The following is a 66756-nucleotide window of genomic DNA, read 5'->3' on the forward strand; positions in this document are numbered from 1 at the left end:
CTAGATAAAGTCACAGTGCTTTATCTGTAAATGATTGAAAAAAAAAACCTCTGGATTATATGTTTTACTACAGAATCCTGAAATTAAGAAATAGCCCATTATATTTTTTCCTAAAATAAAACAAACATCCTCAAGTCACTAGGATGGTGAAAATTCTAACTTCAATCCTATTTTAATATCCCTATGGCATCTCTAGAGTTACATGACATTCTAGGTCCTCATGTGGTACCTGGAAATTGGAGGGATATCCTTTGGTCTTCAGTTCATCATCATCACACTGCAACTGAATGCTAGTTTGTCCAAGCTGGCCCATCTATTTGATATCAAGGTGGAAAAACAGATCTGTGCCTTTGGCAGTGAAAGTTCTTGCTCTTATGGTATGAGTCTTCTTGGCACCTACTCACCATCCTCTCACTCTTAATGCTGCCATTAAGGCCCAGAAAGGAATAAAGAGCAAGTTTTATTTCTTGCCACTAGAGGCATCCTGGTAGAAATAGGAAGGAAGATGGGGGAGTTGGTGTTTCTCTACTGATCCTAACAAAGAAGGTTTTTTCCTCTTTAGGTCACTGAAGGAACAGATTTTGAGACTAGGTAGGTGGGTACTTGAGGAACAAAAACAAAAGCAGTACATGTGTATCAGTTGGGAAAGGCTGGGTAATATTGTGGTACGCCACCAGGAAGTCTCCATGGCTTAACCCAATAGAGTTTGTCACTCTCATTCTATGTCCCAAGCATGTTGGCAAGGGGCTCAGGCATATCCTGAACTAATGGCATAGTTCTGGAACATCCCCTCTGCTATAGCCTGGCACACAGGAGCATGGAGAATAACCCAATCAATGTTAAAATCATCATTCAGTACAATGGCCAGAACTACTTCTCAATCAACAGCAAAAGTGCTGGGAAATGTGGGGAAATACTTGGGTATTTGATTGGCAAACATCCCCTTCTCTCCCACTTCTTCCCCATAGAACACACTCACCTTCTCCCCTAGGAAGACAGCCCCAAATCCCATACAATTATCTCCACAACCTGAAAATCCAAGATCTCTGGTTATCTCCAGATCAGGCCTGTCTCTGACTCCCATGAGCCTTGCCAACCAAAAAGATTCTGTCTCTCAGAGTAGTTTGGATTTGCATTTCTCTCACTCCAGTCAGAATGGCAATCATCAAGAATACAAGCAATAATAAGTGTTGGTGAGGATGTAGGGGAAAAGGAACACTCATACATTGCTGGTGGACTTCGAATTGGTACAACCACTATGGAAAGCAGTATGGAGATTCCTCAAAAAACTAGGAATGAAACCACCATTTGGCCCAGCTATCCCACTACTTGGTCTATACTAAAAGGACTTAAAGTCAGTATACTATAGAGAAGCAGCCACATCATTGTTTATAGTAGCTCAATTCACAATAGCTAAACTGTGGAACCAACCTAGATGCTCTTCAGTAGATGAATGGATAAAGAAATTGTGGTATATATACAGAATGGAATATTACTCAGCATTAAAAGAGAACAAAATTACGGCATTTGCAGGAAAATGGGTGGAGTTGGAGAATACCATGCTAAATTCATGTAAGCCAATCCCCCCCAAAAAATCAAAGGCCAAATGTTCTCTCTGATAAGTGGATGCTGATCCATAATAGGGGTGGGGTGGAGGGAGAAATTTTGTTTGGGAAAAGGAGAGGACTGGAGAGGAGGGGGTATGGGGTCAGGAAAGATGGTGGAATGAGATGAACACCATTACCCTAGGTACATGTATGACTGCACATGTGGTGTGACTCTACAACATGTGCAACCAGAGAAATGAAGTGTTGTGCTCCATTTGTGTACAATGAATCAGAATACATTCTTCTGTCATCTATAATTAATTATAACAAATAAAAAAAGATTCTATCTGTGTGTGTCTCCAGACATGGCAGAGGAAAAGGGTAATGCATCACTGTGCCCAGTAGGGAAGAATAAAAAATGCCCAGAGACCCCTCTCTGTGGCAATCCTAGTTTCCTAAAGGGAAGACACCTTCTTGAGGGTGGAAGTGTTTCTTTGTTCAGCCTTTGACTCTACAACATGAAAGTGAATGAATACATACTACTATGCTTACGTTAAAACAGAATATTTTTATCACAATTAATCATACTTTGTAATTTTGCTCTATGTACAACCTTTCAGATAAATCAGCCAACTCCTGATTCAGATCTCATAGTTAGACAGCTTTTGCCATAACCACTTCTGCTCTGTGCTCTTTATTACTCTTAATAATCCACGTTTCTCATACTCCTTAATATTTCTTTCCATTCCATCTTCTCCTCAATTTAACTATGTTCCTTGAAGGCAGGAACATGCTTTCTTATACATCTGCAGCATTGGTACAGTGACTTAATCATTATCAGCTCAATGGGTAGTGAGCTAAGAGGAAGTGCCAACCACCCCCTCATTTCTTTCCTCATTTCCTTCCTGAAATGTATCTGAAACATTGTATTCTCAAGATTCTTGTCTCTTCTGATTGCTTCTATTACAAACTTGATTCCACAATTATAACTATTCCTCATTGTTTAATCCTCAAACAAATACTCTCTTTTCTCTAAAATGTCTGAACTGGAAATATTTACTACAGAAGTGATAGTCAAAGTAATTAACAGACAATATGGCAAAGGTCCTGTCTAGTCACAAGGTAGATGCCTGTGGTTTTAGTCACTGAAAGCATTTTGGGAAGGAGCCAGAATGGGTAAGGAAGGAACCAGGAATGTGGTAATGCTGGTGGGTTGTGGTGGAGAAGTTAGTACTTGGGTTACTAAAAGCAATGACCAATTGACAACAAGCATGAAAATATTCCAAAATGTTAACAACTAGATTTACTAAATTAGAATTTTCTGCCTTGATGCAGCTGTACTTACCCCTTTGGCCTTTTGTAGACAACTCAAAGTGAGATGGGCATTTAATGGAGATCTTTATTTTGCCACACGAAACACACAAAAACAATTGCTATTGTTTTCTTATCTAACCAGGTTCTTCACAGAGCCAGAATTGCTTGTTTGAAAGCTTCTTGTAATTCTCCCACACTGTGTTGCCCTTTCCTTTTGGAAAACTTACCGTGGCATACAGGCTTTACCTTCCATACTAATAACCTTTAGGATTTCAATACAAAAGAAACTAAGGGTGGGTTCACTGTATAAAATAAGGAAAGAGGATCAGTATGCATAAAAACCCTGTGCCCCTATTGCTCTTGGAGCTCTGGATAGGTCTGTCTGCTGCTGGTTCAAGGAGAGACCTGGTCAACAGGGGGCAGCAGCTATATCTCATTTTATGCTCAGCTCCTTAAGGATCTAGCACTGCTTTTACTGCCAAATTTCAGACCTTATTAACACAAAACAGCTTTTCAGTTCTGTAAAAATACTAGCCAACAGAAGACTTCACCACCCTTTCCATACCTGTCAGGAGTTAGAGGACACCCTCTGCAAATCCCTACAACTACAGGCATTTTATTGAGACTCTAGGAGAAACCTTACATCAAGACTTGTAAGACTGTCCTTGGAGGGACAGAATGAAAAACTAAGATTACTATACAAAATAGAATATGCTTCCCCACCCCCAAATTCATATGTTGAAAACCCTTTCCTCTGAGATGACAGTATAAGGAGCTTTTGGGAGATGGTTAGAACATGAGGATACAGCCCCTATGAATAAGATATAAGAAAAGGCCATAAAGCTATCGCACTCTCTGTCATGTGAAGAGATAATAAGCAGACATATTGGAACCCAGGAAGAGGGACCACACCAGAACAGATTATGATCTTAGACATCCAACCTCGAGAACTGTGAGAAATATGTTTGTGTCACTTATAAATTTCTCAGTGTCTGATGACCTAGCTTTTGATCCTTTTGTTTTTTTGTTTTGTTTTGTTTTGGTGGTGGGTTGGGGGTGGGTGGGGTATATTTGGGATTGAACTCAGGGACACTCAGCCACTGAGCCACATCCCCAGCCCTATTTTGTATTTTATTTAGAAATAGGGTCTCACTGAGATGCTTGGCACTTTGCCTTTGCTGAGGCTAGCTTTGAACTTGAAATCCTTCTGCCTTAGCCTTCCAAGCCACCAGGATTACAAGCATGCACAACTGTACCCGCAATACCTTTGGTTTTTAAGGGACAAATAAATCCAGACTTTTGGATGGCTATTTAAGCTACGAACCAGGAGAGCTTTAGGCTGTGTATAAATCTAACCTTTATTGCTATCATATATAATTCTTGCCTTTTACTTTTGAGGTTAGAGAGGTCAAGGTTATTTTCATTTTTGACAGTTACAAAGGCAGATTTATCTCACATAGTATAATATGGGGTAATAAGATTTTTTTTAAAGTATCCAAAAGCCACTGATATTTGGTCCTGTTTGACCTTCAGTGAGTCATTTGATCTCTTTTCATATCCAAAAAAGATCCAGAATAATATGTTATGAACTATATTGTGTTCCCCACCCTGTTCATATGTTCAAACCCTAACCTATATTTGGAGAAAGTTTTCAAGATGAGAACTAAGGTTAAGTGAGGTCATAAAGGTGGAGCCTTGATCCTATAGGACTGGTGTCCTTATAACAGAAATACACAATTATTTTCCTTCTCCATGCATGCAGAGAAAAGGCCATTTGAAGGCAAAGTTAGAGGGTGGCCTCCTGCAAATCAGAAAGCAAGACCTCATCAGAAACCAACCCTGCTAGTTAGGTTTCTGGCCTCCAGAATTGTAAGAAAACAAATTTCTATTGTTTAAGCCACCCAGTCTGTGTGTGTGCGTGTGTGTGTTGATTGATGGCAATGCAATCAAACCATCAAATCATCCAATGAAGTTAAAGCACCTAGTATATAATGGTCCAAATATTAATTTCTTTCCTCAGTATCTTCCACAATTAAGACACACAAATTCCAATATCTATTACTCTTTTCCAATCAGATAATTCTACAAGTGTCTCAAGGTAAATAATTTCTAAAACAAATGTTTCATCTTCTCCTCCAAACATGACTCTTCCGGTCACCTCACTGGAAATCTCCATCATCGTGTTTCTTCTTGTTTGCACCTTTAATCTTACACATCTCCACGTCTGTTCATTCTGTCACCCTATGTATCCCTTACTTCTGCTCTTCCTCTTCAAGCCCTATTGCAAACATTTCTTCCTCTTGGTTTATTTTAAGAGATCTCTTGTTCCCCCTGATGCAAATAAGTCTCCTTGACCAAAGTGTCTATCTTTCAAACCATTGAGGAATCCTCTCTCCAAATTATCAACTTAAAATATCTTCCAAAACTTACAATGGCTTCCCTGTTTTATAGCATCTGAAACTGCTTGGTTACCAAATCAATATTTAAAAAGTATGTGTGTTATGTTAAAGTCTGCAAAGTCTCTCTTATGCTTCATATCTGATTTTAAAGGAAGAAGTGTTCTTACTTTAAAAGTAAGTGATATTAGTTTTCCATAACTATGTTAGAGTCTATATGTATATGTGTATATGATTCCAAGGGCATAAATTAGGAATCCAGATAATTTAAAAATAGACATCAAGTTTTGAAGAGGATAAGGTAAATGGTTTTCTGGATCCCTTAAGACTATGAGAATCATTGATGTCATTTTATACATTTCTTCATTCATTCATTAATTCACTCAACAAATATAAGTTGATAACATTTGCAAGGCTACATAATGAATAATGCAATGAACCAGGAGCTCTCACAGAATAGAATACTGAAGCAAAAGGGCTAGGTGTTTGGGTTCTACATAGGACTGTAATAGCCAGTGGTCAGGCTGGGAACTTTACCAAATTAACTTCTTACCTCTTTCTTCACCCTTCTTTTTATACTTCTTGGTTTTTCTTCACAGAAACTTTAAATTGAATGACCTATAAGCAGGGAGTTCAGTCTAATAGAAAAAAGGGAAATTGAGAGAAATCAAAACATGTATCAGTACATTTCAATTTGGATGAAATGTATCTAAGATATGAAGGCTGACTTCCTAGAAGGCTCTCAGAACAGGGGTTGATCAAAGCTGAATAAGCAAAGATGTAATTGTTTAGAGTTGCTACCATTTAATTTGGGGCAGGTCATGAAAGAAGATAAGACTTTGAGCCCAAGGGAGCAGGTGAAGCCCTTGTAGTTCCAAATCTCTAGCAAGGTCTCTGCTGGGGAAGTCTTTCTCCTAGAAGTATGGTTATTTCCCATTAGATCATCACCTTCTAGGCCATGCTCCAAAATTTTTTGTCTATCCCATCCTGTCAAAATGTTGGGGTTTTTTCTGTATTGTTTTGCTTTTGTTTACTAAGAATTAACCCACTAGGTATTTACCACTGAGCTACACTCTTAGCCTTTTTAAATTTTTTTTTTAAGTACCCTAAGGTGCTTAGGACCTTGCAAAGTTGCTAAAGCTGGCCCTGAATTTGTAATCCTCCAGTCTCAGCCTCATGAGTTACTGAGATTATAACAGTGCACCACCTCTCCAGCAAAGATATTTCATTCTTAATTATATTTAAGATTCTCCTGGAGGATCATTCCAGCCTTATCTCCCACAACTCCTGTATAAAACTAGAATGTCAAAAGTACTGTTCCCTGGGTAGATTCTACTGTGCTAAGCAGCTTCCATTCCATTATCTACCTCTCTCCCTGCACCGCCATCTGGCCCTAAGCAGAGTCACTACAAAAACTATCATGCAGAATTTTTGCATACCTTTCCCTAATATGGGGAATGAATACTATGTTAGTGGCTATGTCTTTCCATATTGAAGAGGTTATTCCCATGGCGTCATACCTTTTATTTTCCTTTAAAATCTTAAATGATTCTTGCCTTTATGAGTTACTCTTCTCTCCAGCAGTCTTGGCTTAGCCAAAATAAAATAGAACTCACCTTTAAATTTATGGAAGCAAAAACTTTTGCCATTGACTATTTCAGATTTGATTCAATAGCTTCTCTGCTTCTGGTGATCTAAAAAGTAAACAACTAAAACATTTTAAACATTCTCAGATTCTATGCTGAGTTCCTTATTCATACAACTCAATCATTGGTATCTTCTCCAATTTATAGTTCAGAGCAAAAATTCAAATTGTCCAATTAACAGCTAACTAAGATACAAACCTACAACTGACTCCAAATAAATTCACTGTTAAATTCTCATCTAGATAGTATTATGTATGACTTGAACACCATTTTATACAAGCAAAAGTAATGAGTTACTGCAGTGGTCCTCAAAATGTGTGCTCAAGGAGCAAATCAGCAGCTCTTACTAGAAATGCAAATTGGCTAAGGCCCAGACCTACTAAATAAGCAACTCTGGGGATAGATCCACCAATCTGGTTTAACAAGCTCTCCAGGTGATTGTGATGCATGTTGAAATTGAGAATCACTGAAGTAGATGTCCCTATGTGCTCCCACAGCCTCTTGTGCTTGCTTTACTACTTAACCTAAGTTCCTTGAAGCTCTCTTATTTAATGTTTTATTTCTGCCACATATATTAAATGATTGAATGAATAAATAAGAGCATAGAAATCAGATGACTTTTTAAAAAATATTTTTTTAGTTTTCAATGGAGCTCTATTTTATTTGTATGTGGTGCTGAGAATAGAACCCAGTGCCTCACACATTCTAGGCAAGGGTTCTACCACTGAGCCACCACCCCAGCCCCAATCAGGTGACTTTTAACAACACATTTGGCTTACTGGTGTAGGGCAGAAGAAATTTCAGCAATACTTAAGAAAAATAACCTTGGAGGTTTGTTTTCCCCAAATACAAGATTTAAAATATAACAAACAAATGCTGTATTTAAAAATGAGTCCTCTGGGGATATAGCTCTGTGGCAGAACACTTGCAAAGTCCTTGGGTTCAATCCACAGTACCACAGGCAGAAAGAGTGGGGATGGTCTGCCAAAGAATAAAAGAATTTAATGTTTGGTAAGCACCTGAATAATGCTGGAAATTCAGAATTGGGAGAGGAGCAGCTAGCATATTTTCATCAATGAGACTGTACTCTGATGCACTACCTACCAGATGTACATTATTCAATGTCCACTAACTACCAGAGAAAGCTACCATGCTACTAATCTATTTGTTCTCAGCTTTGGAGCTCTAAGAAATGTAAACTAAGTCAAACTGGGATTACACTAAAATCTGAAGAGTACTTGCTTTACTTTTATACAAACCTATCAAAAATAAAAATGTAAACTATAAATTCCAACAATACAGAGGTTTTGTCTTTTGCAAGACCCTGTGGTTGCTCTCAAAATGGTCAAACTTAAAAAGTGGGGTTAGTTCTAGTCAGAAGCTGTTCCAGACACAAAATGAATAACTTGACAGTAGATTCTTAAAAGGGCCCTACAGTCATGCACTGCTACAAAGTGACTTGGCTATAAGTAACAGGAAGTAAAAGATCAAGTGTTTTGTAAAAGATAACTATACTATAATCAATCGCCTAATACTTAGAAAATATTTTCTGGATATCCTTTTGGATGAAAGTGTTGTCAATAAGGCTAAAATCTATGGCCCTGAACCCAGTGTAAGGTCAGAAGGGAGGCAAAGTTCAGGTCTGAGGAAATCAAAACTGGTATAACAAACGATTCTTCTAAGTTGTGATTTTTAGATCCACTCCCTAAATCATTAAAACAATATCCCAAAAGAAAAACAGAAGGTAGTATTATGCAAAATATTTCATTCTTTATTTTTGTGGATAATTGGTCATTAATACAGCAGGAACTGATAGGATTATAAAAGATATCAAAAAAATCAGAAGAATGTTAAGAGTTTAATAGAAATAAAACCTGAGCTAAAGGCTGATCAGAGATGTGTAACACCTGGCACCTTTCTGATGGACATTAAGAAACAATGTTAACCTTATTAAATAATTCCTATAGTATAAAAAGTCAAAATTTTAAAGGAGCTCCAATGTACTTACACATTAAATGAATTTTGCTGTCAACAAATATTTGTCTAAGAAAACCAAGATAATTAAAAGCTCAGAAGTCTTGCTGGCAGGAAGGCCTATAAATTCCTGTTTTGATTTGGGTTTTTTTGCCAGAAGCTGAAATTTTGTTGATAGAATATGATGTTTATTCATATAGTCTAGAAGGGTGGCTTAATTTGTCAAACATGTACCAAAAGAGGCCACGGACATCAATCAATATAAATCCATCCAAACTTCTAGAAAACCAGCGATACAGCAGTAATACCAACACAAAGAATAGTATTAGTAGAAATAGGAGACTTGTGGTTTAATTCAGTTCTCACTTTGGATTTCTTAGAATCTGGTGAAAAACAGGGACATAAGTAGAAGAGAATAAAAACAAAACTAACATAGATGGGCCTTGTTGATTAAAAAGTCTGTGAACTTGAATACATTTTATTTAGTTGAGTCACACTTATAAACCAATGGTTAATATACTACAAACTTTTACAAACATAAACTCTCCTAATGTCAGATAACTTCAAAGCTAATGAAACTAATTCCTTCTCCCTTTCTTTTCATTCCTTCCACAGAAGTCTTAAAACTGAGTAATCATTGGCATGCCTGCATTTTCACAAATGTCATGAAAACATGATGCTCTTTGTCAAAACAATGCAGGAAGCAATTTCAAGTGAGATCAAGGATCTTATATTTTCATTTTTTGTGCTCCATGTTACATAAAAATAAGGTCAACTGGTCTTTATTTCAGCCCTATAATGTCATTAAACTTTCAATGTCTCCATGCTAAAGAAGAATCCAGTATCTAAGTGCTCTACTATAGTATCCCAAATTCTAAGAGATAGCCTATGTCTTTACACTTTACTTTTTTTTAAAGAGGGCTGAAGCACTGCCCTTAACTTGGCGGAGACCAGCGACTGACTTCCTTCCTGTACCAGCTTTCCAAGAGGATACTAAGTGAGTTTTTGCCCTGATGTTTTTACCCCGGGCTTTACGTGGCTTCTCTTCTTTGTGCACCTTCATGTGCTGCCTCAGATGAGAGCTCTGGCTGAAGCACTTGCCACATTCACTGCACTGGTAGGGTTTCTCCCCGGTATGGGTTCTCTGATGCTGAATAAGGTGGGAACTCTGGCTGAAACATCTGCCACATTCATCACACTGATAGGGTTTTTCTCCAGTATGAATTCTCTGGTGCTGAATGAGGTTTGAACTTTGCTTAAACCTTTCTCCACACTCATCACATTTATAGGGCTTTTCCCCAGTATGGATCCGTCGATGCTGAATGAGATTAGAACTTTGAAAGAAACTTTTCCCACAATCAGCACATTTATGGGATTTCTTTCCAGTATGGATCTTCTGATGTTGAAAAAGAGTTGAACTCTGACTGAAACACTTCTCACATTCTGTGCATTTATAGGGTTTTTCATCCAAGCTTCTTCTCAGTCTACTCAAGCCTGAATCAAAACGAACAGTCATTCCCCATTTCTGCCGCTGCCGAACTGTTTTACGCTTGTTTTCATAGGCTTTTCCTTGGTTTGAGCTTCGAGAAATACCCCCTTTAGGTTTTCCTAACCTCATGGTGAATAGCCAAGTGTATTCGTTAGCGAGTCTACTGTCTTCTTCTGAATTAAGGCTTCATTTCCTAGTGCTACAAAGCTCAGTTTTCTGTGGGTAGAATGAAAAATAAAAATAAATTACTAATGATCTATTAGTTATTCAACTTTAATGCCTTTACAAGCCATTGAAATTACATTCATTTTTAAATTAAAAACATATTCAATACAAATGAAAAAATAATTCTGAAGGGAAAAATATTTGCATAATAATTCTAGAGGATAATGTGGATAAAGGAAAATATAATTTTTTTTAGGTACTATCAAATGAGTACACTATTTTGATGGACTAAAATATGGAGAGAAAATAAAGTTAATGGGAAGAAATAACTTCAAAATACAATCAATATTTGTGTAACAGAATATCTTTATGGGTTTTTTTGTTTTGTTTTGTTTTTTGGCCGAGCTGGGGATTGAACCCAAGGCCTTGTATATGCAAGGCAGGCACTGTACTAACTGAGCTACATCCCCAACATCCCATTATGTTTTAATATGTACTCTCTTGTTAAACTTTTTATTTAATAGTGACTATCTAAAGCATCCAAATCTGAAGGAAATGACAAATCATACTACTTTATGATATATTCCTCTTTATTCTTATTTATTTGGCGATTCCACTTTTACATCTACAGGTAACAACTTAGGTCTATGTAGCATACACTGTTTTGAAAGTAAAAGCTACTCTGTAAGGAGTTCTAAAGGAGTTTTATCCTTAAATACTAGAAGAGTAAAATCTCAAATAATAGATGTTTTATTATAACTTTTTTTAGATTGAATAATCCAAGAATTCAAAGTTTCCAAGAGAAACTTCAACAGAAAGTTTATAAGGTAGCAGAAAGTTTAAAACTGAGTAGAAAAAGCATGGTAGGTAGAACCCGTGAAAAGGAGAAAGGGAAGAAAATAATTTTCATGTAAAAATAGGATGGCATTTTAAAAATAGCCAAATGCTACAAAATTAAAATTTTCAAGTAAATACTTTTATTTACTTACAGAGTTGCCTCAGCGTTATTTAAAATAATCAAAACAACAGAGAAAACTCCACAAATTCCAAATGGGTGAGATGTGGGTGAAGCAAGGACTACAAAAATAATAAAATTATAGAAATTATTCTCTGTATCTTGACAGGAAGTAGACTTTAAAACAGGAATAACTATCCTGAGTTTCTCTATATAAAAGCATATAAACCAAGTAAATGAAAACATAAATAACATCTTTTCTTTTTTGCCTTTTTTCCATTTTAGGATATAATAGAGACTCCAGGCCTAATAGTGCCTGGGACTTTTGCGGGTGGGGATTTTCAATAATTATATATGCTATAATTATGGTATCAGAAAGTGCAAATTGCAGAAAACAAAATTAGAGCGAGCACTACCCATTTCTTAACTTTCTCAAACATTTACAGACCATCTAGGAGACATTGTATTAGGTGCATAGCATTCAAAAAACAGCTACAATGATAATTATGCTTTTAAAAAAACCACGTGTCTACTTTGATATTAAAGAGGTCAGAAACTCTTGAGATTATCAAATATACCTACTGTTGAAAACATCATACTAACAGGAAGCCTATGTGCCAGCCACTGAGCTTATTTAATTCTGGGCTAGGTCTCTAGTTCTCATAGCAGCTATATGCAATTATTTCCATTATGAGCTAAGAAAATGCAGGCACAATGGTAGTTAACACACCAGCATGGTTCCCAATTCTTAGCAGCCTGACTCCAGAGCCTGTGTTCTCAGGGGCAGTACTGATGCGTCTGTCACCTCTTTCAAAAACAAGTTCAGCACTGAGACCACACATTCTGGGGCAGGTAAGGGTACTCAGGTGAACTTGATCCATAGGAGCTCCTCTCCTGCAAAACTAACAGGCGTAAGCCTCAGTTTCCTCATCCATAGAACTGAGAGGATGACAAGAAAAATGGCATTTCATCAGGGAATAAGAAATTAAAAATGAGTCACTATAAATCGCTCAGAACAACCGTGAGCTGTCCACGCTTTTGTACAATAGATTTGATCTTTAATCTCGCCATGAGCAACGGAAGAAGGAAGGCCCGAGGCTCACAGACTCGTTTCCGTCCTTTTCTGGCCCCAACTGGTTGGGTATACCAGTTATCTTCTCTCCTCTCCCGAGGCATCCCTGGGCCGCTCCGCACGGACCCGCCCCATTGGCCGTGGTCAGCACGGGACACGCGCGGCCTCCCTGTGGTGCCTGGGGCCAGGCCCGGCCGGGAGGCACGAGGCACCCGCCACGCCGCTAGCCCGGCCGGCGCCTCCCTTGCGGCAGCCAGCCAGCGCCCAAGGGCTCCTAGGCACCCGCCGCGGCTCCCCGCGCCCTCAGCCCACTCACCGCGCCGCGCCGGCCGCCGCCCTCGCTCGCCCCGCGCCTCTCCCGCCGCCGGAAGTTCGGGCCCTTCGCTGGCGCCGCGCGGCCGCTCTAGGAATGTGGCGGAGCGACCCTCTATGGTCCCGGACCCACCCGACCGTTCTGTTGGTTTCTTCCAGTGTTTGCTTTGTTAAACTCTCCCACTTCTCGGAAGGCAGGCGGCGACCCCAGGACCACAAGACCTATGGTTGCCTCCCTTTGTGGTTGAGGAGTGACCTGAATAGTCGATAGAAACCGTAGCCTGTGTCAGGGCGTTTGAAACCAGCCTGCCAGCCTCGAAACTGTATTTTTAATTCAAATATTGAGTGTCTGGTATAGAGAGATCCCTTTGCAGAGCCTAAACTGTTCCTGGTGGTTTTCGTGAGTCATTTATCACCAGAAGGCTTCCCCAAGGTGGGAATGATCACACTGGATTTACAGGAAAGAAACCAAGGCTTAGAGAAGAAGTTTGCTCAAGTTCACACAGTAAGTGAACTACCCAATTTTGAAACAGCCCTTTTCCTCTCAAAGCCTTGTGATTCTCCACATACCCCTCCTGTTTCTCTTTAGTAATGAACACTCTTGCTTCTGCTCCTCAGCCAGCCTGGCTGGTGCAGCATTTTCTGAGAATCCTCTCTAGTCCAAAGTCTTCAAATACCATCATATGCGCTGAGGATTCCCTCATTGTTAACTCCAGACTGATCCTGGAAGGCAAATATTATTGAACTCCAGACTCATACATCCAATCAGCAACTCAGGAATTCCATTTGTGTGTGTAATAGATATCTCAAACTTAATATACCTCAAAATGAACTCCTGATACTCATTTCACTTGTTCCTCAGTGGTCTTCATCCCAGCAATTGATGGCAACTTGATTGTTTTCAGCTACTCAAGCCAAAAACTTGGATGTCATTGTTATCTCTTCTTATTTTCATCCCAAACTCACATCCAATCCACCAACAAATTCTAATGGGTTTATATCCAAAATATATAGAGAATCAAGCTGTTTTCAGTGTCTCTGCTGCTGTAATCTCCACCTGGCCACTCATCACCTCCTGGCTGGATTATTGCATTGGCTTCCTGACTGGATTTTATTCTCTTCTCACAGCCAGATAATCCTCTTAAAACCCAAGTGAAACCGTGTTATTCATGTGTTCAGAACCCTTTAAAAGCTTCCTATCTCATTAGAGCAAACCCAACGACCATAAATGTGTCAACCATGATGTATCTTTTTTGTTCTTTATTATGACTGCAGTGGGAAGAACAGTGCTCAGCAGGAAGAAGCCACTCAATAAATATTTGTTGCAAGAATGAATATATAAGATGCTTAATTGTTTACAAAGTGGTTTTTTTCTTCTTTCTATTTATTTATTTATTTATTTGGTTCTGGGGATTAAACTCAGGGGCACTCAGTCACTGAGCCACATCCCCAGCCCTTTTTTTTGTATTTTATTTAAAGACAGATCTCACTGAGTTGCTTAGCCCCACACTTTTGCTGAGGTTGACTTTGGATTCACAGTCGTCCTGCCTCAGCTTCCTGAGCCACTATGTCCAGCTTACAAACTGCTTTTACATGTATGTTCTTGTCATTCATCTTTGCTATAGTCTCATACATCAGGGACCATCACATCCGTCTGGCAGATAAATAAGAGGCATGTTTCTCTTTCATACTCCAAAACTGGAACTTTGTGTTATTCAAGGAGCTCCCTCTGCAAATGTTAAAGCATAAAACTGAAAGAGGTCTAGATCATGAAGATAAAACCCAGGAATCCAGATAATATCTGTACTATTGAAAGGATGAGGTAAAATAATGTAAGGCACTTAACACAATACATAACACATAAGAAATGTGAGCCATTGTTATTACTTTTATTTTTAAATTATTGTTACAAGCTATTGATATTGGTGGTTGGAGGTGCTGGGGATGAAAGGCAATAACCAGAGATGCCAGGGATGGCTTAGGAAGTTTAAAGAGCAAAGATTATCTGCTAGGACTATTTGTTCTATGTATGTGAAAATAATAAAAATTTTCAAAAACGTCTTGTAAGACAGCCATAAATTTAAAAACTAAGTCTTGCCATGTCCCACTTAAAGGTGGATTTTCCTTTTCCTATCCTGAAAACAACTGAGCCAGCCACAGAAGTCCCATGGGGTATGCAGATTAGAGAACTGGGTAATGAATTATGAATTTTAAAAGGAAGATGAAATATGAAGAGGCAAATGGCCAAGAGTGGATGAAGTAAGAGGTAAGGATGAAGAAAGAACATGGAATAGGACATGAGTAATTAAGGGGAAAAGAAAAAAAAGAACTGAAAATAATTAGGTGCAATTTTATGCTCATAATTTATTAGTTTAAAAATAGTTAACATTTGCTGAAGGCTTATTTTGTGCCAGCCACTGTTTAAAGCACTTGCAGTACCTTATTAATATTCCCATGGTATGATTATACCTGTGCATTTGTGACACCCTTCTCTGATTTTCCATTATTGGTCATTGCCATGTGACTCTACGTGCCTCCTAGTGAACAATATGCCCATCCCACCAATGTAGACTTTATCACATGACTTGCACATGAGTGGATGGGAGACACATCCCAGCCCAGCAGCAGCTTTGAGTCACTGTGCTTCTGCCCCAGCACTCTGCTCTTTCTCTCTGCCTCAAGAATAAGAGGGGCTGCTCCTTCAGCCTAGGACCCAGGATGGAAAGATACAATGGAGCACCTGTAGTCAGTACAATCCCATGGAACATGTGAGAGAAATAAATGTTCTTGTAGGCTGAGATTCTTGATGCCATTTGTTAGTGCCCTAAAAGCTAATATACCTTTTACCAACCTTGAGAGAGGAATTGTTATTATCGCCCCATTTTTCTGATAGGAAAACTGAGGCAAGTAACTTGCCCAATGTAGGATCCAGCTTGACATGACTACATCTGTCTTTATTATAACCACCATTTTGCTTACCAGCTGACCCTGGCACATATCCCAAACTTTATAGGACAAATTTGTTAAGATAGTCAGCTAAGTATGGTGTTCTGGTCACTGACACCCAGATTGTTTCTTAATTGATGTTGGATATGTTAATAGTCTTTTTTTTTTTTAAACCAGGTATATTCTGGTACAAATATTACCTTTGTCTAGCTTAACATATAAACATATATAAATCCTTTCTTTCTGCCTTGATGTGCAGAGATCCATAGTTTGCTGCCACCCAAGACACACTTCAGTCTGCAAGTCACTGATGAATTCACTTTGCACAATCCTGGATCTATCTGCCTTTCTTCAATCTCATGACAACTTCTGCCTTTGGTGGCCAATTCTCAAACACTAGGACCCAATTTTCCCCAAACACCCAAAGTCACACATTTATCAGTGACACAGTCAGACTCTGAAGCCAGGAAGTCTGGAATTCCAGGTTGTTTTTATGTCAGTTAAATTATTGAGAGGGTTCACACACTATACTTACAAAATACAAAGAAGCGGGAAGAGGGAGGAGGCATGCACAGCCTAGGCATCTAACTTTGCATCTTTCTGGGGAACTTGAGCCAAAAGAGGGTCAGCCTCTCCGCAGCTGGGATTTCTCTGTGTTGCTGAGGGGGTGGCAGTGTTTGAAGGGCTCTTTTTAGGAAGAAGGATTTTCTGAGCTGAGAAACATCCTGGAAAGACAGCTTCCTTTTCCTTTGGCTTTTTCCCTTGAACTCCTTGTTCCCTTGTGTGTGAATACGTGTTTGCATGCAAACACACACGCTCACAGTCACAAGCACTGTCTCAACAGGGAGTGCTGCGTTTGGCAACATGGAGCCACAAACCTAGTGCAACAAGCCAGTCAAGTGTGACAGGAATGAAGGGGCCGGAGTGGTACATTTCCCACAAAGCAGACCCCTCAGCACAAGGTCCCTGAACAATGTTTCTGTCTACTAAGCTGAGATAGTTTCCTCTCAGCTCTTTGGGAAAGGAAACCCTGGGAATTCCCATTCCTGTGCCTGCAGAAAATATCTCTGTTAAAGCCCCACAAGGAGGGTTTAGTGCCCCACCCTGCATGCTGTGCATCTCTAGCACGTCGACAGCTGGCTCACTCCCAATCACAGCTTGTGAGTTCTAAATATAGTGTGTGCATCTGGCTGTTTTTACACTTGGAGCTGCTTGGATCTGACCAACTGAGCTTCCTGCCTGAACACTGCTGAGGAACTGAGGGTCGGGGGGGGGGGGCTGCAGCTCACCCCTGCACCTGACAAAGATATCTCACTGCTTCCTGTACAGCTGCGGGGTGCCTGTGCTCTACACATATGGGCACATTGGGCATTCTTGATTCCTCTACAAATCACCTGGTCAGACTGCATAAACCTTGGGCCTTGTTTCTCTAGAATTTAGGGGCCAGATGTATCCTGGGTAGATGGATTTATTTGACAGTGAGAAGGCCTTTAATCCACTTTCTGGTAAACACTCCAAGCAGGTAGCACATGGTTATCATGGCAGAAAAACAAGCTGTTTTTTTGATCCCTTCTGCTCATTTGTTCTGGACAAACAACCCTGTTTTTCCAGATTCCAGTCCTTTTGCAATCATGTTGATTTATCCTGAGTTGTTTATTATACTCGCTGGTCCCTGAGGGCTGGCCTAGGAAGACAGCACATTCTTGCAGGGATCTTTATCTTCAGATACTTTTACTATCTCATAAGAGAAATACTGTAAACTATATGAAGCTGATGCTCCCCCCAAATCAATAAGAAATCACAAAGTCTAAAATATGAAATCCTGGTGTTGGGGTGACCTGGATGAATCCTTTTCTGATTGCCTCAGGAAAACAAACGTGGTATTGAAAGAAACATTTGTGGGCCCTGAGAGGATTCCAGGAGAGGGCATATCCTTTTCTATACAACTTGGTACAAACTTTTCCTAGCTATGATATTCAGGAATCAGTTTTGATAATGTATATTTTGAAAGTGACACTTAGCTAAAAAGGCCGTAAATAGTATTTTAGCATCTATAAAAACTAAACAACCAAGTTGGAACTTATGGAGTTTCCTGCTGCAGTGGCTTCAAAACATTGGGCCCCTGTCCTGCTCCTCACTGGCATGGGTCTCCTGGCCTACAAAAACACACACACTATCTTGGCCATTCGCAGCTCAGCCTCAGGCCTCCTTCCTGGGAGATTAGCTGGCTTGCTAAACTGGTCTCCTGACATTCCCAGATGGCCTGCTTTGACAAGGAGATCCCTGAACACAGGACAGATGGTCACTCCATCTTGTTCTTCCAGGCTGGGCCCAGGTCTGGCATAAGGCAGTCACTCAGTTACTCCTGAACAATAGACGGGCAATTGTCAGGCCTGAGGTTATAAATATGGACTGGTGAGCAAATAAAATTACCTGAAAGTTTCTGCTTGGTTCCTTTTTTACCCTTTACTGAGCCACTGCTTGGAAGATTCCTGAGGCCTTTCTGATGCTAAGATTCTTTGATGCAGGGTGACCTTATTGCTCAGATCACTCATAGGCTGTCACCGTGACTCTTCCTTCATGTCCTACAGCAGTCTCACCTCAGACCCCACACCAATCCCCAGGCTATGCCTGAAAAACACAGGAGTCCTGTTGAATCGGGTTGTGGCTCTCCTGCCAAGCTCTCTAAGAGATTTAGAGATTAGAAGAAGAGGTCAATATGGATATGCAGAAAGAAAAAGAAAAGAAAAGCTTGGTCTTCACTTCTTCAGTTTAATACAGCACACCTTTATTGAGCACCTAAGAAAATATACTGCCAATCAAAAGAAAAGACAAGAGAACTGCTGTCAGACCTCCCCTGGAATCTCTGAGTCTCTATGGTGACAGATCTGGGTGAGGGCAATCTGGTATGAAGTCTACCCTGACAAGTGACTCCACACCGCCGGATTGTTTCCATGCCCTGCTCTTTTGGGGACCCCATAAGGAGCTTCTACATGCCTAGCTGATGAAATCTCTCCTATCTTTGCAAGTCTTTATGGTTCTTCCTTTTAAATCTGCCATTCACATACCCCAGCAGAAGAATTTGATCTTCTGTTTTCTGTTTTAGACTAACATGGCTGATGTAAACTGTTACAGTTTTTGCAAAGGATTTCTCATTCACTCCAAAAATTCTCCAATAGTCCACAAACACAAATTTCTCAGTATCTGGCCCCAGGGAATTTAAAGCCCTTTCTCCCCAAACAGACCTTTCTCCTCATTACCACACAGGGAAGTGTTTACAGTTGTCCCCTGTCCACTACATAGGAAGTACACATGTCCAGAGAAGGCACGAGGCAGATAGGTGTCCGCAGGACAGTGGTGATGAGGGCCAAGCACTGCCTTCTTAAGCCACTGCCAGCAGTGTCCATTCAATACCATAGAAGCCACCTCCCCAACGTGATTAAATTGGTGAATTTCTTTCAGCAAGCTTCTTTTAATAATTCCTTTGGGCTTTGTTGAGAAGAATGATCTCTGCAGAAAGCAGTTGGATTCCCCATGGTTTTATTCCTGATCTAGGCTCTGCAGTAGAGGTGCTGGGCTGTGCAAAGAGGTTTAGAGGCCTGGGATATTGTGATAAAGTGATAGCTGGAAACAGGGTATATCCCATAACTTCTGGCAACACCTGCTTTCCCCAGTAGAGTAACCAAGTAGCAGTATGATATGGGATTGACAGGGATCTCGTGGTGCACATGGAGAATGAGGACAGTGAGTGCTTGGTGGCCCTACTGGAACTCTAAGCCAGGTACTAGGCCAATGGATGAAGCCTACACCCCAGGGGCTAGTCAGATACTATTCTCCTGAGCAGGAGACACAGCCATTGGCTCAGTTTCAGTGCCAATCACGTCAAGGCTAGCCTGCCAAACAGAACACAATTGGCAAGTTCCTGGCTCCTGGGGCCTGGGTCTGCTTCCTGTGGGTGCTCACTATGGAGCCAAGGATAGGAATGCAGGACTCACAATGCTTAGACTTCAGACAGGTTAAAAACACAGGCACTAGATTCCTCAGGCAGCCATTAATGAGTGTGACCAGTCAAGGCCTGGCTGCTGGGACTCCATGTGCACTTGCTGCAGTGGGCATTAGAAGAGACATGTGCTGGCTTGCTATTTGGCCTCCACCAGCTGTTCTAGGCGTTGCAGCATTGTCAGACGCAGGGCTTGGAACCTGGAGGGAGACAAAGACAAGGGGACTCACTGAGGCTGGAGGGGCAGTAAGGTAGGAGTAGAAGAAGAGAGGGAGCACAAAGATATCTGACCCAGATCACTGCTCTTGAGTGGATGATTGGCAGTCACTACCTCTCCTCTATGAAGCAAAGAGAAGAGTCCAGCCTGCTCCTGTGAGGAGCATCAGTAAGGCTCTTTACCACGTAGAGATTGTTACAATTCCATTCCCAAAACTCTCCAGCATAGGCAGGAGCATACTGGAATGCACGGGGCAACATGTCAGGGGTCAGGAAGCCTGTGTTCCAGCCCAGGCTCTACAAATAACCTGTGCTACATCCTTCCTCATTTGGGGCCTCAGTTTCCTCCCTGCACACTGAGTAGACTGATCAAGTGATCCCCAGGTCCCTTCCTGCTCCAAAACCCTAAGTGACATGATCAATGTCACAAGAGATCCTTCACTCTGGGATCTCCACAGACTCCCTCTGTGGGGCCCAAATGCACCATTGGAAGCTGTTGGGGGGATGAGGTTTTCCAAGAGTCATTCAGTCAGACACCAGAATCCAAACCAGTTACCAACCCAAGGTTCTACATAGTAGCCTGCCTTTCCTTCCTCAGACCCTGGGAATGTTTCCACATGTTCTGCTCCATGTGGCTGAAGGACAGATAGGTCATGGGGACCTGCAGTCTGGCTAATCTCACACAGCCAGGCCCTGTTCCCCTTTCTATTGAACTCATCCTTGATGCAATAGCAGCTGGTGCTTGAGTTCCAACAATGGCCACCTTCCAGCAGGATTAGTATTCCTGCTAGTACAAAAGATCTCAGACCACACAGTAGCTGCACCTAGCAGGCCCTCTCTGTGGTTGCTTTTCCAGAGTTAGATCACTAGATCTAGTGCCCACCCTTGCTCTTGCCTCTGTCTTTCCCTCCCAGTTTTCTGCAGTTATATTCCAGGATTCTGAGAATGCCAAGGCTGGCTGGGCAATCTAGATTGGGTTCCCTCCATTTTGGCAGGCTGTCACCCCAGTATGCTGTCAGTACTGAGAAACCAGAGGGTGATGCTAGGAGCCAGGACAAGCAGGCCTCCTCAAACTGCAAGGGCACCAGGTACCCAGCACAGGTGTGCCCTGCAGACATGCCCTGATGATCAGAACCCACGACTGGCTGATTAAGTGCTGCTTACTTCGTGGTTAGTTTGATTATTTCTCTTTCCTCCTCTTCTTTTAATTTTTCAACAAAACTGTCCAGCACCGGCATTTCAAACTTAATGTACTGAGCGACCTAGAAAATCCAAGAACATTTTAATGTGCTTTAAATGAGAAGCCCAAAATGTATTTTCTTTTTCTCATGGCTTCTTCCATAGTGGCCAATCCAGCCAACATCCTGTGTCCACAGAAGTAGCTGCCCTTCTTCCCACCCTACCCCCAACACTGCCCTGCTGTGTAGGATGGGAGAATGGGAACCATTCTTATCTCGAAGGCAACTATTATCCCTGGGAGGAAATATTGAGTTGAATATTAGGAAGAGCATTCAATACTGCAGCATTGTCACACTGGGTGTTCTCTACAGGTGGGTGTGGGGAGGCTGGTGAGAACAGCATTGTTTTTAACAATGGAATGAAACAGTACCAGCTCTGGGAAGAGGCTGAGGGAGACTGGGCTACTAGACTGTCTCCTTGGGGTCCAAACCTTTAGGGCTTTTTCTGTGCACAGGAGTTTGAACATGTGTTCATTGTCTGGTCAGACTGTTGGTAGGACTTAGCCATCTTCTTCCCTTGCATAGGCCCCAGTCAAGGAGCTCTGGTGTGGGTCTTGAATGTAATGACAATAAAGGTACACTCCAAAGAAGGAAGAGGGTTCACTAGTGTGAGAGTAAAAGCACAGCGCCCCAGTTTTCTAGGACTCAACCTCTTTCTTCTAAGCCAGCTGACGAAGCTGGTGGTCACTATGAAGAAGGGGAACTGGAGCCCTTTCAGGACAGCTGTGTGGTCCCAGGAGACATCACCTGAGAGGATTCTGGCCAAGGTCAGCTTTAGAGCCCTCTGGAATCCACATGATTCCTCCTAGACCCTCCCAAGGAAGCAGGCCCCCATCTAGCCCCTACTCACATCGTGGGGGACTTCCTCGCCCAAGTCGGCTTCCATCAGGAAGATCTGGACGATCTTCTCACAGGGTCCATGCAGGATTCTGGAAATCAGTGGATACTCGCTGTCTTTCAATTTTGTCCTCTCTGAAACAAAAGGCAATTTGTAAAATCCATAAGAGGTTGGAAATGTCTCTCTTTGTACCAGGACAGGAACACTGTAGGGAATGCATGTTCAGGGAGCTCAGGGAACCCTCTTCAGACCTCACTTCCTGTGGAAAGGCTTCAGGACCAGCCAACCCCAATCTGCCACTTTGGCACGGGATTATGTTGAGCTCAAGGCAACTGAGAAGGAATGGATACAAGAAAAGCTCCGTGTCCTGATCCTATTTGCTTAAAAGCAGAAAATAAAATTATCAATGTGTCCCTTTCCCCCTCTACCAGAAAGGACAGAAGTTAATTACCAGAGACAGCTCTAGACCCTTGTCATCTCAGAACTAGCATCAGAGGAATCTACATAGTTAATATTGAAACTAGTCCTCATCTCCCATTAATTCCCTGATATCTTGGCCTTCACACTATTTGCCTCCCTGGAAACTCAAATCCCTTCTTTGTTTGGTCACTTTTCTAAACACTTATTCTTCTGCTGAAGTGCTTTGAAAGCCCAATTTCTAACCGCCCCTTTGAGTCACTCATTCCTGAGAGCTCCCATAGGTATACACCATGCACCTGTTCACAAACCCCCTTTTGTTTTTCTCTTCCCAATCTTATTTACAAAAAAGGAGGGTAGAGGGAAAATACTTTTTTCCTTTTCCTATAGTGTCATTCAACAAAATCCAGCCAGCAAAGAAACAGGAGCTGAGTGGACAGGAGTGGGAAAAGAAATGAGGAAGTGCAGGCCAGCTCAGTCACAGGACATTGCTACGCCAGTGCTGCAGAGAGAGGCATGCAGGCTCTGTAGCAGCAGCTCTGTGTCACGGCTTCTGGCCTGCACTCCCCACCTCTCCTGACTGAATCACCATGAGCTTGAGAAAAGTCCGTTTTATTTGAAGAGGTTGGTGATGGTGGCTTTGTGCACAATTTTGGTGGGATTCTGAGAGTGATGGCAAGTGTGCCTGGGTTGGGGTTGGGGAAGAAGGTGTGTGGTTTAAGTGCAGTATATGCCAGTATAGGAGGGCTGCTTACTGCCAGCAAGGCCAGCCCAGAGCCCTCAAGGAAGAAGTACAGTTGGCAAGCTTGCCATAGGAGCAGAATTTTCTTGCTTTTATAATCTGGAAGCAGAAGCTGACACTTACCCCCAGACTCATGGACGATGTACAGTGCAAACTCACCAGGGCCATCTTCCACCTGCACAGGAAGTCACAGAAAGTCAGTCTTAACAACTTTTTGAGACAAGATGGAACAAAGTAACCACAGCCACAAAGCCACATAGACAAGGCACCAAAATTATATGATTTTGCCTGAGCCCCTCCTGACACCCATGAGATCTCCAACAAAAATATCAGAGATTTACTTCCCTCTTTACTGAAAATACCAGAGATATCAGGTTCAGCAGAGGAAACCTTGCTAGTGTGCAGCCCTCCCCAGCCTCTCCAGCTCTCCTCCCAGCAAAACAGCAAAGCGTCGTTATCCCAGGGAAACGCTGCTCCATTGTGCCCAGACTTACTCTGAACTTGTTCAGCAGCAGGGTGAGCACCTGCAGAGTGGTCATGGTGCTGTTGACCCTCACGTTGGTCACGGATCCATAGGCAGGAGTGAACACAGAGGTCTGTGTGGGGTGGGAAGACAGCTCAGGGCTGGCATCACAGTGCTGAGCACACTCAAGCAACAGAGGCCAGGCTCTAGGAACACCGGCACCTGTCCGTTCATGCAGATCTATGTGCAAACAGTTCCCAGACCTAGAGACACTCAGGGAAATTGTAAGGGTTCCTGTCTTACGGAGATCCCTAAGGAAGATAACCTCTCTCCCTGCATACCACCAGGGAAAGCCCTCTGAATCCTAAGAACCAGGGTCCTGGAAGTAATTCACTGAGGAAGGGGAAGCAAGTTTTCCCTTCACTCTTTTTGTCGGTTGAATCACCAAGTGTTAGATGATTCCAAGACTTAAATGTCCCAAATCTATTTATTCTACATTCTCTTAGTGGTACCTGAGCAGAGGTCCTCAAGTCACACTATAGCAGTTTCCAACATGTTCCCTTCATCTCAGCCCCTCCAAACCAGTCTCCAAATTGCTGCCCAAATATGTGTGCCACCTTTTGTGCCCAAATATGTGTGACACCAACTTATGGTGGTTTGACTCACAATTTTTCAACTTTGCAATGGGGCAGAAGCAATACACATTCAATAGAAACTGTACTTTGAATTTTGAATTTGGATCTTTTTCTAGGCTACTGATAATGTGATCCTATCTTCTCTCTCGGTGCTGGACAGGGCAGTGAGCCACAGCTCCCAGACTGTCATGGGATCACAAGGAAAAAACCACCATCTCTCTACAGAATGTTGTGTTGCTAAGCAATGATGTTTGGTCGGTCAGGTATACTAGATACATTTTCATCATTGATATTTTCAATATATGATGGGTTTACTGGGACACAATCTCATCACAATTTGTTATAGTTTAGATGTGAGGCATCCCCCAAAAGCTCACATGTGAAACAATGCAAGAAGGTTCAAAGAAGAGATGATTGATTAGGTTATGAGAGAATTCAATCAGAGAATCAATCATCTGATGGGATTAATTGAATGGTGACTGAAGGCCGGTGGGGTATGGCTGGAGAAGATGGACATTGGGGGCACGGCTTTGGGGTATATATTTTTTATCTGGTGAGTGGAGACTCTATTTGCTTCCTAGTCTTCCTATGAACTAATTTCCTCTGCCACACTCTTCTGCCGTGATCTTCAGTGTCACCTTGAGCCTTGAGAAATGAAGCTAGCTGTATATGAACCGAAAACTCTGCAATTGTGAGCCCTCAAATAAAATTTTCCTCCTCTACAATTGTTCTGGTTGCGTCCTTTAGTCACAGCAGTGAAGAAGGTGACTAAAACACAAGTGGAGGAATATCTAAATATGAAATCACCTAAGACATTGCCTGATACTTAATAAGTCCTCAGTAAATACTAACCATGTAGTGAACCTGCTAAATATTTTACATCAAATCTTTGATTTAATCCTCATAACAACCATTTTAAGTGCCTATAATGTGTTCCCTTTTTCTTAGAAAACATAGGATTATAGGAGGTTAAATAGCTGCTCAGGGTCACCTGTCTAGAAAGAACTTTGCCACATAAGGATTCTGCAATGCTTAAAGCCGTTCATTAACTCTGGGTTCAGGTGCAAGTAGTCAGTTCTCTTTCCTTTCTAAGCTGAGTTCAAATTCACATATTCCTCCTCTCTGGTATGCTTTCTCAAGAGAGTATTTGAGACTCAGGGTGCTTAAGGGACTTTCTCAGTAACACCAGCTGGTCTCTACTCTGATAAGATCCAGAGGCAGCCTCAAAGCCCAATCTGCTTCTTCCATAGGTGAGAACTAGACTGAGTCTGGATTGTACGTTATTCAGAAAGACATCAGTTCCCAAGAAACATGGAAAAGAGCGGTTAAGCCATTTCAAGGAGTTGAAAGGTCTTATTTACAAGAGACTGTTGATGTTTCTTCTGCACAAAGCATTGAGAAACTCAAGATGAGCCAGGCACATGGCGCATGCCTCTAATCCCAGCAGCTCAGGAGGCTGAGGCAGGATCCTGAGTTCAAAGCCAGTCTTAGCAAAAGTGAGGTGCTAAGCAACTCTGTGAGACCCTGTCTCTAAATAAAACAAAATAGGGCTGGGGTTATGGCTCAGTGTTCAAGTGCCCCTGAATTCAATTCTTAGAAACCCCCCCCCCAAAAAAAAAAAAACAGATATTCAAGATGAAGCCAACCAATTCCAAGTGGGAACAAAAGTCTTAGGGCTGCTTTCTCAACTCTAACCACAAAAAGGTTTCTCTCTAATAGACCACATTCAAATACAATAGGCCAGAACAAAGCAGTATAGGAACAGCTAAAATATTTTACCCAGTTTGGAAATAAAACCAATCTCACTGTGAATCAAAACAGTTTGTGGAAATGATTGAGTGAAGTACAAGTACACAGTTCTAAGAAATAAACCCTGGAACAACTCCCACCAGAAGTCAATGCTACTATTCTTTCTCCCGCCCTTCAACGGTTGCTTGTGACTCAAGGAATTTGTACCCTAATTTCTATGAATACTAACTGGGTATGGGTGTAGAGCAGGTAAGAATGAGGGCTTTCACATAGGGTTTCTATTTTGAAGCTCCTTTCTCACCCAGGAGATGTGATCCAACTGTCCAAAATGTCTGTGTTCTGGAAAGTAGGACATCTGTCAGGAAAAATGCATCCATATTCTCCAGGTAAGTCTGTTCCCGGGGTAAGAGTCCAAGGCCTGAGTGTGTGGCTGGCTGAGCAGCCTCTCTTAGGAGGGTGGTTCAAATGGAAATAAGGCTGTGGCTGTGATGAGAAACCTCACTGTTCCTTTCTTTTAAGCTCACAGAGTGCTCCAGAGATCATGTTCCTGAGATATTTGCAATGCCTAAAATAAGGTTCAATGTTCCAGACATATTTCTTAGAGACACTAGAGAAGTCAATGTACTGGAGTTAAAACCCACTATTTTTTACCTTGAGCCATGGGGCAAAATATTCTTCTTTGTTTGTTAGGAGCACAGAATTAGAAAACAACCTAAACTTATGTACATAATCTATTTTTTTTTTTTTTGGTACCAGGGATTGAACCCAGGAGTATTAAACCACCAAGCCACATCCCTAGCCTGTTTTAATTTTTATTTTGAGACAGGGTCAAGTGCCCCTGAGTTCAATCCCCAGAAACCACCCCCCCTCAAAAAAAAAAAAAAAACTCAAGATGAAACAAACCAACTCCAAGTGAGAACAAAAGCCTTAGGGCTGCTTTCTCATCATTAACCACAAAATGTTTCTCTCTAGTAGACCATATTCAAATCCAATAGGCCAGGACAAAGCAGTGAGAACAGCTAAAAAGTTTTATCCAGGCTGGAAATAAAATTAACTTCACTGTGAATCAGATCATGTTTGGGGAAAGACTTGAGTGAAGTTATTCAGAGTCTCTTTAAATTGCTGAGGCTAGCTTTGAATTTGTATCCTCTTGCCTCAGTCTCCTAAACCAGTGGGATTACAGGTGTGTCCCTCCATACCTGGCCTCATATACAAATTCATTGACAATTTTTGAAAATTTCTTAAAATAGCATGTCAATGTTTATTCAAATACTAACAATTGGAGCTTAACCCTTTACAGATTAAACCTTTTTTGAAACAAGATTTAAAGAATACCCAAATTATAATATGGTCTTATTGTTAGTCTATATAATATTCTTAATCTCCATTGAACTTCAACCCTGGCTATCCCTGTGCTTTTTCAGGAGACTTGATTTTCACATTGAATTTTTCTGGACTTAACAAATAAAAAACCCTGTCATTTGTAAACACTGACTGCAAACTTAGCAAGGCACGGAAGGGAGGTAATGAGATTAAAGAAGTTTTCCCTTCAGCTTGCAGAGTTGAAATCTTTATCCCAAAATCCAGGGTGCCCCAAGGGCAAGCCTGAATAACGTCTAGAAGACCTGACCTACTTGTTCCTTCAGGCCTGAACCCTAGGACCTCCCAGGTTCCTCCATCTCCATGAGTCATGCTCTATCAAGGAAGGCAGCTGCTCAAACTGGAAACCTTTGCTTTCATTTCCCAGGGCAGCAGGATATGGCCTATCACAGGACACTCCAACCAGGGCCTCACCCAAACTGCCACTCATTCCATTTATAGTAACAATTAACTTCTCCTTTTACAGTTCCGTTTGTTTGTGGAATGATGTAATTTGGGGAAGGTGATCTTTTCCTAAGTTCAGTACAATACATACTCGGACAAAAGGCGGGTGCTGGGAATCAGGAGTTGTTCAGGTTCTCTGGGAACAAACACACTTGCTCCTAGCCACACCTCCGCTAGCAGGCTTAATTTAACAAGTGAGAGTGATGGCTGGATACATGCTGTTCCCATGGAATGATCAATTGAACTTGGAGGGAAACTTTATAGAACATCGCCTCACTAAAGATAAATTGGCATTACGGTCTGCCTTGAGCTTGCCAAAAATCCACACCACTTGGAGAATGGAAAGACAGTGAGTATGTGGCAGAGAAAGCACAGATCATGAATGAGTTGTCATGCCAATGGGTCTTTGGGCAAGATTCTTTTCCTCCTGAGCCTTTAGGATGGGGGGGGGGTGTGACAAGGATCATAGGGCTGCAGTGCCTGTGCTTAGGCATGGCTCCTGTGCTCTCAGCTTCAGGGCACTGGAAGATACCAGGGGGGACTATCACCTTGTGATTATAAAAGTGCCCATTGATGGAGAATCGGTGTCGGCGGATCCGCTGGGCCTCGCCAGGTGCACGGCACTTGGGCCTCCTCTGGATCATACAGCTGGCATCACTCTTGGTCCTCATCAACTGTGGTACTTCCTCCTCTTCCTCCAGGGACCCTATGGAGAGAAATGGACCAGATGGTGGCAGAGTGGAGGGCGGCGGCAGAGAAACTGCCGTGGGTCTAGCCACCAGGCCACCTTTGGGATTTGTGAGGCTCCCAAGAATCCTGTGGTCAAACCACACTGCAGAACACAATGGCATTAGTGTTAGAGGCAGGGGCAGAGCTTGGACAATTTGCAGACAGTTTGCAGACAGGAATGTGTAACTTGTGTCACATCATGTGACCATAAGCCTCCCTGTCTGTCTCATGGAGCCCAGCAAGGTCTTTAGGCACTTCAGACTTGTCCTCTGTGCACCCACTCCTTCACTGAGTGCTAAGGGAAGAGGCACAAAGAGGACAGATGAGCGATTATGAATGAAGCCCCCAGAGTCCTAGGGCCAGGAGGGCACCACGCCTTCTGCTGATGTTCCTTCTTTGTATAGCATTGACACAGTGCAGGGGACTCAAGGCACTGACACACTGTGACCCTTCTGCAAGTCTCTGTTCCCTTTTCCATAAAGGGGAGTAAACGAGGTTGTAAGCAAAGTGCTTTCTATTAGAACGGGTCACTCCTAAGATAAATGAAGCCATTTGGGGCTATTCCACAAGCCTGCACTTTGGAGACTGTGGTTGTGCATCAATCCCCTCGTTCCCTGGATGAAACAAGGTCCTGAAGCTCCTGAGCTCCACTTACCTGAGCCATCTCTGGAACTCTCAGCTTTGGGCACAGTCTGAGTGCTTGGTTCCTCAGCAGTGATTTTGCTGTCCTGGGGAGGTGGTTCCTTTCTGAAAAGAGACAAAAGCTCAGGTGGCTTAGGCCAAAGAGATGAAGCTGGCTGCCTCTGGGGGCAGGATACAGGACAGAAATGGGCCAAGCTGAGACAAGTGAATGCAAAAAACCAAAGAAATGCAAATTTTTCCCACAGGCATCTCCAGGAAGAGCAAATGTCTAGCCCCATAGACCCTAGTGGCCATGCTAGGCTGCAAGATCTAGACACATGCACAGGGCCAGTGCCGTGCATCTCTATGCAGCTATGTACCCAGTGGGCTCAGCTTCAGGGCCCTGAACAATTTTGAAAATTGAGTTTTCCAAGGGCCTGGTAGGGAGTCAGGCAGAGGCAACCTCCAAAGGGCCATCCTCCACATTTCTTGTAGGACTGACCCCATGCCCATATAGTCCATGCCAGGATGGAGAAAGAACAGGCACAATGGGATACTGCCTGCAATAAAGCGTTACCAGGAAGAATCAGACAGGAGAGTCCAGGCGAATACATGGGCTGCTGTCTGCAATTGCTGATAGCACCTGGGACCAGATTTATCTCAGGAAAGGAACATGGGTCACACTACTGCTTTTCAGGAACCCATAGCTCTCCAGTTTTTCTTTATGCTTTAAGTCTGTGTGGCTCAAAATTTGCTACAAGTGACGAGGGACACATGGGGATATGCTGTCTCATGGAGCCCAGAAGGTCTTTAGGCACTTCAGACCTGTCCTTGGAGCATATGGGGATATGCTTATGTGTCAACATGGTGAGTCATCCCAGAGCATCTGTTTTACCTCCAGGTTTGTAGGGGGCACAGCTCTGAATGCTTGCCTCTTAAAAAGAGGCATACTATGCAGAAACAAGCAAAGTGCCCTTTTGAGAGGTAGGAGTGTGGGAGGAGGTGAACGTCCATGAAACAGTTTGTCCTTCTGATCAAAACATTCTCCCGAAAATAAGTCTGATCTTAAACTCTAACATATTTACAAAAATAAAATCTGACATTAAAATAAAATAGAGTGGTAGGAAGCTAAATTTGTGTGATTTCCTAGTCCCCCCTCCCCCTGCAGTTAAGGTTTGAATGGACTTGGAATGCAGCTCAGTGGTAGGGTGCTTGGCCCTGGGATCCCCCTCCAGCAATGTAAAATGGAGGTGATGGAAGCCTAGGAATGTTCTGTGAGGGAGACAATGTGGTTGTTATCTAGCAAGGTTACCCTGGGCAAGGCTGCATTTTGTGCACATAAAGTGAGGAAGGACCGAGGTAGTCACAGGACAATGGAAGCCAGGCTGGGCTACGCTCCCATGCCAGAACCTGTCCAGAGTGGGTTGTCCACTCTGAGGCTGAGCCTATCCCACAAACACCCTAAACAGTAATGCTAGGGTTGAAAGGTGTCATGAGGCCCACTGACCCCACTCTGCCCTCTAGGCACTCACAGTGGGCAGCTGGGCTGTCCAGGTGCCCACGAAGCTGAGGGGAGGTGCACTCGCTCCCGGTCATCTTGCATCTGGAGTCGGATGGGCCGTCTGAGTCCCCAGGCGATGTTGAGGAGTCCCTCGATGATCAGAGCCCCTTCCTCCTGTGGGGCCCACACACATCAAACATCCACCCCAGAGCAGCCACCCTCAGAGTTACTGCCCATTCTTCCCATACCCACGCAGGGACAGGACGCTCAGGCGAGCCCCCAAACACACTCCTTCTCCTTGGCGTTTCATCATCCGCCAAGGAAGAGCTGCAAGACTCTACGTGCTCCAGGACAGGAGGCCAGGGCCCTGTGGGAGGAAGCCTGAGGCGTGCTTTCCACTGTCCAGCTCTGGCCTGGCCAGAGGCACAGCCAGGGTCAGAACAGAGGACTGAGTCAGGTGTCCCACAGGAACCCACAGCTGTCTAGCAGGCACGTCCACACTGCAGTGAGGAAGCGTATTCCAGAGCAGCACAGTATGACCACCTGTCCACCCAAGACACTGCTTTGCCTACACTGTGCAAGGTTCCTATTTCACCAGATCCTGCTGGATCTCATGTGTGCCAGGACAAAGGGCTTCCTCCTCCAGATGGGTCTCAGCCCTGTCCTTCTCCCCACACTTCTGATGGCAGCAGTTCCCATTTGTTGGGACTCATTCTACAACCAGAATTCCAACTGGCTTTTTTCCTGATAGCTGATCTTGCCTTTCTCACTACTTCTAGGACATTGCCAGTTCCAAATCCCCCTCCAGTATTTCTGTAAAACCTCTTTCATCCTGTGTCCCCAACCAGTCTTGGTTTCCTTGGTTCTGCAGATAGAACAGCTCCTTCCCTGCCACTCAACCTGAAATCCTAATCCACAGAACCCTCTGCTCCACAAGCACCTTGGTTGGCTCTGGCTCACACACCCCTTGTGTCCTTAATTCTTTGTCTCTGACCTATTTTATGGCCTCAGTCTCTCAGTGACCATCTCAGATTCTCTGCACCCATTTGGATGACCCCATAAGTGGGCTTGACCAGGCTTCCTTGAACACCCTCCCCACTGAGCCAGAGAACTTAAACATCATTCTCCCATTACAATCTCATCCAATATTGTATTTCTTTATTTACTTATTTGTTTTTGTTGTAAGAACATACAACACAAGACCTGCTCCCTTAATGAATGTTTAGGCGCATAATGCAGTATTGTTCACTCTAAGCACTGTGTTATCCAGCAGATCTCTTAAACTTATTCATCTTGCATAACTGTAACTTTATACTCATTGAACACCGATCCCCATTTCACCCACCCTCCCCCACTGTCCCTGGTAACCACCGTTCTTCTCTAGGCGTCTGTGAGTTTATTTTAGACTTCTCACTTAAGTGGGTGGAATCCTGCAGTTATTTTTGAACAACATTGAGATTCACAAATTTCATTTCTCTCTCCTCATGAGCAGTGAAAGCCCTATGAGAACAGGGCACTGTAGAAATTTCTTCATATCTCTGGCAGTGTTTACAGAGGTGCCTTGCAGGGTTTGGAATTACAGTTAGCAATCATTTCCAGTTCAAACAGTCTGATAAAATGATCTCCTCTAAAGTTATTGAACATACACATAACTCTATGATATGACCTTTTCCTGTTTGCTGAAAAAAAGAAACCAAACAAGAAAATATCAGAGCCATTTTGATACCCACTGATGAGATGCAGGCTCAGATGTAAAACCAAACTCCCTATAAAGGCCATTTGAGCTATGGAGTTAAAGATATCTGGGGAAAATAAGAAAAACCAAGGTAAGATTCAGCTCTTGTGTCTTGGCCTCAGGTACTTCTATCACAAGACCCTGCCCTACCTGTAACATCTCAGCTTGTGGGATTACCTCATTCATGAAGACCCAGTACCCTCAGAGGGAGATGAAGCAGACGTGGTTCCAGCCACGAGACACTCACGCCTGGGTGCAGAAGGAGAACTGAGGGAGGCTCTTGGAGAAGGTGCCTGTGCACTGGTCCTTGGAAATGGTTGAAGGTGGATGGAGAGGATGGGGGAGCAGGTATTCCCGACAGTAAGACCTGCCTGGACAAAGGCAGTGAGAGGCAAGGAACAGCTTGGTCAGCCTGAAGAAAGCCCAAGACAGCTGAAAAAGATAGGAAGCTGGGCACTCCCCACTGCCCAAGACCAGAAGAGGTCCTGGAGGTTGCTGGAGGGGAGAGGAGTGAGTTTAGTCAGCATCTCAATGAGGAAGGAATGCCTACCCCACTCTAGGAAGAGGAAAAGGCACAGCTCGGACAGGCAGTGGGGCTGGACAGCCAAGTCTTTTCCTTGAGGGAGGACAATCTGGGGATCTTACAATGAAGGAGGAGGCAAGGTATGGGTTGACTGGATGGGACCATGCTGGATGTCCCTACCCGTGTGTGTCCTGTGCTCCCAACATGCTCACCCACCATGGATATACCCTCCCCTCTTTCTAGATCCATCCTCATGGATGGGAGGCCCTATTAGCCTAAAGCTATCTCTGATAACATCGATGAAAAACTAAGGCCAGAGCAGATTCTACTAGGTTAATCTGCTAGTAGAAGTGCCGGCAGGCAGAGGCAGGAGATGTGTCTCTTGATTCTGATGGTAAGACCAACCTCAGAAAGGCCTCAAATTTCACATACCAGAAAGTTATTGTGGCCCTCTAAATCTATGTCCCAGTCAACTCTTTCCTCCTCAGTTCATTCTCTTGACTAATTAACTAATTACTAATAAATCCAACGAAGTGCCAGAGAAACAGACAAAGGATGGAAACCTTCAGATATAAGAACCGCCAAGGGGGTGACTGCCCCGCTGCACTGAAATCCTGCTCACCGTTCACAGGTGCCTCACACCTTTGCCCACTTGGAAGCAAGAACTCGAGACCAAGATCTCAGGACTGGGGAGCCCTCTCCCTTCTAGGACTCCTCTTCCTCCCCCAACTGAGGACAGGGGTGTTCCAGGTGGGCTCAGGCTGGGGTGGAGAACCTAGGGGCCTGTCTGAGCTGGCATAGTGCAGATTCTTTACCAAGACCTTTCCCAGGGCTTGCCCACCTTGTCCTCAGCCACTTCCTGTCCTGGAAGCCCCCACTAACTTCTCAATGCTGCCCAGGTGCCCCCTGGCCTTCCGAGTAGCCACCCCCTATAATCCGGACACAGAAGCCAGAGCAGAAGTCCAACTGTAGGACCCTGTTCAAACCCTGCATTGTCCTTCCATCAGCCTCTGTGGGAAACCCAGTGTCCAGGCTAAGATCCTATGACCTCCCATAGGGGCAGGCATCATGTCCCTTCAACATGTGGAGCACACTCATATGGCAGGGTCTTTGCCCGTGCTGCCACATTTTTCAAGTCTCTACATCAATGTTGTTTCTTAGGGAAGATACTCCTGACTGCTCTACTTACAGCGTAGTCTGCCACCCTGTCCCATGTCACTGCTATTCTTTTCTTTGCAGCTCTCATGGATACCTGAAGTCACAACATCTGTTGACAGATGACCTAATTGCCTCTCTTCCTGGAATATAAGCTCCAGGGGGCCATGACTGTCCATGGCTATGTTTACTGAACTTAAAGCAGTTTCTTGCACACAGTAACACTATGTATTTAGTGAACAAGTAAATAAACACATTCGCTTTTAAAAATACCTCATCTGGGATGTTGCAAGATTAGGATCAGACTTCCAGCAGGCTGCCCTGGGTCCCAGTCCAAGGTGGATCTACTTCACGTTGGGGTAGGCCCAGGAAGCCTCCAGGGCTCTGCATGGCTGATGCCTGAGGACCTGGCCAGCCCCACCTCACAGAGGTAGGTCCAGCACTCAGCAAGGATGACCACAACACCAGGAGGGTCACAGGCTACTGATATAATACAAAGCAGGTGGCAGACTCTGGGCCCCTGGGTCTGGCTATGGGAATCCGTGGAGCCCCCTGACTCTCCAAGGACACGGAGGTGTCCAGGAGTGAAGGCCACCCTGCCCCCACCCTCCAGTGTACACACTCTCCACCCTCCCACAGGCACAAACACAGGATCCAGGCTGGCAGCTGGGCCAGGCCCCGCCCGCCTGTCACACTGTTTTCCTCAGAGTGCCTTCCTGAGCACTGCTATTTTTGGCCCTCGTGACAGTAATTGATGACTGGAGGAAAGGTATAAAAGTGGCCAGCAGGCTTCAAAGCTTGCCAGACAGCACAGGGAGAAGCTTCCACTGCGGACATTGGATATCAACCCACAGCACTTCGTCCTTACCGTCCTCTTCCCCGTGACCCAACACTGGACACAGGGCTCCAGCTGCCGGACTCCCACCTCTCCACCCTGGAGCTTTCCGGGGCTTCCCTTTGGATTGGATTGTCCTGGGTCATCCAGCCTCCCTGCCACTCCTAGACCTTTGAGCTACAGGTAAGAGAGAGTGAATGCTCTCTGTTTCGAGATAAAACACAAGGGTTTTGTTTATTTTTGAGAGCGATTGTTAGCCTTGACTTGTACAGTCTCTCTATAGGATAGAGACTAGGATGGTGCTGCTAATGGCAGTCTGCCGGGGGCTAAGTGCCACATCTGCAGAAGGCTTTGATTTTACAAAGAGCTGTCACACAAGAGGTGTTATCTCATGTGCTTCCCACAGCCCCCCTGCCAGGGTTAGATTTATAACCCTGTTTTATGAATAAGTAAGTGGAGGCTTAGAGAGGTGATCTTGCCAAAGGTCTCAAAGTCAGTAAATGGCAGATGCTGACTTTAAGCCCAAGTTTCTTCTGATCCCACAATTTTGCATTTGGATTCTCTTTTCTGTGCACAATCTTAGACCACAGTAATAGAGTCTTTAGCACATGTAGTTTTAATGTTGGCGGGAAGGATGAGCCCAGGAGTCTGATTCCTGGTCTGCAGATTCCACATTGCTCTCAGGGCTCCTGATTCCTTCAGACAACCTCGGATGATGGAGGGGACACAGGAGGGGGGGTGTCAGGATGGCATGGCGGGATCTTCACCACTTGTTCTCTACCGCCCAACAGGTTGCTCCCTCTGTTTTACTAGAAGCAATGAGGTCCCGCCTTCTACTTTCTGTGGCCCACCTGCCCACAATTCGAGAGACTTCAGAGGAGATCCTGCCGGGGGGAACTGGGCAGGATCCCCCAGCCTCTCCCAGCCTGGATGACTATGTGAGGTCTATCTGTCAACTGGCACAGCCCACCTCTTTGCTTGACAAGGTCACAGCCAGAAGCCGACCCAGCAGACCCCACAGGTCACCCCGGTCCAGTGAGAAAAGTCACCCTGCAGCATCCCTACAGGACAACACTGCCAGCTTCGGTGGTCAGCAGTCCACACTGCCCTCTGCTGGCACTACTGATCCTTTGGACTGGATCTTTGGGGAGTCTCAGAGAAATGAGACAAATAGGAGGGACCTGCTCAGAAGAACTGGCCCCTCTGCAGGACACTGGCGTGCACACAGAGAGGCCAACAGTGGCAAGCCCAGTGGGTCCCCCAGAAGGAGGCTCTTTGAAGCCAGGGCATTTGGACACTCTCTGACAAGACCATCACAGGATGTGCACCAGAGCTCCAACCTGAATAACTGGGCTTCTGGGCAGCCAGGTCGGGCCACAGCCTCCCCCTGCAACCCCCGCCCAAGTAGTATTCTCAGAAGTCTTTACTTGCACCTCCCTGTGATCCATGAACTCTGACCTCTCCCCAATAAAGGCTTCTGTAAAGAGTGTGCTGGGTCCACATTGCCTCCCCACCCTCCCTCCCTTACGGTGGACACTGTCCCTGGCAGGTCTTTGGGAGGGAAATGCTTTCATGCAAGAGCTGCCTGTTCTAGCAATTCACAGTGAGAAGCACCCTTACTCTGAAGAGTGATGACAGCCTGTCTCACATGAGGAGACATGACGGATGCCATTTGCTCTATTCCCTACTGGCCTGTTACCTTGGGCAAGTGACTTGTGTCTCTGTTCTTTGTTTTTCTCATGGGTAACATGAGCATAACTGATGGAACCTGCCTTCAGGCTGTTCCGATGAGTAAACAAATATGAGCCCGTACTCTGGGTAGCTATTGCAGTCACAGATGAGGAAATTGGGGGCAGGGCTTGGCGATGGGGCTTTCAGCTCCCAAGAGACTTCAGAGCAAGGCCCTGGACATACCCAAGTCAGACTCTTGGTCCCTACCCTCAGAGCCCTTGTTTCATGTGGACCAACATAAAACATGGAATTTTAACAAATGCACCACTGTGTCCCAGGGGGAATTGTCATTGGGCACCCTGGGGGAACCCTGGTGGCTCCAATACATAAGTCCTGTTGTGGCATTGGGAAGGTCCCCATGCCAAGACAGACTCTGTGCCATTCAACCCGCAGGGTGCCAAATGCTTGGACCTATTGGCCTGGTCCCTACCCCTACCCACATCATCTCCAGCCAGTTCATATGTCCTAAGACTCTGACCAACACAGGTCAGCTTTGGGTTCCCACACCCTGGAGAACCCCAGTTGATGGAGGTATCTAGTGAGCATGAGGAAAAGGACAGGGAATGGGGGTGGATTTCCGTCCTCAGAGACGTATATGGCTTCAGATAACTGAAAAGAATCATGACTAAAGACCTATCACTGTGTTCTCTTGTGCTGCGTGACCCTGGTCAAGATGGAGTGGCAGAGAGAAAGGAGAAAAGGAGTGGGGGCCCACAGCCAAGCTCAAGCCAAGACAGAATCTCCTCTATCATCTTGCTTGGTGAACTGTCAATCTGTTTTCTTTCTTTCTTCATTTGTGTTTGTATGTCTAGTTTAATTGCTTTGGATTTGTTAAATGTTTATCTATCCTTGTTTGTGGGTTTTCTGGGAAGGCAGAATATAAACCACATACCAAAAAGAAATAGTTCCACACAAGTAATTTCATCAATTTCCTTATCTGTACAGTGGGGGACCCCATCATCTGTCCTTACAGGGGCTGGGAAACTAGACAAATGGACTTGGAGATGGAATGATAAGCACCAACTACACATGTCTGCATCTATCACAGCCTGCTGGGTCTCTTCCGTAACTTCCAACCTGTGGGTCCCTGACCTGCTATTAATATATGTAGGGTGTTCTTTAGCTATAATGTCCTCAGGAGTGATGGGCAGGGGGATGTCCTATCCAGTGGGTTCCTAGTTAGGGACTAGATAAGCCAGGTTTGCTGGGCCACCCTCATTGAAGCCCCTTCTGCAAGGCAGCATGAAAACTGGGCCACTGTGGGTAACTGGCCACTAGTACAACATTCTGGCGGAACTTCATAACCTATTTATGGTCAGAAACCACAGTGTTGCAAGGGGTCACGGTGGGGGGATGGTCAAATGGAGTGAGTGGATGCCTGGACTCTGACTCTTCAAATAATCCTTGATGTGAAATAAGTTAATGGCACCTTCAAAAAGTGCTCTCCAACCAGCAGTTGAATTAAAAAGCTGGAAGAGGGATTTCTGGCAGTGTCCCAAGCTGTTGGAAGACAGAACATCCCAGAATTCCTTTTATGCTAAGTACTCCTGGTGGGAGCCCCTGTTGAGCAATCACATTCTCCTGATTCCTGGCTTTTGGAGTAACCAGAGGGTTTGGGACTGAAGATCCTCCCTAAGGAGCAGGCTGGGAAGGCCCTTTGTAGCTCCCAAGGAACAGCTGTCCAAGGGGCCAGCTACTCATTTCAGGGTTCAGTGGTCTTCCAGTGCTTAGGAGAGGGATGGGGCAACCTTCCTAGGAAAGGCTCCTGTCTTTCAGCACAGGAGATAGAGAAGCTCTTTCTGTCACCTTGCTCAAGGCCTGTGAAGTCCTAAATTAGATAGGGTGTAGTAAATGCTCATGCCCGTCAGGGGGAGCCTGTAAGCCCATTGAGAACTGGGAGTAAGGCTTGCGGACCAGGCAACAGTTTGGAGAGAGTTAACCTGCCTCTTAATCTGTGAAGTCTAGAGTGATAGGTTTACATACAGGTATTTCCAGGTAGTCAGCTTTTCTTCCGAGACACCAGCCAGTCTACTTAAAACTGCCATCTTCAAAAGGCACAAATTTCTCTCAGCAGCTTATACTTTTCATTGCAATACAAACAAAATCATCCCAAAGGCAAAGCTCATTGGTATCTTAGCCTCCAGAGAAAGGAATCTATGCCTTCACCCTAAGGAAGCTGGAAAAGGGTCACAAGGAAACATTTGCCCCAGAGTATGGTCCCTGCCCACAGAAGCACCTAATCTCTCAAAGTTCTGCAGACACAGGAAGAAGACAGTGCCTCCTAAGTGTAGCACCCAGGCTGCAAGTGCTACCAGGGAGGCCCAGTGACAATATGCAGGAGGTCTCTTTCAGTACACTGTCTGGCTTTAGGAGAACACACCTGGGTGGCAAGCCCTTTTGCAGCCCAAAGGCACCTTAGCTTGGGGATCAAGGGCTACAAACAGCACTGTATTCCCAGGATCTGTTCAGTGATACTCAGTAGTGACCTCTAAAGACCTCTGAACCTTAGGGTCAGAAATGGAATTGCTATATTATAAACAACTTTGCTCAGACTTCAGAACCTTGCTGACATCTTTTATTTGCTTCAAAGTGACTTTGGACTAAAGACAATCTCTGAGAGATGGAATTTCTTTGCAAGAAAAATAGTCATTCCCATGGGACGAAACTCTTATATTATAGTCTTAGAGGTTTTACTCAAGGATATGTCAGCCTGGGATGGCCCTACAGCAAGTGCCTGAGAGTGGGTGATCCCAGAGGCCCAGGAAGTATCAGATCTGCAATCTTTGAGATGGTTGGTGGAGATATCACAAAGACTCAGAGAGACCCTAAGAGGCATGATGCCCTAGAACCTGGCATCCTTATCAGTATAATAATGCTGAGCCCCAAACCTTCAGCCATGTCTTTTTTTTCTTAAATATTTTTAGTAGTTGTTGGTGGACTTTCATTTATTTATTTGTTTATATGTGGTGCTGAGAATCGAACCCAGTGCCTCACCCATGCTAGGCAAGTGCTATACCACTGAGCCACAATCCCAGCCCTTGGCCTTATCTTTATGGTTTGTTACCCTAAAAAGACACTCACTCACACTGGCACCCCCATGTCTATCAGGCCTGCAGAAAGCTCCTGAAAGGTACTTCTGGCTCTATGGAGATCAGGTTAGATCTTCACATCCTCTTTGGGGTTAGGGACCTGAAAACCCCCTGCTGTGAGTTAACTTCCTACCACTGCAGGCTGTCAGAAATGCTCCTTGGGGCTGAGGAGTCCCCCCCCCACTTTTCCTCTTGGACTGTCCCGCACACACAGGGTAAGACCAATAGAGGAGTACTTCACAGTCCTGCCCCCCACATGGCTGTTCCCACAGAGGGGATTATCTTGGGGAATCCCAGGTGCCAAAACCAAGTTCTTCTGATGTCTCCCAAACTTGACCTTTCATCAGAATGCACTGATGGGCTTGTTAAAACCCTTCCAGCTGGGAGGACCAAGAGTTTCTCATCCAGCAGGCCTGGGGGAGGGGGTGGTAAGAATGTGTTTTTAACCAGTTTCCAGGTGATGCTGAAACTGCTGGTACAGGAACCTCACAAGGAGAACAACCAGGATCTTGGATCAATTCCTGAAAGGCTCTGCATTGAAAAGTGGAAGCCCAGCAGGTAGATAATCTTAACATACCCCCCCCCCCTGCCTCTATCAGCAATCTGAAGTGGGAACCAACTCCTCACTTAGCAGTACAGGTCAAAGAGCAAAAGCCCTCTGACCCCATTGGCCACATCCTTCTCCCCCCTGTCCCTCCCCACTGCCAGCACACTGGAGCTCAGGACTCTGTTCTCATTCCAACTCACTCCAGGCCTGTATCTGTGGCTGGTCACCCAACAGCTATGCACACACAGGTACACACTGATACCAGCGGCTTGGGGAACCAAGGCCAGAACCAAGTGAGGCTCAGACCCAGCTCCAAGGGGCTCACTGCTCAGGTAAGAAAAGAGCCAGCAGAACCTACTCTAGCAAGGTGGTGGGTTTAGAGCCATGACAGTGGCAGTAAGGAGCTGGGTGTGGACAGGGTAGTCTGGGAGCAGATCAGGTAAGAGAGGTGTTGGAGAGAGAGTTCCTGGAAGAGGAAAGAGAATGAGGTGCACATAGAGAGGGGGACAAGTGTTGGGGCCAGTGCCAAAGCACCAAGTCAGGAGGGCACATCAAAGGAATGTGGAGTGTGAGGCTTGAGCCATTCCAGGTGGTCATAAGCCACCCAGCCTTCCTGATTCAGGAGCCTAAAGCTCCCCAGCCATATAGCCTACATAACTAGAGGCTAAAGAGAGTGACCTCTGGCATGGTCTGTAGAGTGCCTCGGGTGTCTAACTGTGTATCTGGCTCACTCTCATTTGCTGCCTAAAGAAGGATGTGGACTGATGAATGATTAATATGAGGGAGAATTAGTGAGTCAGTGACCTCCACTCTGATGAAGTCTCTTGTGAGTTTCCCATTCTGTGTTTGACAGCAGAAAGGCGACTGGACATTCACAGGCCCTTGTCAGTCACCGAGAGATGGAGAATGTACAGGTGGCCAACAGGATCTCAACATGGAAACTCCCCAAATAAAATCTTAATATGGTAAGACTCACCATTAAGCTATACAATGCACTAAATTAGACCCAGATAGGAGTACAAAGCTGTGACTCCTGTGTAAAATGTCTGAAGATTCTGGTGGAAGACCAGGCTCTGCTTCATCTTCCCTCAAATGGCTACTGAGCCTGGGTCCTGTAGGACAAGCCCTGGAGTACAACTGGTGTCTGAGGCTGCATTTGACCTTGGACATGTTTTCTTAAGCCTTTATGATGTTTTAAGATTTGGGAAATTCTTGCTGAAGTTCCAGACATCTAGTTGCTTTGGAAAAATAGAAGAGGTTTGGCTGAATGAGGCCCAAATTCTTGCACGGCAGCCATGGGCTGGATCTGATGGGTAGCTGCTAACCTCAGTTTGGACCTACTCCCCATGGGTAGCCTGTAAGGCCCTGCAACCATATGAACTTATAACCCTGAGTGGCCCAAATACCTCACTTTACAAATGAGAGCACTAAGGACATAGGTTAGAAGAGCAGGGATACTGGGCTAGGATGGTAGGGAAAAAAAGAGGGACTGACTCTTCCCTGGTATCCTCCACTGAGCAGTGTGATAGGCCAGGCAGTCTCTGAGACTTCAGACACCATTGTCCCATCAGTTTACCTGGACAAAGGTGGAGGGAAAAGATACGAAAGTGCTTCCTATCTTCTCTGAATTTTTACAGGGAATGTTCCAACTTTATTTTGCTGGCTGGTAACCTGGTCCCTGACCAGAAAGTGACAGAGTCATCATATAATTTATTATCCAAACTGGGACATTCAGAGTAAAGGGAATAGTCATCATAATTCCCCTGGAAAAAAACAGGTGTGGGCCAAGGCTGTCTTCGGCAAGCCAGCATAAATGACGTGACCCTGTGAACAAAAAAGACCTCCCGGCCTCACCTCTCGGTGCCTCAGCTGGAAGCTTCTGCCCTCATGGTAGCAGTTGTAGGTTTTCAGCAGGCTCAAGAGCTCCGACCTGAAAGGTAAAGACACACACATACACTTGGGGCATGGAGGGGACCCAGACAAGACATTTGGCTTCACTAGCCTCAGTTTCTTCCCTCATAAAATGGTCATGATTACACACATTTTGCCAGTTGCATATGATCAGTAGAGAGCCCTGACGGTGCCACCGTGACACCAATCCTTTCATCTTCCAGAAGGTCCAGCATACGGACCCTTGTGGAAAGAGGAATGTTCTAGGCGAGGGAGCTCAGAAAGAAGCGAAACTTGCAGGTAGGCGCCAACCTCCCAAGGACATCTAGGGTAGGTGTACTTTCAGTATCACAGATCAGCGTCCCTGACAGCTTCCCTGTGCTCTACCTCTTGTCACTTCCTCAGAGGAATTCCCCGGGCTTGGATTATTGGCATTTCCAAGATTCATGCTTTTTCCTGGTATTGATTCCTATAAAGGCCCTGTGTGGCTTCTGCAGAGAGAACAGGAGGGGTGCCTGCCTCTTGCCCATCTTGACTTTCCAGAGGAACAATCAAAGCATGAAGATAACAGGCTGAGAGTCAGATCCTGATGGCCCACTTCACCCATATACTTCTCCCACTAAAAAGGAAAAGTGACAGTGCCCTGACAGATGTGCTGGACAGAGAAGACCAGGATAGCTTTCACACCTGAAAAGGCTATGCAAGGCAGCACAGGACAACCTACACAAGATGCAGCTACACAGACAATTTTAAATCTTCTAGTAGTCACATTGAAAGGGAAAACAAAACAGGTAAAATTAGTAGCGATCGCACATTTATTGAACCCAGAACATCTAAATTGTTATACTATCAGCAGAATCAATTCAAAATTTATTGGTGAAAGCCGATACATTCTTTTTATTTTGCCAAAGTGCTTTCCCTGTGGAGGGTCTAGGAACCATACCTGCCCAGCCAGTTTTATGAGTTGTAAGGTTCCCCTGCAGGAGCCCAAGGTTCTGGCTCCTTTTCAGGCAGTGCCTCCCACCACATGCAAACAACACAAAAGGAGGACAGCAGAACCTGCTCTAGGGCCTGAGTCTGTGGTCTGTATGTGACGTGGACATGATGGGAACTGATAGGGGAAGCAATGTATAAACTTATGGTATTAAGAAGGCAGGACTCAGTGTCACATCTCCATTGTGTAGGAGATAAATGCTGAGCATAAAATTATGAGTAAATACATATTTACATGAACTTAATCATGATTAAGGTTTTTATGACTTTTTAGATTATATTGTTACATTGCTCTTATTACAAAATTTAAATAAAAAATAATGCAAAGAGAAGCAATGATGTTACATAACGATGTGTGTTTCCTGGATTGTTCCTGGGAGGACCCCTGGGGGAAGGTCCTCAGCAAAAGCTAATCATCTCAAGGATGTTGGCTCACCTTCAAGTTGGCAGGGTGAAAATATCAGAAAATACTTGGACTCAGGACTCAAAATGGAAGACAAAATGAAAAAGATACTTCAGTTCAGAAATGGATTGAGAAAATATCCCCAATATTTTCATGAAAGTAAATAGAAATCAGCAAAGTTAAAAATACATCAATGAAATACTTTTTAACTAAGAACTCATTTTTTTTTTTTTACTAAAAACTCAAAACCAGTTTTGAGTTTTTTAACCATTCAACTTAGCGAGGGTGTTAGTATCCTTCTAGTTTGTAAATAAATTAAACGTAGTCCCTGTGGAACCCCAGTGGGTACCATTCTGCCTTCCTGGTTTTGTGAATTCTAGGAGGTTGGGCTCAAACCTCCACTCTGAAGGGTACACTGATCTCCAAAGAAACAGGCCTCAAAACACAGCACCCACCATTGTCCCTAGGGCACATATTCTATCTCTGAAAAAGTCCCCCATCCCTCCACATGGCTGCCATGCAGGGAGGTGCCAAAAGGAGATGCAAAATCTCCTTTACCGCACACCAAAGCTTACTTAAGGATAGACTTGCTGTCACTGATGGGCACGTGAGAGCTGGATGGACACTCTTCCTTCATCTTCTCTTGTCTGCAGACCTGGAAGTTACCTGGTGGAAAGATGAGGGAGGGTTCACAGACAAGTGAGCCAGGAAGAGTTCTACCTAGTATATTCTAGCACCTGGGGCCCCAGCACAGAGGCCTGTAACCTTGGCTTCAGACCTGTTCAAGTGTAGGGTGACTATAGTTGAAAGAATCAGGCCCAGAGGATGGAGTCCCCCCACTCTGAAAAACTCCATGATCTTTAGGAATTTGGAACAGTTTTCTCACCATTTCATGCCATGTGGCTCTCTTTCCTTGGTGGCAACACCCTGAATGATGGCGTCTGTCTTGGCTGCTCCCCAAGTCCTCAAAGCCACCCTGGATCTCTCTTCCCTTCCCACTAAGCTTGGAGAGTGCCCCCAGCACTGCCTTGGGAGTCAGTTCCCCTGGGCCTGTTCTCCAAGTCCAGGGTTACTCAGTACAGTGCTCACAGCATGCTGGACACTGTTGAGCATTTTCTAGGAATCACCTGGTCCTACAACAACATTATGAAGTAGGGATCACATATTCCCATTTTATAGATAAGAAAGCAGGGACAGAGGTGAAGCATGCTGCCTAAGATCACCTGGCAAACAAGAAGCAAAGTCACTATCTGAACACAAAGCACTTGGACCTCCGATTCTTGTCTCTTAACCTCTTCTCTATATTGCTTTTGGGCAGGGATTTAGCATTCGCCCACCACCATCAGCTTCCTTTTCTCCTTTGTGCAGTGGGCTCATATCTAGCCTTTAGGATGAGTAGCGGATTATCATGTGAAGCTATCTGTGTGCCTCTCCATACTATAAAAGGTTTAAAGGGCTTCTCAAGCCCAGCCTGATTACCCTTTCATGGAGGGTAAATCAGGAGAGTCTTCTCTATCTTGCTGGTATGTTGCCCAGATTTCTACTTCTCTATCTCCCCTTATAATAACACACACACCCCTTTTACATATACAGGATACATTCCAAAATCCCCAGGGGATTCCTGAAACCTGTGATAGTATTGAATACTGTAATCTAATCCCTTTTCCAGCTTGACTAAGCACTTAGTCAAGGCTGTGGCCTAACTTATATAGTTTTAGGTGTAATAAAGAAAAAAGGAAAAAAAAAAAGCCAGATGAATTTCTTCTCCCTTCTCCACAATTCATGAAGAGAAGATATATTCTTACTATAGATCCTTGCAACATTTTATACATTTTTTTTCCCTTATCAAGTCAAGAACTTTTTTCATTTAAAGAAAGTACTATAAAGATTCTCTTTAGCATACCTGAATTGCCATTATCACTACTCTTACATCTGGGAACCATGCAATAAAATAAAATAAAGGTCGCTTGAACACAATCACTGTGATTCCATGACAGCTGATCTGAAAACAGAGACAACTACTAAGTGACTAATGGTCAGGTAGTATACACAGTGTGGAGAGACTGGACAAAGGGATGGCTCATGTCTGTGTGGGAAGAAGTGGGATGATGAGATTTAATCATGCTACTCAGAATAGTGTTGCTTCCTTTTTGCATTTTTTTTTCCCACAGTATTTTCAACTAAGATTGACCCTGGGTAACAAAAATCACAGAAAACAAAACTACAGATGAGGATTACATTCTGGCTGAGGATCCTTTCTTATCAAGGCTTCCTACATGCTGGGGAATGAGCTAACGTTTTTCTCTCTTGGGCTGGGGATGTGGCTCAAGCCGTAGTGCGCTGGCCTGGCATGCATGCGGCCCGGGTTCGATCCTCAGCACCACATACAAACAAAGATGTTGTGTCCACCAAGAACTAAAAAATGAATATTAAAGAATTCTCTCTCTCTCTCTCTCTAAAAAAAAAAAAAAAAAAAAAAAAAAGTTTTTCTCTTTTCATACTTTCCCAGTTGCATTTAGGGGTTAAAGGGGTAGAGTGACACTGGAAGGTAACACAGCCAGGGTGCATTCTATGTCCTTCCACCACAGAGATCAGCTTATTCAAAAACCCCCAACATTTGTTGAGATGAATCCATCATAGCCTATCAAGCTGAGCTGTGTGTGTGCAAATGTTACTGGGAGCTCAAGGTCAGGCCCAACTTCTGTTATATTTATTAATGATTTCAGGGCCTGACACTGCAGAATATTCTGTCCCCTCTGACACTGATATTGACCGAAGCAAGTTCTCTTCCTCCTTGCTCTCACAAATATCATGAACCCATCCTCTGTGTTGGGAATGAATATTTGATTGCAGAAGCAGAGAAAATACAACTAGCATGGAGAAGGGAAATGATCTGAGGGAGGTGAGCTTGCCAATGACCTCAGCATCATCCAGTTAACACTCCCTTTGCCTTGCTCTAAAGTAAGGCAGACCCCCCACCTACACAAGGACACAGTGCTATGGCACCACTGAGACCTGGAGCTGGGGACACCCTGCTGCCTTCTTCTTGGTCAGGCAGCAGAGGTTTCAAAATAGGGTTTCAGTTCCTCAGCTCCTCAGCTCGCCTATGGAAAAAGTGATGTGCCAGCTGCATTTTGGGTAGTTCCTCAAACACTTGTGGGGCAGGAGCTGCCCTGAGTCTGGGCGTCTGGGTTGATACTTTCTGTGGGTACAAGGTCCAGCCATATTTTTCAGAAAGCTTATTGTAGGAAGGGCTGGATTCACAAAGAAACAACTGCAGGTGGGTTTTTCTCTTGTCTTCCTCTATATCCAGCCTCAATCCCACTTCCTATTCTGAGCCTCAGGTTTGCTGGGTTGATTGCAGCTCACAGTGGGTGCCAAGCTTTTTCCTCCTTTAGTACATTCACAGTTTCTAATCAGAACATAGCCTGCTGCTCCTCCAATATTCTGATGCTAGCTCTCTAAGAAACCCTTGCCCAAACAGCCCTCTGTCAGGATAGGTGCAGCACCTCTTTACCCAGGTACCACCTCTTGACTTCCCACCCTGCTGGGCCCTGAAGGGCCATGCCTCTTGTTCCAAAACTCACAGAAGCACAGGAGCATGGTGAGGTGGTAGCAAAGCTTTTCTACTTTACTACTGGTTTCCAGCCCCAAGCAGAGCCTGGCACATCAAGAGAGGCTGAATGGTTGTTGTTGAATGACTGAATTACTACAAGAAGATCCACAGACTCCCCATTAAGTCAGCTCCTCCAGAGTTGTGCATACATAGCAGGATAAAAAATATAACAGCATCTGGGGACTAAGGAGGTGACTTAGTTGAGAAACACAGAATCTATGAGAAATTGGGGACATATTACTCCTTCAAAGGTATAGATCATCTGGTTTGATAGGAACCCAGAAATCTGAATTGTTAGGATTATATTCCACTGTTTAAAGTCAAGTGATTATAGGTATTTACTGCTCTTGAAAGGACCATGTGATTGCTAACCTTCCCCAGACCCTGCAATTCAGTCGGGTCATGTGATGAACTCTGGCCCATGGGCTACAAACAGAAGTGTTATGGGAACTTCCAGGCCAATGCATTTAAGAACCAACACCTGTCTCCTAACGTGATTACTGAGAAAGCCACTTGTTCTAATTGGCACAGTTACTCAATAGTAAGCCCTTGTCCCTGAGTGACTCTGAATCACAGCCTTCTGCTGATCCACATCAGATATACAATGGGAAAGAGAAATAAATCTCTGGGATAGGCCACTGGTATTTCAGAGATTTGTTATTGCACCATAACCCACCCTAGCCTTACTAATGCAGTAAATTTAAAATGGTATATACATTTAACTGAATATTTTATATTTAAATATATTTCAAAAGGAATATAGTCAGACCTAACACACTTTTGAGACAGATGCATTTAGTGGGGCTCTAGTTTTTCATCTTCTAACTCATGACAAAACTCTACAATACTTTGATTTTCCCACAGCATTTTGTTGTATGTAGTAGAAACATCCAAAAGTAAAATTTTCCTATAAGTCAGATGGTGGTTTCTTATTAATAGAAGTTATTTCCTAAAAAGCTTTGGGCTGGGAGCTGCTAAGACCTATATGCATGCTTTTTCCTTCAGAGACTTAATTTTCCCATCTGTACCATAAAGAATATTGACCTCCAATATGTTTGACATATTCTTAATTGTAGATTTTTTTGTTCAAATGAAAAATTTATGCAAATCATACTAAAAGGAGCTGCTTTGGTTGACAGTAAGGTGTGTGTCACGTAGCCCCATCCACTAGAGCACCAAGATTTCCTTTTTGGATAGCACTGGCCTCCCTGGCTAGCATTTAGGAGTACTTTGCCTCTGAGGGCCTGTTTATGTAAGGACATGGCCAGTGTGCTCAGTCTCTAGCTGAGGTGGTGTGACATCCACTGCACAGAGAAAGAATCAGGAGGAAAGTTAAAGAGGGCCCTAGACTGCAGATAGCAAAGTGAGGGGAGAAAGGGGAAGATGGGCTTATAGGATAAACAGGCAAGCTTGGCAGGGATGGAGGATGGGACACCATCCCATGGGAGGGCAGAGAGGATAGTGAGCAAGGCTGGGAGGTGTGACGGGGCCCGCTTTAGTAACAGGGCTCTTTCTGTTTGCTGGACTGGGCCATGCACCTTATGGGACAGGAATTCTAGTCTCACAGAAAATGAGTCTCTCTTTTAAGAGAACCATACATGCATTTGTATCCTCTGACTTTAATCAGTTGCATGGCCTTTACTTGAGTCACTTGGTCTCTCTGGCTCTCACATGCCTCCATCCGAAGCATGCAACACAAACCTGTCTCCCTGAGCTCCTGAGTCTCTCTCTCTGGAATGGCTGGCAGAATTCTGCTCAAATGAAAACACTGTGTCTGCTGCTATACCAGATCGAGGGTGGAGCTGATTTTCATTCATTCTCTCACTCTGGGTCTCGGTGAGTTTCAAACAGTATCTAAGACACAGTCAAGAAATGTCAAGAAATGACATTGAATGAGAACTGTGGGAAAGAAGGTAACACCCAGCAGGAGAAGAAAGGGGATGTATCTCCATTTGGAACATTTTCCTTAGACTGCCTTCCATGCATTGAATCTCCTTGTGCCCTGGGCAAGGCCTCTGAATATCTCTGAAAAACTGTTTTTTCAATCTCTATAACAGCACAATCTTGAAAAGGCAGAAGCCCAATGAAAGCACAAGTCGATTCAAGAAAGGATGCTTAGGTGCAAGCAGAAGCCTGAGCCCAGAAAGGATGAGGCTAAGGCTGGCCTGCCACCCAGGCACAGTCTGCAAAACACAGAGTGACAGATGCAGCTGGACAGGCCTAGTTGGCCTGCCTGAGGGCGCCTCCCCTCCCCCCAGCAGCCTTCTTTGTCCTGGCTTGCTCCCTGGCCCCAGGCCCCAGGGCACACAACTCAGGCCTCCAAGCTTGCTTCCCAGGCTCCTCAGAGGAGAAGCCCCCAGGGGCACGGGTGTGCCAGCCAGGCTACCTGTCCTCAGTGAACAAGCAGTGAGTTGTTTTCACTTTCCACTTCAGCGGCTGCTCTGCCAGCCGTGCAGAGACAGCCTGCTATGGAGGGACAAAGGCCAGGGAGGCCTTTACAACTACCCAGCCTGGGCCCTCTTTTCTTTTTTTGCAGTCTTGGGGCTAGTTATTACAGAAGAAGGTGACTCTGTGATTCTTCAGGGAAACACTGGGGCCCAGTTTCTACAGGTCAATTGTAAAAGGAGAAAAAGGAGCCAAATGAAGTAGGATTTTCAGGAAACTAAACTGTGTGCCCTTGAAAGCCTCTTACAGTAAGATGATGTACTGTCTTCTTTGCATAGGTGTTGGGGTCCTCTCTTGGCAATATGGATAATACATCCAAATTAAAAGACTCAAAGCTAGCACCAGTGAAATCTAAGTGGATTACCTCTTGATTACCTCTTGGTTACCTTTGTTCTAACATTTTATGACATCACAGCTCTTAGTTTCTCACTTGAGCATGATTGAAATCAAACAGGTAATAAAGAAAGTGACCTGGGAAGCACAGGAAAGGAGGCCAGATGGAGGGGCACAACTGGGTGCAGGCTGTTCTACCCTGCATTCCTGGGAAGCCTGAGTCCTCTGCTCCTCTGCAGCCCTGGCCACAACTTCCAAACATCATCCAGGGCAGCAGGGAGGCTCTGAAAACAATGAATCTTTAAAAGGGTCCTCCCTGCACCTGTTAGCCAGCAAATGGCGGGAGGTTGGCCACGGGAAGAAGCCAGCTGCCTCTAAGGGGGTCTGGCTGGACAGCAGGCTGCCCCTTAGCAACAGGATTTTGCTAAAAAAGCCAGCTGTTCAAGTGTGCAAAACAGTGTTTTGCAGCTGCTGTTCTCTCCTGCTGTTCACTTTCAATGTCCCCCCTCCCTCCCTCTCCACCCCTACCATCACCCACCTCTGGTTCAGCCTCCTGACCCAGCTCCAGTTGCGCCAGCTGGGAAGCACTAGAGGATGCAGCACAGGGGTCCGATTGAAGTGACAGAAGCCTGGGAAGTGCAGGAGAGGCAGATGCAGCCATTGCTCCCTCCACTCCCTGCCTAACTCTGGGCTGATCAAACCAGCTCTTTTCTATTGGATCCCTAACCCTCCACAGTCCTGGGCTTCCCCTGAAGGATTTCTCTGAGCCCATTCAGATTCCTGGACCTCCCCTTTCTCTGAAAAGCCAGATTTTTGTCCCCCATGCATGCAGCAGACTGGCCATCCTCCTAATGCTTCCTGATGGCCCTCCCCCAGACTCCCAGGGCTGGGTTCTGTTTTCTGCCCTTGTTTGCAAGTCACAGCAACCTGGAATAAGAAAGCCATTTCCAATCTTACTGTCCCTTCTTAATACTTAATACCCAAACTCCCTGGCTCTGTGTCCCCCACCACAAATAAGGCTTTCTTATTCCAGGTTTTCTTTCCAACAAATCCTCCTGTCTGTAGAACAGGGGATTTGTTGGAAAGAAAGATCCTCCCAAGACATAGCTTTTGGGTTAACCAGGTGCTTAGTATGGTAGCTAGACAACATCCCAACTGTCTGGGGCCAGGGGTGCAGAGCAGAAGGGCAGACCCTCTAAGCTCTTGCCACCAAGTGCTTGCAGCCTGGCTGCCCTGGGCAATCTCCATAGCTGTCCTATGCGTGCTACCTCTGCCCCAGGCTGTGAACCACAGGAAGCTGCTGGGAATGGTTCCCTGGGAGGCACAGTGGATCTCAGAATTTTTTGGCTCATGGAGTCCTTATGAGTCTCTTGAAAACTTACCACACTCTCCTTAAAAAACTGAACGTATGTATGTGTGCACACATATACACTAAACTTGCATACTATTGAAAAAGGGTCAGGGAGACTGCTTTCATGTATCCCTAGAATCCCTAGATCCCAGGCTGAGAATCTGTACTGAAATGTGTCAGAGCAAGAAAAAGAGGAGGCAGAGGAGCATCAGAGAGATGCGTATGTTTTGCAGTGGCATCGACTTGGTATATGACCTCAGTAGGCAGTGCATCTCTGGGCCTGGATCCTAGTGGTAGCTGGACTAGAACATCTTCAGGACTCTTCCCAGCAGTGCATTCCTGGGCTCTGTGACATCCCATCTGTGTTCTCCAAGGCCAGGCAAATCAAGGAGAGGGAGTTTAAGAGATTTCCATCAGTTGTACATGCTGGGGAAGGAGGCTGGACACAGAAAAGGAGACCTAGGAAACTCGAAGTTCCCCTTTAGCAGAAATGAGAAAACTACAGAAATTTTGGGAAGTGCACCCACTTCCTACTTGATGTTAATTTACTTTAAAACAATTTCAAAATATTTTCTTCAGTGTACTCTGTGAGAAGATAACCTCTCAACCTTTGTAATACGCTGAGCTCAAAGCTCTGTTCTGTGTTTCTCTGGCTGTATGACCCCTGGCAAGTTCCCTTCCCCCTCTGAACCTCTCTGGTTTCTCATTTATCAAATAATTATAATTCTAGATGAATTTTATGAAGGCAAATGAGACCTTTCAGATGGGCATAGTATGGACTCATCTATAATAAATAGAAGCTCCCATTAACATCACTGTTGACATTGGGAGTCAGGAGTTCTAGGGGCTCCAGAGAAACAATAAGGATCTGGAAATGAGAATGTGAAATTCAAAGAGGATGAGTTATCTTCCTGCAAAAGTGACTATGAGTGAGGAAATAGGCTGAGTTTACTCCTGAAACCAGAATCAGATCCCCAGGGCTGCATTAATAGAATGACACACACCCAAGTTCTGTTCATGCTTTTTATCTGCCATGATCCAGGTGGCCCTGACCCAAGGTGATACTGAACCTTAATTCTGTTCTCTACCTCCAGGTACCCCACCACTAGAGGCTCCTGGGGTTCAGATGGACACTTTAATCTGTACATCAACCTTGCTTTCAATGACAAGTCTGGAAACACCACACTACACACAGAATTATGACTAGAACTAATAAAGACAAACTGATCATACACTGACAAAGTGGTGAAATGCACCCCATTACAACTTCTAGCCAGCAACTTTTTCACCTATTTGCAATGCATTTCATCTTCTCTTCTCTCCCTCTCTCCTCTGCATACTCCTTTCTTTTCCCTAGAACCTCCAGTCCCAGTGACAGTAGCCTAGGAACCACACAAAGGATCAGGAGGACTGCAGACTTGCATTTACCTGTTGGTTACAGTATTCACTTTCAGTTTTCGTTTTTTTGTTTTTATCATTTCTGACAACAGATTTTGATTGACACAGCTAAGTATAGTGAAGACAGTGAGGGTCCCTTCTGCCACTGTGGTGGCAAACTTTGGAGTCTAACCTGTTTGGGTTTGAATTCCAGAATCCCAGGCCTTACTTGCTGCATGACCTCATTTAATTTCCATGTGAAATGGGGTTTCTAAATCTCTGCTTACTGAGTTTTAATAAAGTGCTGGCTGGCCTGGCACTGGCCTGGTATGAGAGGAGGCCTCCCTTGTCAGGGTTATACCAGACTCATGATAACATTAAGGCATCCTTCAGCAATGTAAGTACAGAGCACAGGAAGAGCAGGGAAGCAGGTTGTATAAGCTTCAAAGCCAGAGGGTGGGGTGAGGGAGGCCTGAAGGCATAGCCAGCCCTGGGTTTAAATTCCTGCTCTACCACTGGCTCTTCTGAGTAAGGGTAGACACTTCTGTAATTCTTTAAGCCCCAGTTTTTCATCTGAAAATTGGGATAATGAAAGTGTCAATCTCACAGTGCGGCAGAGTGTGTGGTATATTGTATTGAAACCCTTAGCACAGAGTCTAGTAGAAGGCGAACCCTCCACAAATAGCGATTGTGAGACAAGCCCCTCTCTCTGCCTATATTTTGGTCTCGGTTTTCCATCTGTGAAATCAGAGAGTTGTGCAAAAGTGCTCTGAAGCTCTCTTCCCAACTCTAGGATCTATTCTTCTAGGAGACCGGCTAAGGTGAGGGTTGAGGTGGGCACAGGTGAAGCCCGAGACCACACTCACCTGTCATGGTAATATCTTAGCTCCTAAAGGGACTTCCTCGTGAAGGAGGTGCCAGGCACAGTGCCCATTGAAAGCTTTGGGCCCAAAGCCCGCAATGCGCCAGGCTGGCAGTGGGAGGAGACTCCGCGCGCAGCGGTCAAAGGGCATAAGTGCCCAGGCTCCAGCGCATCTGCCGGGTGACAGCCCAGGGCTCGGGGGTGTGGTGCTCCATGGACGCCCACTAACACTCCTGCCCGGGCATCACTCACCGTCCAGTCATCGCTCCATCCATAAGCCACTGCCAGAGCCGTGTCCCAGCCTCCAACCAGAGCTGCGCCCGCATGGGAGCTGAGCCCGCAGCGCCTGCGGTCCCCCGGCTCTGCAGCGCTGGGACCCGGCCCGCCCCTCGCCCCGCCCTTACCCCTATCCAGCCAATGGCACCTCCCCATCCTTCCCTCCCCTCCCGTCCTGGACTAGCCCCTTACCTCTCACTGGCCGATGGGACTGTGCTTGTGCACCGCCCAGCTCCGCCCTGGGCACCCCCGGAGACCCGGCGCCGGGCGGTGCCGGAGGGTGAATGGAGAAGGTTTGGGACGTCTGAGTACTGATTGCCGGGTGTCCTCGGACTACCGGTTGGCGCGCCGCGAGACCCGAATCTGTGGTCCCCGAGGGCGTTCCAGGATGCGCGAAGAAAAGCAGCTCGACCTGGCCCCCAAGAACCGGGTCTGCTGACCGCGTCTAGGGACCCTTGCATAATGTGGACCCTTGGATGATGTGGACCCTTTGGTTTACAACAAAGGCCGCCGCGCAGGCGCCGCTATTACTTTTGCTTCTTGGGATAATGTGGGGCGGGGAGTGGAGGGGGGACTTATCAATAAACACTCGAGCCTTTGTTATTTATTGTGCAAGGGGCACCTGTGTGGCAGTCTGGCTATTTGCTTGGTATGGCCTGTTCAATAACTTTTGTATCATGTAATAACTCTCATTCTATGAAAAGAAGAAAGGAAAGGAAAAGAAAGGAAAAAGTTAATCTTTAGGGGCATTGAAGCAGAAAGGACAGAAAAACCACAGGCCATTCAGGGAAAGTGGAAGAATTCACAGTTTCTGTGGTGAGGGTTGGCAGGATTGGGAGCGGATCTTATGGTAACATTTAGCAGTTTCTGTTTTATCTCATCATTCCAAGTCCTGACCTCCGAACTTTTGGGCCTCAGCCTCAACATAAGTCATTTTAGTTTTGCTCAGTCTGTGTTTCCTAATTTTTCCAGGGTCACAGGACCATTTTAAAATCTGATAGAGACCTTCTAAAAAATGCAGGTGTATATGTGTCACATTCAACTAGGGATTTGAGTCAAGGGGTCCCAGGACCTCAGTTCAGTGAGGCTGTGTTAATGGTTGTTAGGACTGCTGAATTGGGAGCAAAGAGATTGTGCCATCTACTGCCTTGCTCCGTGATCCTGCCCATGTTGCAACCCTTCTGGGCCTGTTTTCTTACATGAAAAATGGGAAGGCACTAAAGATGATCAATTGAGGTGTTCTCCCATCTCTACTTTGCTTGTATTCTTGAAGAATGACCCATCCTCTACCAGGTCCAGGGTTCCCTGTGGTTGCTGACATTTGTCCTTCTACAATCCAGAAGTCAGACACATTAAAGCTGAGAACAATAATCGGATGCTTCTTAAAGGTTTTTAAAACCAATGCATAAAATTCAACCTCTCAACTTCCCCAAAATTAATTAACTTCCAATAGGAAAAGTAAAGAGAACATCCAGGAGATATTTGGTTTCCCTAAGGTTTCCCAGCACTTGAGCATGATTCATTGTCACGGTGAATGCTCTTCTAGCCTGGAGTGGTGATTTAGCTTGGGAAGCAAACCCATGTGTCCTGTGCACCCATTGTATGTCAGACACTGTGTTAATGCTTCATATCAGGGATCTTGCAATTCTGTGAGTCCTCCAGGCAGTGGGTGTTTCTACTTGCATTTCACATGATCCATAGCAGGATCCTCTATTCTTTCAGAAGGAGGGCTCACCTTGCTTTTCAGTATTCCATAGAACCTTCTCTGCCACCCCCCTCACTTATGCTATAGAATGCTATAGATACTGTGAGTACTCTTCACCATTCCCTTCTCCTTTGGAAAAGAAAAAATGAAAAAAAAAAAAAAAAAAAAGAAAGTAAGGAAGGAAGGAAAATAAAAAGGAAGGAAAAAAAGAGAAAGAAAGGAGAGAAGTCACTTTGTTTGGAGCAGCAACATGCCAGGCCCTAGCAAGGGATCAAGATTGCTTGCATTTTTTATACTATACATACAACCCGAAAATGGGTCATGAGATTAATCAAGTGGATGTTTAGACTCATACTTAAAAGAATAGATGAGAAAATATCAGTATGCAGCACACATTGTAAGTTGTGTTTCCTAAAACTTGGCTTGTGTTATTTGTGTTTCAATTGTGTGTATTAGGCTGTGACATAAAATGTGTTTCTCACTGTGTATCACAGTCAAAAGAATGAAAAAATCCATCTCAGTCAATCAGCTTCCTTTGAAGCTAGCAGTGCCACAACATCTACTTCTGGGCTAAGTGGGGGGGGGGGGAATTATGTGGGAGAGAGAGGATTTGATGGAGGATAAATGTGGGAGGCCCCCATGTCATGTGACCAGCATTTTCCTCTCCTGATTGGTTGAGGCTCTGTCTTCACTTCCAGTGGCTGAAGATGGTGGCCCTGATCTTGAGAGTCTTAAAAATGTTGCCAAATGTGTCTTCATGCATGGGCGTGTCTTCCTACATCCCCAGGGATTAAGTTACTTTACCTTGTAACCCTGTCCCTCTTGACCTTTTTTGGATGGAAATTTTTAAGAATCGGAGTCCCCCCAATAGAATACCACTCCCGAACGTGCTAGCTCGCTCTCTCCAGCCTCTCGTGACATTTTCTCACTCTCCTGTTTGGGGAGCTTGAGGCTGAGGGCAGAGGAGCTGACCCAGGGCTTGAATTAAAGGTAAATTGTGTGTCTGTGCTTTATTTGATACCTTAGGAAATTCACTCGAATGACCTTTAGTTTAGCTGCCCGTGCTGGCCAGGGGCAGTAGATGAAGACATCTTTTGCTTTCCTGGTAGAAGAACAGATGTTACCTGCCCTGCTTTTCTGTCTCAAACAGAAATACAATGTGTAACATTTGGAACATTGGCAATCATTTTGAGATCATGAGACAACACGTCGTCCACGTCCTGAGGTTGGTGGCTTATAAAGATAAAAAGATTTGGGTTTGTATTAACATTATAGAATATCTGCACCACACCTTAAAAAAAAAACTGTTTACAAAAACAGATGGCATAACACATGTGACACATGAGCCATAGTTGGTCAACTTCTTGCCTAGATGATCTTGTGTTCTTTATAGCTTCTGTGATCTCATCTCCTTTTACTTCTCTCCTTTCTGCCCTAGTCATGCTGTTCCACCCACATACCAGGACTGCTCCTGCTGCAGGGACTTTGCATTTGCTCTTCCTTCACCATGGAAGGCGATTGCCCCAGATGTCTGCAAGACTGAATTCCTCAGCTCCTTCTGGTCTTGACTCATAAATCACCTTCTCTTTGAGGTATTCCTGGCCCCCTCCCTAACATGCCCATTTCCTGACCAATACATACCCCTCTCTATATGCTGACTTCTTAGTTGAAAGCTCTTTGGAGGGAGGGCACTGTTTTCTTAAACACTGACTGCCTAGACTACATAGTATTTCATCAATATTTGTTATGTGATTGATTTTTTCCCCCTTGTTGCCAGGGTCAGGAAAGAAAACAGACTCAGGGAGGCTCCATACTTCATCCAAAGTAACAAGCAAGTAACATGGTAGAGCGGGGTTTGCACCCTGGTGCCCTGTGGGGTGTGGTTATATTTGTGCCATCAGGAATGAGAGTAGGACACCATCTACCTGTCACGGATACTCAGGAGCCCTGAGGTGGCACAGAAGTTTCTGCAAGACTCCTTACTCTACGGTGTTACCCCCAGTAAAGGAGGCTTCGGGAATCCACTAAGGGACAGGTATCATGTTGATCTCCGGCTGTCTTATTCTTTATAGCATTCTGACATCAGAAGTCTTTAGAAAATGGCATTGCTTTGTGAACAGTTCAGACTGACTTTGTAAGATCCATAAAAAGCCAAATGGAAACACCCACTATCCGATGTTTTGCTAATGAGCCACAAAGAATGAATTTAGGCTTGATTTGCAAGTAGGAGAGCTTAAAGAAGCCACAGGGACTGTCATGTGAGGCCACCCTGGAGGCAGGCTTCTTTGCTCTGGTTTGCGTCTGGGCAGCAAGGTGCTGCTCAGGGTGACTGAGAAATTACTTCCTCCCTCTGGTGCTTCCAGGAAAAAGTCGTGAAAACACCTGGGTTAACACAGTGCTAAGATTGTACTTTAGATTTGTGGGGTTTGAATATAAGCTCATCTACTTTAATGTAAATAGAATTAATAAGGAGAGTCATTTTCCAAGTGTAATCCCTGAAAACAGTAAGTAGAGTTTAGAATTAAAATGAACGATTGCTTGCCTGAGGCCTTCTATGGATGACTTTATATGATTCTTTCCCTTCGCTGTCTCCAACTGTGTTAGTCAGCTTTTCTTCACTGTGACATAAATATCTGACAAGAGCAACGAAGAGGAGAAAAAGTTTATTTTAGCTCACAGTTTCAGAGGTTCAGTCCATGGACAGCTGACTCCATCGCTCTGGGTTCCAGGTGAGGTGGACATGACAGAAGGGCAAGGCAGGCGAAAGCTGCGCTGCTCCTGGCAGCCAGGAAGCAGAAAAAGAGGAGCCAGGGGGCAAGATATAATCCCCAAGGCATGCCCCCACTGACCTTCTTCCCGTCAGGCCTCACCTACCTGCAGTTGCCACCCAGTTAATCCATTCAGATTATTAATCCATCAAATGGATTAATCTATCAATTAGGGTACAGTTCTCATAATTGAATAGTTTCACAATCTACTGGTTAGGTTACCGATCTCATCATGTAATGGTTTTATCTCTGCACATTCCTGCATTAACACAGAAACTTCTAGGGAACATCTCATATGTAAGCCGTCACACAGGCATAAAATTTAGAACAAATGATTTTTTTTTAAAAGCAATTTTAAAAGAAGTTAGTGTGATTGTGAGAAGGACTCCACAAAGGAAAGTAGATCTCAATTTGGGTCGTTAGGGTCCTTAATCTTGTAACAAAAAAAGAACCAGAGGATGGATCAAAGTGAGGCTCAGATCAAATTTGTTAAGAGAAAGAAAAAAGTATACACTCTGAAAGAAAGGGTAGTGTGCGGGCATTGGAGAGAAACCCACAGCTACATCTCAGATAGGCCTGTTTATGCATGTAAAATCAACAGTACAGGGACATGTTCTAAGAGGGCATTTTTAGTACATTTTGTTGGTAAATGGTCATATTGAACATTATTAGTGGTGTCAGGGAAGGGGGCATTTACTGACATGTTAACTATTTCTGAGATGGTCATTTACTGATATATTGACCATTACCAGGATGCAGGGGTCATTTTCATTTCTTCTTTGTTTTTGATGAATTCTGCTTTGTGAACACAATACTATATTGGTGTAGCTGTGAATAAGGTCTAATAATTCATTGAATATTGCTCTTTGTGATTAAGTTATGTGAAAGTGATTTTTTAATTCCGAAATTTAATCTTGGCTACTCTTATGTTGTTCTGCATGTCTCTCTCTCTCTCTCTCTCTCTCTCTCTCTCTCTCTCTCTCTCTCTCTCTCTCTCTTAACCTATCCTTATGTATTCTATCCTGTCTCAATTCTAAATGAGTAAATCATGAGAAAACAATTGGATGGTACTTGATTTACAGGACAAGGCATTTACAGAGTGTTTCTTGCATTATTTGCTTTGGTGGAATTCTTGAGTAAGAGGGTCACCCCACTGCATATTCTTCACATACAGAAGATTTTTTGAGAATTTGTCATTAATTTTCAGGTGACTTCTCAAAATGTATTCCACTTATCTTCCTTTCTCATGTGAATTTGCTTTCATCGGCACCATTTGCTAGCATAGAAATAATAACTTCGGGTTAATATACAAGGAACACTGAACCCATAAAAAAGGCAAGTTGAAACTGATAATTTATTCCCCAAATGGACATAAATTTCAATGACTTTACGGCAAATAAGTGCTTTTTCATTCAAGGCACGTGCATGCACACACACACAACACACACACACCCACCCAACAATGTATTAGTTTTTCTTTATGGTTAATGCTTTGGAAAAGTTTTTGTGTTCCACTCTACAGAGCTAATTAGTGTTTGAGCACAGAGTTCCCTGGGCAGGGGGAAGTTTGCTTTAAAAGATGATATAGCCCCTCTATGTTATGAAATCTCATAAGTTATTATAATAAAGGATACTGAGTTTCTAAGACATGATTAATTAAAAGCAGTATGGAACAAGATTATAATGTTAAAAAGAAAAGATGATATAGCCAAAAATTGCTGCTGAAACTTCCTCTGGGGAGAAATATTTGCTTGGTCCAAGCCCTTTCTCCACCGGTCTCTGAGAATAGGGTGTGACTATCTAAACTTCATGTGTTCCAAAAACATGTGGGGACATGGATGGCTGCAGACCCACAGGCAGAGAGTGCCAGTAGGCCGGTTGTTAGTGACTCTAAAGCTCTTTTTATTCACTATCTCCCCCCATTTTTCTGATATTGGAAATATAGAATTTTGAAGGCAGGATGTGTAGGAGGGAACCATCCAACAGAACAAATTGGAAGGCTAGGGAGGGGACATTTCCCAACTTCCTTAGGCTTCCCTGCCTCCCCAAGACCTGCACCACCTCCCCATACTTCATCCATACTTCATTCCTCCTTGCACTTTGGACTAGGGCTCCTGGAAGTCACAGAAAATGTGTTGATGATGACTAACTGACATGGTAATGCCTTGAATTGATGACATCATAAAACTAAGATGAAAATAACGGGGCAATGCAAGATTCTGCAACAAAGTGCATTTGCAGTATAACAATAATTTTAGTAATATTAGAAAGTGACTCCATTTTGTTCAATATTTTCTTTCATTTAAGAAATAGCAATTCTGTTTGTTGGACTCGGGGAGCTAGGCATGAGATGGTACAAAGGATGTACAGAGGGCAGTGCTTCTTACAGGAGGATGTTTTCAGAAATAATGTCCTCCACAAAGGGCCTGGTGTTGCATGAAAGCCAGAATTCCTATGAATAGTGAGCTGCCAACAGGAGATGCAAGGTTGAGAACTAGGAAGCAATCAGAACCTTCCCTCCAGCCAGGATATGAAGCAGCCAAAGGAAGTGGAGACCCCCCAGACAGAAAAGAAAGGAAGCTTGAGAAAGCACAGAAAATTTGCACAGACAAGGGCTGTCTGTCCAGTTCCGGGACTGTGTTTCAAAATAGATGGTCCTCAGGCAAGCAAGAGAATGGGTAGCTCCTGTGTCCTGGAGGAAAACAGTTCCCACCATGTCTTCTTCCAAGTATGCAGCTTTGAAGGAATGCAAAACATTCCCCAAGAGGGAGGAGACAAACTGGCCTACAGCCAGCCAGGCTTGACCTTTGAGCTCTGTGTTTGAAAGATGTTCCAGCTGCACCCCCAGCCTACTGTCAAAGCCACCTCTGTGTAGCCCCTGGAGGGTGGGGGCTGCTTATCCCCAAACTGACTTACCAGTCCTTATGGCTGTGAACTAAGGATCTATGTGTTCAAGAAAGGATAGCATCATATAATTGCTAAAATTTTGTCTTCTTTTGGGAATCATCTCTAGCTTTTTACCTCATTATTCCCTGAACTACACAAGAACTATTTGCATGGCACTTACATTGCATTCACTATTATAAGTAACTTTGAGGTGATTAAAGTATATGTGCACAGGTTATACCCAAATACAACACCACTTTATGTAAGGGACTTGAGCATCCTCAGGTTTTGGCATCCAAGAGATGAATTCCCCACAGACACTGAATAATGACTATATATATCCTATTGAGATCAAAAGATAAAGAAAGACAGAGAGACAGAGACAGAAAGAGATGGAGATTTTAAGAAATAATGGGTTCATGCAATTGTGGGATTGGCAAGTCTGAAATTTCTTGGGCAGGCCCCAGCAGGCTGGAGATTCAGATAAGAGTCAATGTTGCAATGAGTCTAAAATTTGCAGGTCAGCAAGAAAGCTGAAAACTCATGCAGGGTTTCTGTGTTTCAGTTGTGAAGTGAAACTGCTTTTTTATTTATTTTTTTTCCAGAAAGCTTCAGTATTCCTCTTAAGATCTTCAATGGATTGGATAAGGCCCACTGGCATTATGAAGGGTCATCTTCACTATTCAATATCTACTAATTTATATTTTAATCTGGCTTAAAAAATACTTTCACAGCAGCATCTAAACTGGTGTTTGATCAAACAGCTGGACCCCATAGGGTGGCCATGTTGATAAATAAAATTAGCCATCATGCCAGTTGCATGTCTCTGAGGGCACAGTCTCTGTGACAGGGTGTGGTCCAACTGCAGGGCATTCAAGGCTCTGCAGGATGGAACAGTACCTTTTCTCTGGAATTTCATGCTTTGTTTTGTTTTTTGGTGTGTGTGTGGGGGGTGGGTACCCAGGATTGAACTCATGGGCACTTGACCATTAAGCCACTTTCCCAGCCCTATTTTGTATTTTATTTAGAAAAAGGGTCTCACTGAGTTGCTTAGTGCCTCGCTTTTTCTGAGGCTGGCTTTGAACTTGTGATCCTCCTGCCTCAGCCTCCCAAGCCGCTGGGATTACAGGTTTGCGCCAGATGTGTGCTACCATACCCGGCAGATTTCATATTTTAATGTACCTATGTAACCTGTGGCAATATTTGAGGAATATATTTCTTCCTCCTCGCCTAATAAATCTACATTAGGCGTTGGCAAACATTTCTGTTAAGGGCCGGATGTAACCATATTCATATTCAAAGGTTATACCATCTATCTTGAAAATACTCAAGTAAAAGCAGCTGTGGACAATATGTAAATGAGTGAGTGTGGCTTATGTTCCAATAAAACTTTTCTTTTTTCCTTTTTACAAAAATAAGCAGAAGGCCTGACTTGGTCTGCAGGTAACAGAAGAGTCTGGGGTGATATCAGATCTTTTCTCCCTATCAAACCTGCTGAAAGGGATGAATAAGCTAAAATAGGGTTTGGATGATTTCAGCTGTGAGAAATTAAAGATCCCCAACAAAGAGGACTTTATTATCTTACCTTTAAAAAAAAATGGATAGTCCCAAGGTTGGTTCTTTCAGTGTCTCAAAGTCATCTTTAAAGACCCAAGTGCTAGAGCAAAATTAGGTGGAGGGTGGAAGGAAGGGATTGGGTATCATAAAGATAGAGGGAAGGTCAGTGGAGTAGAAGAAGATTGAGGGGGAGGGAGGAGAAACAGGAAAGGGGAGGAATGATTTTGACAAGACTACACTACGTGCATGTATAAATATACCATAGTAAATTCTACCTTTATGTGGAGCTATAAAGCACCAATTAAAAATAAATAAATCAATAAATAAATGAGTGGAAGGTAGGTTAGGAGAGTAGAGGAAGGGGACTGGGGGAGGGAAGAGGAGGGAGAAAGGGAGGGAACTAGGGACTGAATTCCATGCACATACAATTGTGTCAAAAAGTTGCCCAATGATTATGTACAACTATTATTTACTAATGAAAGAAAAAAATTAAAAAGATCCAAGTTATTTCCATTTTTGCTCTCTGCCATCTTCAGTAGACTCGTTTTAGTTCCCCAAGATATTTGCAAATGGTTCCAGAGGGGAGTACTGAAACAAGGGTTCTGTTAATGCCAAGGAACCTTTCCTAGAAGTTTCCTAATATTCCCATTGATCAGATCAGGGTATGGAAGCCCTGCTGTGGATGGACCCACTGTGACTGGCTGGGCAAAGCACACTGCTGGCCAAGGTATATAAGCCATGAAAACCCAGGCTTTACCTGCAAGGAAAGAATCAGTGGTGTCCTTGGGCAGAAGCTCCTTAATCCCTACTCTAACTCTTCAAAGTACCAGGGAATAAGGTGGATCCCTTCCAGGAAGCAAAGTCATTGCTGGGACTCATCATGTGATGAGTAGGTAGAGTCTAAGGAGAGAAGGGAACATCTTGAAGAGAGAGAAGAACAAGAGAACAATTATACTCTATAGAACATCCTGCATGAGGAGCAAGGCTCTGCGGTGATTAGGAAAGACCCAGCCAGAGACACAGTGAGCCACTCAAGCTGGAGAAATAGGAACTGAAAATACACATGAAGAAATGAAGAATGACTTCTAAAGTTTTAGGCAAGAAAGGCCCCCACCAGGCTGCTGGGAATTGGTGTAATTATCCATCGAGCTCTGGGGTCAGTGACAAGGAGCTTGGGGAGCTTGTATGTGGCTATTCTCTCTCTCTGACAGTCTTCTCTAGAATTCCCAGGCATTGGAGGGCAGCAAGCCCTGGGCCCCTGGATGGAAGCTTCCAGAACTGTGAGACAAAAAATGTTGCTTAAGTTGCTTAGTGTTTGTTACAGCAGCAAGAACTATGATATGATCTTAGGTCAAAACTACACTCACTTAAAAAGGAGGGGAGGGAGGCCCTGAAGAAGGGGTCAAGATCATTGGGCAGGTAAGACCTGCTGGCCAGCATTGGTGTTTGGTCTCCTAATGGTATTAAGAGCCTCTGCTCTGGGGGATACGGTGAACACAGGCTCTACCATTTTTAACTTGTGTAGATTAGTGTGGAAGTTATGAGATTCTCCATGCTGTGCTTTTCCATCCACTGTTTCCATCCCATCTGCAGTGTCCCAGGCTGTGAGGATTGGAGGAGACAGAACACGGAAAACCCTGAACACACTCAGGTCTGTCAGTCATTCCTGTCATTCCTGTTGTTTGCCCTGCGTTCTTTCTACTGCACAAAAACCTTCTTTGTTTTGGATGGAAAGACTATCAGTCCTATTCAGACCCTGACGAACTTGGTCATGCCACTTTTGTCTCAGGATAAATAATGATGTGACTGGTAAAAATCCTGGTTTTGAAGCTCGATTCAACTACTTTCCTAGATTTCCTTCTGCCTGAATGAATTTCTCATGGCACACTGCAAGCGTATTGCCATGCTATGCCCTCCTCACGTCAGTCCCACTTACTTACGCTCCATTCATGGGACCAGACAGGGTGGCAGACTCGCCCCTTCAGACCCAGAAGCTGGCATGCTGTCTGGCCCACACAGTAGGTACTTGTTAAACATTTGCTGAATTAAACTGACTTGTCCTTAGCAACATATTTTCTAAGTTCATATTTACTGGCTTAAAAGAACGGAACATGTGCCATTCTGGAAAGAGGAACCAAGACCTGGGCCTGAAAATATTCACCCAGTTTCCTGGAAACTAAGATGATAGTGGGCTGGGGGCACCCTCACCCTGTGGGCCATGTGCAGACAGAAGCAGTTATTTAGGGACAAATGGGTTATTAAAGGCAGGGCCTGTTCACTTGTTATCTGCTCTTTAACTCACAGTATACCCACGGGGTGGTAGACATTCCCTTGGGCTTTTGTACCCACCCCAGATTATTCTGGGTTCTGAGACTTCCATTTACCTAGGTTGCTGACCTGAGTGATTATTCAAATTTAATTAAAGAATTTTAAAAATCAATTGAATCTTATTTTGATTAAAATTTAAATCTAATTTAATTAAAAAATTTGTACAGTATATTGCTATACTCATGCTGAATTCTCCTTGGTCTTATTCTACAGCCTGGAGAAATGTCCATGAATGTGCACAGCTGGATATCTCTGAGTCTCAGAGCTGGCTGGGCCTTCAGAAATGGCCTCATCCCTCAAGTTATCTATGAGCCCATTGACCCAAATCACAGTAAGCCAAGTAGGAACACACTCTCGGCTGCCCGTCTGCCTTCTAGCTTGATGTTTCTCTTTCTTTCTCCCTTTTCATGACATGTCACTCAGGGTACAACATCCCCAAACTCTGCTTCTCAAAAATCCCTTGTCTCTCTTGTACAAAGGTCATGGGTTAGTTCTTCCTTCTTCTCTGGAAAATAACAATCCACTTTTGGTCAGCCAGGAATGTCCCAAGGGAGAGTCCCATTCCAGCCAACAGGGACAGTCCCTTTCAACTCCCTAGAATATTCCCCTTTTCCTTCCCTCTCCGTGTGGTCAGACAGCTGACCAGTCACCAGAAGGCCAGCAGCTGAGCCCAGGGCTTTGAGAGGCAGGTGACAGCTGAATAACTGGTCAGTTTGCAGAGAAATCTTAAAATTGCTGTGCCTACAGGGAATGGGCCAGAGATTTTTCCATTTGGATATACACTGACTTTGAAAAGTCAGTGAGGAATGGGATAGGTCAGATTAGTTTCTCAAACTGACAAGACACTGGCAAAGTGCTAGCTATGGGCTGAGCTGAAAACAGGAGCTGGGACTTACAGCCTGCAGAGAGAGCTGCATGCCAGCAGTGCTGACCAGGGAGGGAGCAAATGACCTCGGAGCAGCTGTAGGCTCTCATGTCCCATGAAAAGGGCATTCAAGGGCAGAAGGACCCTGTGGGAACAAACTTATAGCATTAAAATCAATCCTCAGCTAATCTCAGATAGAAGTACTCTTTTTCCCTCATTATAATGGGAGAAAGGAGGGCTTAGAGAAGTTCAATAAGCTCCAGCCCCACAGTCTGTGAAGAACAGGCACAGGGCTCAAGCTTAGGGCCTATGGTATGCACTGGATGGTCAAAATTCTCATAAGTACCCTCCATTTTTTTCATGATCTTCATAAAACAAACAAATAAACAAAATTTTAAAAATTAGGAGTGACACTTCTTGACCCAGAGTAGCTCAGAGGACACTCTTCCCAGAAAAAAACAAAAATTAACTGGAGCAAATTATACATAATAGCTCCTTTAATTATCTGGAAATTGTCCTAAGAGCACACAGCAAATAGAGAAACACTCATTCAAGAAAATCTACTAAATGTCTATAAGAACAGTGAGGAAGGGGCTATGGCATGCTCCTCTCAATTCCACCTTATGGAAACTCTATGTGTCCAAAACACAGGGGCTTCCTCTCCCTCACTTCCGAATCTAGGGTGTGATCTCACTTT

The 66756-nt window shown here is 44.3% G+C and overlaps 3 protein-coding genes and 1 long non-coding RNA gene across 8 annotated transcripts; 2 read left to right on the top strand and 2 right to left on the bottom strand.

The window, feature by feature from the left end:
- Positions 1-8653: 8653 nt before the first annotated feature.
- On the bottom strand, positions 8654-13014 carry Znf22 (zinc finger protein 22). 2 transcript variants are annotated; one of them, XM_005334413.5, is made up of 2 exons: positions 12875-13014; positions 8654-10582 (listed from the first exon to the last, which is right to left on the bottom strand). In XM_005334413.5, the coding sequence occupies exon 2, from the start codon at positions 10493-10495 to the stop codon at positions 9779-9781; it is 717 nt and encodes a 238-aa protein (XP_005334470.1). In that variant the 5' UTR covers positions 10496-10582; positions 12875-13014; the 3' UTR covers positions 8654-9778. The 2 variants fall into 2 exon arrangements, with proteins under 2 accessions (XP_005334470.1, XP_013217903.1); XM_013362449.4 differs by lacking the exon at positions 12875-13014 and adding an exon at positions 12217-12816.
- A 5565-nt stretch (positions 13015-18579) lies between these two features.
- On the bottom strand, positions 18580-54063 carry Rassf4 (Ras association domain family member 4). Of its 4 annotated transcripts, none has more exons than XM_013362452.4 (12): positions 53927-54050; positions 50623-50713; positions 44266-44356; positions 42259-42334; positions 30821-30963; positions 29323-29414; positions 28487-28644; positions 23762-23863; positions 23391-23442; positions 22121-22242; positions 21197-21294; positions 18580-20016 (listed from the first exon to the last, which is right to left on the bottom strand). In XM_013362452.4, exons 3-12 carry the CDS (start codon positions 44325-44327, stop codon positions 19956-19958), a joined length of 966 nt encoding a protein of 321 aa, XP_013217906.1. In that variant the 5' UTR covers positions 44328-44356; positions 50623-50713; positions 53927-54050; the 3' UTR covers positions 18580-19955. The 4 variants fall into 4 exon arrangements, with proteins under 4 accessions (XP_013217906.1, XP_077898924.1, XP_005334469.1 ...); XM_078042798.1 differs by lacking the exon at positions 53927-54050 and adding an exon at positions 51691-51884; XM_005334412.5 differs by lacking the exon at positions 50623-50713 and having other exon boundaries at positions 53927-54063.
- On the top strand, positions 34956-36524 carry Depp1 (DEPP autophagy regulator 1). Its single transcript, XM_005334411.5, has 2 exons — positions 34956-35220; positions 35829-36524. Exon 2 carries the CDS (start codon positions 35856-35858, stop codon positions 36492-36494), a length of 639 nt encoding a protein of 212 aa, XP_005334468.1. The 5' UTR covers positions 34956-35220; positions 35829-35855; the 3' UTR covers positions 36495-36524.
- LOC110599025 (uncharacterized) lies at positions 40445-43868 on the top strand. Its single transcript, XR_005728666.2, has 3 exons — positions 40445-40736; positions 41261-41369; positions 42042-43868. It is a non-coding gene; the product is annotated as an uncharacterized LOC110599025 (long non-coding RNA).
- Positions 54064-66756: the final 12693 nt, after the last annotated feature.

This window comes from Ictidomys tridecemlineatus, chromosome 1 (genome assembly GCF_052094955.1).
Source record: "Ictidomys tridecemlineatus isolate mIctTri1 chromosome 1, mIctTri1.hap1, whole genome shotgun sequence".
In the NCBI taxonomy this organism is placed as follows: Eukaryota; Metazoa; Chordata; class Mammalia; order Rodentia; family Sciuridae; genus Ictidomys; species Ictidomys tridecemlineatus.

Excerpts from the sequence above, each read along its gene's own strand:
- Znf22 (XM_005334413.5), bottom strand. The coding sequence starts at position 10,495 with ATGAGGTTAGGAAAACCTAAAGGGGGTATTTCTCGAAGCTCAAACCAA.
- Depp1 (XM_005334411.5), top strand. The coding sequence starts at position 35,856 with ATGAGGTCCCGCCTTCTACTTTCTGTGGCCCACCTGCCCACAATTCGA.
- Rassf4 (XM_078042782.1), bottom strand. Across the intron at positions 29,415-30,820 it reads GGACAGCCCAGCTGCCCACT|AAAGGAACCACCTCCCCAGG; the intron begins GTGAGTGCCTAG and ends GTCTCTTTTCAG. Across the intron at positions 20,017-21,196 it reads ATAATCAAACTAACCACGAA|GTTCCAAGCCCTGCGTCTGA; the intron begins GTAAGCAGCACT and ends GTCTCCCTCCAG.